Source organism: Phyllostomus hastatus, unplaced genomic scaffold, assembly GCF_019186645.2.
Source record: "Phyllostomus hastatus isolate PE091 unplaced genomic scaffold, TTU_PhHast_1.1 phas_contig_81, whole genome shotgun sequence".
Classification (NCBI taxonomy): Eukaryota; Metazoa; Chordata; class Mammalia; order Chiroptera; family Phyllostomidae; genus Phyllostomus; species Phyllostomus hastatus.
The window spans coordinates 2,936,754-3,008,842 of NW_025333962.1; the positions used below are offsets into that span (position 1 = coordinate 2,936,754).

At 40.3% G+C, this 72,089-nt stretch overlaps 1 protein-coding gene and 1 pseudogene across 2 annotated transcripts; one reads left to right on the plus strand and one right to left on the minus strand.

Moving 5' to 3' along the window:
• The first annotated feature begins 5,666 nt into the window (after positions 1-5,666).
• Positions 5,667-40,720, plus strand: PGBD2 (piggyBac transposable element derived 2). Of its 2 annotated transcripts, XM_045850622.1 has the most exons (4): positions 5,709-5,787; positions 7,859-8,000; positions 36,209-36,272; positions 38,582-40,720. In XM_045850622.1, exons 3-4 carry the CDS (start codon positions 36,256-36,258, stop codon positions 40,335-40,337), a joined length of 1,773 nt encoding a protein of 590 aa, XP_045706578.1. In that variant the 5' UTR covers positions 5,709-5,787; positions 7,859-8,000; positions 36,209-36,255; the 3' UTR covers positions 40,338-40,720. The 2 variants fall into 2 exon arrangements, with proteins under 2 accessions (XP_045706577.1, XP_045706578.1); XM_045850621.1 differs by lacking the exon at positions 7,859-8,000 and having other exon boundaries at positions 5,667-5,787.
• A 1,596-nt stretch (positions 40,721-42,316) lies between these two features.
• LOC123826573 lies at positions 42,317-43,735 on the minus strand (annotated as a pseudogene).
• Between the last annotated feature and the right edge of the window lie 28,354 nt (positions 43,736-72,089).

The following is a 72,089-nucleotide window of genomic DNA, read 5'->3' on the forward strand; positions in this document are numbered from 1 at the left end:
GCCCAGATTTTAGACCCCAGGATGCCTGGCTCTCTAATTTTATGATGTTTTTCCCTTTTCTAGGTGGGAAATCAAGAGCCCATTCCTGCTGGTACCCCCTTAAGATGTATCCTTTCTAATTGGTCACAGTTTGATCCTCAAAATTTAAAGAAAAACTGACTAATCTTTTTTTACAACACAGCTTGGCTCCAGTATCAACCAGGTAACATGAAAGTTTGACCAGGTAATGGAACTCTAAGTTACAAGACAATCCTACAACCCAATCTCTTTTGTAAATGTCTTGGAAAATGGTCAGAAATTCCTTCTACACAAGCATTTTTCCATTTGAGAGGCCATGAAGATTTATGTAAAAGGTATAAACTTAACCCTATCACTGCAGCACCTACTGAATTATTCTCCAATCCCCACATGCTCATGGAAGCAATTCCAGCCTCAGAGAGCCCAGAAAAGGCCTTTTCACTGCTTTCTTCACTAACCCCATACCCACAGTCTCCAGCACAAACACTGGTCCCTGCTTTTCCTGCCCCTAAAACTGCACCGACAACTAAGGGCCCCAGCTAATACCCAAACCTTCCTCTCTTATTGAGCTCAGGCAAATCAAAACTGACCTTGGGACTATTCAGACAGTCTGGCCAAATACATAAATGCTTTCCAGCACCTTACTTTAGCATATAAACTGACTTGGAAAGATGTGATGGTAGTTCTGGGACAAACACTGAACAGGAAAAGGTAAAGAAGGAGGCTAGAAAATTTGCTAACAATTTGCATCTGCTTGACAACAAATACCCCACAGGAGAAATGGCAGTCCCATCCATGGACCCTGAATGGTATTATAATAACACCTCCCAAAAGTAGAAAAGAAATAATTTCTTACTCTGTATTAAGGTGAGACTCAATGTGAGCTGCTGAAAGGCCATGAATTATTCCAAGGTGTCGGGAGCCGACCAACAGCTGTCCCTTGACACAGTCAGGATGGATGAGATGCATCTGCACAATAGAGGTGAATGTGGCCGGATCTTCTGTCTATCTCTTCCTGTATGCCTGTCCCTGCTAGCAATAGGTGGTGGGATTTTTAGATACTTGGGTGTTATAATAAAAAATCTGCACGATGCCTCCGATTCTGCACGAAATGACTTGCTGACCACAGAATAGAGACCCCTAGCAACCCTAGTGCTGCCTACTTCCCCTACCTGGGAAGTTTAGGACAAAATTAAACTATGGGCAGACTAACTGCCAGAACGCCGAAGGAAGCTGTTGCTAGGAATGTTTCTTAGGGAGTCACCACTTGAAAGCTTAAGATTTATTAGAGCCACTACCCCTCCCATACCCTGGACAGAAGTGTATAGAAACAAGGAGTTCTAGTTGAAAATAATAATCTCAGTACGTGGAAACGAACATGAAACATGCCCCCCACCCCAAGATATACAAATCAAAAAACCCAGGCAAAAAAACAGTTACCTAACCGAGATAAATTTAACCTCAATGGATAATAGTTGAGGTTACCTACAAATCACCCCTTGCACCCTTTTAATTTAGACCAATTCCTAGAATCTTAATAGATGCCTAGTTACTAATTGGCATCTGAAAGTTTGTGCCTGTATAGCTTTGTTGGCTATTTGATTAATGACCCTCTTGGTCAAAATAACCTTTGTTTAACATGGTTGATCTGTGGGACCTTCTGTACTTTTTGGTTATTTCTTTGTTTAACATGATTGATCTGTAAAACCTGTATTTTTAGAAATTATTTCTGTGGTAACTATTTCTGTTTTAATGATCACGCTATGCTTGAATGTTCTATAACCTCCCCTATAAAAGTAAAGATTGATTTTTCTCAGTGAGCCATTAGGGCCCAAAAAGCCTGGCTGTCCTCCAGCACCCCATCGGGTGTTTCGATTCATTCATTTCTCCTTAGCCGTGCATCCTTCGGGGACCCTGAGACCCCACCAAGGCTGGACCCCAGCAAGTTTTGGCTGCTCTTCATGGGGCCAGTGGTGCAGGCCAACATCAGCTGCTGCTTGTGCTCTGCCCATGGCTACTTGGTAAGAGCTAGACAGTGATCTGCAGATGGTTACCACTTGTACTGTGTTTGGAGGTGTGTGGGAGAGGCTAAGCTGGGAACTGAGGACAGCTGCCACTAGTGCCAGGCCTGAGGCTGCTTAGCAAGAGGTATATGGCATGCTGAGGGCAGAAGCTGATTATTTGGGGTTTGTGAAATTTTGAGTGACTTTAGGAAAGTCCACAACATAAACAAAGTCAAGCTGTTTGAATGGTAAAGCCACTGGAAATGGCTTCAGTGGTCCCACAAGTTGGATGGAAAGAGGTCTCAGGGAATCAGCAGGGCAGGGCAGACAGTGTTAGCTAGGTTAATGGAGACTCAGATATGGCACCTGCCTGTGAGTGGGACCACCATTTTATATATGGTTCATCAACCAAAATGCTGTTATGCTATGCACGACTGAAGTGAAGTCCCTCCATCTGTCCTTTCTATTATCTGAAGAAGAGGGAAGTATGGAGGGCTCAGTGTAATCCCTCTCCAGGTTAAATGCTATGAATTAGCTAGATGTTTGAATACTCCCAATATTCATATGAAAGTGATGAACCTTAAATTCTGAGTGGAACAATCCTGTTATCCAAGCAAAACCTCTGATTTTCTAATGAGCACTCATGTAGAATATGGCTTAGGTTGGATCCTATCTATTAATTAGAACAAAGATTGGGTATGAACTAATTTTAGTCCATAGCACTTCCATTTTGACAAACTATATATTTTACCTTTTTGTTTATTGTCCATTTTTCTCATTGGGATGTAAGAACCATGAAAACAAAAGTTGTTTTCTTAAAAAAAATTTCTGTACTTTCCCTCCCCCTATTATTATTTTTTGGTTTTTAATTTTTTTACTTTTTATTTATTTATTTTTGGAGAGGGGAGGGGAAGGGAGGGAGAAAGATAGGGAGAGAAACATCAATGTGTGGTTGCCTCTTGAGTGCCCCCTACTGGGGACTTGGCCCATAACCCAGGCATGTGTCCTGACTGGGAATGGAACAGGTGACGCTTTGGTTCACAGGCCAGTGCTCAATCCACTGAGACACACCAGCCAGGGTCCAAAAGATTTTTATTTTTATTTAGAGAGAGGGGAAGAGAGGGAGAAAGAGAGAAATATTGGCCTGCAACCCAGGCATGCGCCCTGACTGGGAACTGAACCTGCAGTCTTTCAGTTTGCAGGCCAGTGCTCAATCTACTGAGCTACACCAGCCAGGGCCCATTGTTCTAATAGTAATTCCTATAGCAGTAATTCTCACACTCATTAGACATTTGTTAAATGAATGAATGATATGCAGTTGTGGGGAACAAAACAAGCTAGGAAACACTGCCCCTACCTTAGCTAAAATAGCACCCTTTCAGGGCTTCTCCTCTAACCTCTTAACTTGCTTTATTTTTTCTTCACAGCACGTAAGACATTTTGACACATTATATACTATTTGTTTCTTGAGTGTATTCCCTATTAGAAAGTGAGTCCCATGAGAATAAGAAATTTTTTCTTTTAAATTATCTATTAATGATTATACTATTACAGTTGTTCCAGGTTCCCCCCCCTTCCCCCCCTCCACGCAGCACTGCCCACTCCCTCAGCCAATCCCACCACTTCATTTATGTCCATGGGTCACATGTACAAGTTCTTTGGGTACTCCATTTCTTATACTGTACTTTACACCACCATGGCTATTCTGTGACCACCAATTTGTATTTCTTAATCCCCTCACCTCTTCACCTATTTCCCCAAACACCCCTTCCGGCTGGCAACCACCAAAATGCTTTCCATATCCACGATTCTGTCTCTGTTCTTCTTGTTTGCTTAGTTTGTTTTTTTTTAGATTTAGTTGTTGACAGGTAGGTATTTATTGTTATTTTATTGTACACAGTTTTGACCTTCTTTTCTTAAATAAGTACTTCTAACATTTCATATAATAGTGGTTTGGTGATGATGAACTCCTTTATTTTTTTTCTTGTCTGGGGAGCTCTTTATCTGCCCTTCAATTCTAAATGATAGATTTAATGATAAGATTCATTCATGGGGGTGGAAATAGAAAGCTGTTCTCCAGTTCCCAGTATCCCATATCCATCCCTCCTGCCATGAAAAATGTTCAGTCTCATCTTCATCAAGGCCAAAACAAAGGCCTGTGTCCAAAGATTCTACTCCATTGTTCTGGCATCAGCAATCTCAGCCCTATCAGGTAGCTTAGAGCTATTCCCAGCTGCAGTCAGTTGCTGTGCTGCTGTAACCAGACTCCTGCTCAAAGCCTGTGTTTGGAGTCTTGGAGGCTGCTAGGACCATATGGTTACTAAGGAGAGAGAACATGATAAACAAAGGGGGCAGGGCACATGTTACCTTGTGAGAGGGAGAGGGAAGAGAAGGAAAGAGAAGGGAAGAGAAGGGAAGAGAAGGGGAGGGGAATGGAGGGGGGGAGAGGGAGGGGAGAGAGGTAGGGAGGGAGAAATGGAAGGAGGAAAGAAGGGAGGAAGAGGGAGAAAGAGAGAAGTTCTTCATTAAACTGGGTTATATTATCTCAGACTTGGGAAGGATTGGGTGCTTCTTTAAACTAACCAATCTACTTCCCAAGCTCTGGTGATCTCACACTGGGCCCACCCTGTAACTTATCCATTTTCTACATCTTTCTGGAGTTTGTATCTCATCCAATCCCAGGCTAGACTGACAGGCCTCTATGGTCACCATCTGGGCTCCTATTGTACATGTGCTCACCTTCCCCACTGTATTGTCCCATTTTTCCCCCCAGAGATCTGCTGGCAACAGATCTGTAGTTCCCTGGGGAGTATGTAAAGCTGCATCTTCCTAGGGAAGCAAGACTATGCTTCCTGGTTGATTATGCTTAATAATGTCTGATTTCCTTTGCTCCCTCCCTTTATTTATATTTAGCTATCTCCACTAACGGGTAGATTAGAGTCATTTTTAATTGTCATTATTGAAGGGAAAGGGCTGTGGTGTGCTACTGGTAGGTAGGTAGAAGCCAGGGATGCTCAATATCTTAATCAGGATTGCCAACTTTAGCACATGAAAATATTTGTGGGTAGGGTGGACAAATTAAATACAGGACTCCCAGTTAAATTTGAATCAGGTAACAGCATTGTTCATCTGAAATTCAAGTTGAACTAGGTGCCCTGTGTTTTATCTGGAGACCCTACCTACAAGGCACAGGACAGGCCTCTAAAACAATTATTCAGGCCAAAACATCCAGAGTGTGGAGACTGAGGACCCTGAACAGAGAAGTGGTTCCGGAACCCTAGTTGACCCCACAATCACCAGGAGGCCACTAAGGCCAGAATTGCTGTGAGGGCCCTCAGAGTGCGGTTCTGTAGGTCTGTGATGGGCCCAGTATTTGCATTTCCATCAAGTTTCCCAGCGAAGCTGTTGTTCGTCACGGATCACATCGGAGAACCACCGTCCTAGAGACAAAAAGTGAGCAGGAGGAGGAAAGGGTCTAGGCTAGACACCAGGGTGAGTGAACTAGGAGTAGCTGGAGACACCTCAGCCACCCGGCCGGGTCTCGGAGGCACTTCCGGGTTCCCTCTAGGCACCTCGGAGGCCGGGACGTCTCGATAGTTCCCCGGCTCCGGGCGGGCGATGACGGGGCGTGGAGGGGGGACTGAAGCGCAGCGAACGCTCTTGTGCCGGATGTTGCGTGGTCGCGACGCCAGCCCGGATACGGTGAAGCAAAAGCTGCTCACAGTGTCCGGCGCGGCCCCGCGAATCTCCAACTCTGCCAGCTCAGGTAGGCGTCGCTCACTGCGCGAGGCTCGGGTGCAAGAAAGACGCGCCTTGGCATGGCATTCTCTCAGTGGCGCCCAAGGCCTTTGCCCGCCTCGCTGCGCGCTGATGGCGGAGGGGAGGGAAGAGGCCAGGGACTCCGGACCTCTGGGCGCCAAGCTCCAGGGCCGAAAGGAGGAGCTCCGGCTGTGGAGCTGGAGGCAGGCCGAGGCCGGTCGAAGCGTGATTGGTTAAATTGAAGGGGGCGGATACCTGTGGGCGGGGCCCCTGCCAACCTCCTCAGGATGCGCTGGCTACTGGTGGGTCCTGGCATTTTTCCTGATTCTCCCTGCGACTGGGGTCCTTCGGGTCGTTCAGCGTGTTGGTGTTCTGCTCTTGTCTTTTTCGTTTATTATTTACATGGAGAGAAGATGAGAGGGGGCCTGTATTTTACAATTATTTTTATTTTACAAAGGCCTTTTCTGAGCCGTTTTGAAACTGGTTCAGCTTTGAAGCATTTATGTTTATAAAATGTCTTATTTTAAAATTTTCATTTTTAATAGTTTTAAGAGAGTTAAAAAACTAGAATTCCCAGATTCTATTCACCTAATTTCCTCAAATGTTAACAATTTATTTAACAGAACAGTTCTACAAGATTTGTTCTTCTCACCCATTTCCTTTTTGTTATATAGGATCCAAGTTGTGTCTTATTGGAAAAATTTACATTTTCAACGGTGGAGTTCCAGCCCACTTTCCCCCAAGACCCTTCAGAGTGGCTCTGGGAGTACCAGGTCGCAAATGAAAGAGCCTTTTCTTCTTTAGTGCCAGGGCCAGCTAAGAACTTCCAGTTGGGCCTCTGGGCAGCTTGTGAACAGGTGGTCACCCTCTGCATGTTGACCCACCTGGCCCTGGCCACTCAGCCTCTCCTGGTTTTCCTGTGGGTCAGGCTGATCTTCTGCCCTCATATCTCTAAAGATGCTTATTTGGTCATCTTCTCTTTCCGTCTGGCTTTCTCCCTGGGTAATCTTTTGTGACTTCAAAGATTCTATGGTTTTTAGCATTCCATAAATCATTAGAAAAAGCACTTATTTGTGACTCCAGCCCAGACCATTCTTTGCCCCAGACTCACAGAGAAGTCACCCATATCTGGTCCCCTTCTGGTGCTTAAAGCCTCTGTGAATGGCACCACCCTACCCCAGCCACTCATTGGACTCTTGATTGACAAACATTTCCTATGAAAGGGTTGAGAGAATCTTTAGGAATGCATTTCAGTTAGGATCAGTACATATCAAGAGTTCCTAATTCTACTTTAATAGATGACTGAAAGCCAAAAGGTGGAGATGAAAATGCAGGCCTGCTGCAGGATGAGGTGGAGGGGTGCTTTAGACATGGCAATTTGCTCTGCAGCATGAGTTACTCAGTTCAGCAAGTATTTATTGAGTGTATCCTGCATGTCAGGAGTCATGTTGGCTTTTGGAGATGCAAAGGTGAATACATTCTGCACCCACACTTATTGGGACATGTGGTGGGGTCAGTGAATGGTAATTGAGGTGAAAGCTGTAATGTGAAATCCTTGCATTGGAGGGCATTGCAGGGCATGGGAAGGACTGAGCTGAGGTCCAGGGCTGGATGGGGGTGGGGTGGGGGGGACCAGACTGTGAGTGGCAGTGGCCTTTGACCTTATTCTTGGGGCCTGTGGGATCGTGACCTGGGAAGGTTCTCTGCAGGCTCTGAGGATGGGCTGGTGTTAGCATGATAGGTTGGGGGCTGTCACTGAATATTGATAAGTTGAGTGGACAAGTGATAGCCTAGGGCACAACAGAGGAGAGAACAATGAGGTGAGCTACTGAGGGTCAGAGTGATGGAAATGGTAATACAGGTCACACTCCCTGACCCAAACCTGCCACACATAAAAAAATCAGAATGTTTGAATTTTGTCAGTCATACTGCAGCACTGCTTAATCAAACATTTCTGTTGTAAAATGTATAAACATTTACAGTAAGTAAAAGAAATAGAGATTATAAAGAGCTTCAGATCATTTCATATTTTTCTTCCAAAGAGTTTATTGCCAAATTTTGATATTCACTTTTCACAGCATTTTTGAATTCTGAGCATTGTTGGTGGGGTTGTGGATCTGAAATGATAGCTAACTCTTATAGAGCCTGCTGTGTGCTTCACATGCATCAACTCTCGTCACAACAAGCTTATGAAGGTACAATGGAAATCTCATTTTACAGGTGAGCAGATGAGGACACAGGGAAGGTTTGTGTTCTGTGCATAGTCACATACCCTGTCACTGGTAGCTCCATATTCCACATTCTTACCAGGCTATAGACTTATGAATGGGAGATGGTGGGGAGTCGAAGGACCAAGGTTCTTTCCCTACTCTTCAGACATCTGGCATCTTCAGTCAGTCTGCCTGAGTGCCCAGGAAGGTCAAAAGAGAAGAGAGGTTGTGGTCACATTCTCAGATTCACTGAGTCCACAGAGTGGTTTCCAAGATGCCTGGAGCTATGGTCTTGTTAGGGATGAGCTTCTGTCATGAGCTGTGGAGGAAGTTAAGTGCAGTGTTGTAACTGGAAAAGACACTGGTGTCTGGGCTGCCTGTCACTACCAAATCCAATAAGCAATGACAGTGATTGAATCTTTTATAGGCACTTTATTCAGATGGCTGACGATCTGAGAAGATGGCAGGTTCATACCCTAACAAACCATCTTACTCTTTCTTTCCCGGCCAGAGCTTTTATAAGGGGGTTGGGGGAGGGCAAACAAGGTGTCAGTGAAAGCCTTTGAAATTCAACAGTTGCCTCCAAAGGGGGAAGGGTAGTCACTTGCTTCTTCCTGATACAGATGTCTCCATGCAAGGTAATCTCCAGCCAGTGCCCCAGGAGGTCAGCTGCTTATTCTCAGGCACCAGGATGGGCCTTATCTGTAGTTACTGAAACAAAAACTTAACATACACATTACTTGCTAGATTTATGACTATTTACGTTCAGCTAAATTTTCCCAAGTCTTAAGCCCCTATCATTGTCAAGTGGACCAGAGGAAGAGGTGGGTGGTCAGAGCTGCCGTGTGAACAAGCTGGGATGCTGGCTGGCTAGGCTTTAGAAAATTCAGGTAAACAATTTCATGAAGATTCTACAAAGAGATTGTTCATGAGGCTGGAGTGGGAGATGACAGTATTTTAATTTTTTTCCATTAGGTATTCAAGATACGTAAGTTCTGGAACAGCACAGACAAGTGTCTTCTGCTTGCCACTTCTTCACTGTAGACAGCGGTCTTCCTGAGTGGCACTGAAGGGGTCAATAGTATTTGCTTACATGTGTATTTCCTCTGAGAGTGTGCAAAATATGCATTCAAGAATATCTAAAAGGCATAGGAACAGTTTAAAGAATAATGAAACAATTTTAATATCCTCCTTATTTTAAGAAATAGAACCTTATCAAAACCTTGGACATCCCCTGTTTGTCTGTCCTACCTAACTGCATCTTTTCTCTTCAAAGGTAACCACTATCTTGAAGCTCCTCTTAATCATTTCCTTGCTTTAGTTTTACCACATGTATGTTTGCATCTCCAGATTCTTTATATATATCTAAAGGTGGGGCAAAAGTAGGTTTACAGTTGTAAATACACAAAACAGTGTATTCTTTAACTGTATTGTTTACTGTATTATTAACTATATTGACTTCCATATGAACAACTAACTGTAAAGCTACTTTTGCTCCACCCTGTATACAAGTATGTATTAGTTTTTTTCACTCCAGTCCTTATGAAATCATGTAGCAAGTTTCCTGGTTTTTTATTCAGTGTGTTTTATTTGTGATCAGTGGTGTGTGGCTGAAGTGCTTCTTTACCTTTTCTGTAGTCCGCTGTGTTCTTTCTACTGGTGGCCACTGGAGTTGTCTCTACTTTTTGCCTCTGTAAAGAGACATTGGGTATTTTTGTCCAGATCTCCTGGTGCACAGATGTAGTCATTTTTCTAGGGCTACTGGCTCTCAAATCGGGTAGGGAAAGGAGGTTGAGGGGGAAACAGGGAGATGCTTTTGGTTGCTGTTACTGGGAGATGGGGTGCTACTGTCTCTGCCGAGTCAAGCATGCTGCTAATTATCTACAATGTAGGACAGCTTCCAGCCTCCTTCAACCTTCCCACACACCAAGGAATTGGCTGACCCCAAATGCCAGTGCCTGCTGAGCATCGTGTTCTGGGGCAAACACCTGGGGAGAGCTGCCAGGAGTATGGTTTGCATGTGTTCAAGCCTACTGATGTACCATTCATGTTCCTTTCAGCAGCCTGGGGCCCCTCATATTTCTCCTTGTACTCTCTATAATTTTCATTTCCTCAATAGTAATGAGATTGAATGTCTTTTCTGTAGCATCCAGCAAATGCGAGAACAAATATCGGAGACTTTCAGGGTATCAAAGATGTTACTTTATTGGCCAAGTTTAACCTGCGCAGGGGCGAACTCTCAAAGTGTCTAGCGACACAGTGCCCACAAGGAGCTGCAAACGAGAGCTGCGCCGAGCGCTTACAACTACGTCCTTATATAGGGGTGGGCAAACAAGCATTATACAGAAGCAGACGTGGCAGTTAGTAATTCAAAGTAATTACAAAGACTGTGCGCGGGAATTTCAAACCAAGCATTCTTGCATAAGGCGGGAGGCAGGATGTTTGTTCATTAACCTAGTAATCTCTTGGCTCTAGCTAGCTAGTTTTCTATTTTCTCATTAAAAACTACAAAGCACTGCTTATCTGGCCTACCCAGGGGAGAGTGTCTGCTAGACACAGGATGTTTGCTTTAACTGTACTTTGTCTCTTTTATCATTTCTTTTTAGCTACAATGTGGTTCTTGTCTATGAAGGTTAAATTTAGTTCTTAATTTCCTTGTTCCCAACATTCCCCTGTTTTCTCTTGGGGGTTTGTCAAACCCTTGACTCTTCATCATCAGGAATCATAGTATAGGGTTGGGATACAACCATTAGCTTTACTACTTCTATTCTTTCTTTAATAAAGGCTATGAACCTATTTAAAATGTAGGGCCCTATAGTGATTGCTAGCAGGAGTATATCCCAAGGTCCAGTCTACTTTTCTTCTAATTGATTTTCTGGGGATTTTGTCCTCCAAATCTCTATTTGGGGACCCTTTGGCTGTACCCTCCTTTTAGATATACCCACTTTAAATTCTTCTAAAGGACAATGGACGAAGGTCTCATCTTCTTGTAACTGCTTCCGGCTGGAAAATGGACGTTGTTTTACCCACCCATGGGTCAGGGGTGCCCTGAAAGGGGGGGGGGGTACAGCACGGAGGGAGTCCTTCCTGTAAGGGGAAGGACCTTACAGAATCCTGGTCAGTTGGCTATTACCAGGAAGTCTCAGGCTCGGTGTCCAAAGGCTGGCATTACTGGACCGTTGGCATCCTGATTATTTTCTGGAGGTGACAGATTTGGAAAGAGTTGGAAGGCACAATTAAATCATAACCACTAAATGACAAAGGCAGGGGCTTAAGTAAAGAATGGCTTATCAGGAGGAAGGTGTACAAGGCATGCTATACCTATCCGAAACTTGTGGCCCGCTATACTTCACTCGGGCTGAGGGGAATATGTTAGGATTTTCCTCCTTTCAGATACCTGGGCCCTTTCTGTCCAAGCCATCAAGACAGAAAAGGCAAAATTAGTTCTAAAGTGAAGCCCACAGACCACCCAAACCATTCACCAACCCAACCACTCAGTTCAGCCAAACCGTTGAGTCTCAGGGGGTGATGATGAAAATGGGCTCCTTAAGCGAGGTTTATATTCACTCACTCATTCAACCAATTACTCAGGTAATGAAGTCATAGGCATATGCCCTATGAAAACAGAAGAACATACAGGTTAAATTCACACAACAATCCCCAAACCAGTCTCTGTGCCTGTGAGACTGTCTTTTGGGAAGACACTCAATTGCAAGGTCCTTCCTGCAATAACATTTAGCAATGGCAATTTCACAGTTCCTCCATACCTGCAAATTGTACATCTTTGGTGACATTACAAACCCAGTTTTCAACTTTCAAATGAAAACAAACTTTTAAGACAGTTAGCTGCACCATTCTGATGTCCAATACTAAGCATTGTGATTTTCCTTGAACCACAATTTTTCTCCTTAAGATCACCCTCACTTATTACGGGGACTACTTTGAGTCCCGCTTTTAATTTTGACTGTTTGTTTGCATAAACACAACAAGAGCAGCCTGGATCACTTATGATCCTTGAGTCTACCTTGCTGGAACTCACACAGGGAGCCTTTAGATTGACTTCTCAGTCCGCCCCCCTGGAGCACAGAAGCAGAGTCACACATTTGCCATCTGGCTTCGCCTGTACCAGTTGTTTCACTCAAATCCTTGAGGCTTCCATTGTGCTTACAGGTTCCTTTTAGCCATCTTTCAGGAAAGCAACCTTCGTTCCTTCCCTGGAAAGACTGCCATGAACCACACAACCAACCAAAGTACCAGGCTTTTTCGTGGGCTTACGCTAGCTTCACAAGTCAATCCCAGTTCCTCAGGGCTTTCTGGTGATGACCAGAACCCATACATGCCTCCTTCAGGTGTGACATTCCAGTCAAAGTCTCAGTTAACAAAACCACTATTAACGACCGGTCTTACTGGTTTTATGCAAAGAAACTTTATATTATCACTCACTCTTTCAGAATGCCAAATTCTGGAGGGATCAGGTAGGGAGAAATATACAAAGCCTGAAGGAAAATCTTTTCCCTTCTGATATCCACTGGGCTTCTTAAAACCTTCACTTCCACAGACTTTCTGCAACATTCACAAACCCTTTATTTTATACAGCTTCTGATATCCACCAAGATTGTATCTTTATGCCTTATACCTTTCATTACTAACACACACCACATAAATTTTTTTCTAAAACTTTCACTTTTCCATTTATCTTTACAGTTTTCCACGGACTTTTTTAACATTTACAAACCTTTTATTCTTTCTTTTATACACCTTTTTCATTTACATATCTTTCACTTTCCTATTTTCTTTCCTATAGAGTGTGAAGTTTTAACCTTCCCTGGAATTCTTAATTTCTTTTTTAGAGCAGATACAGAGCAAAATCCAAAACAGAGTTTCCAGAACAGTACACAGGTAGGGGCATTCTCTCGCACAGAGACATGCTCTTTCAGGCCCGGTCTCATGGCAGAGACATGCTGCTTTGCCCATGGCTGAAGCACTTATCAGCCCCAAATGACCCTGCCTGGGTCCCGAGTGGCAAAGGCATCTTCCCCAGCCAGTTACAGGCAACCTTTCCTAGGTCTTAAAGTACAGAAGGTTTCTGATTAGAAACAACACCAATGTTAGAAATCTTGCTCGTTTCCTACAAAACCAGAAAACAATTCAGGTTTCCTCTACTCCAGGTTTAAAACTTTCACATTCTTTACACATAGTTTTTACACATTCAGATTTAACCATTAATCTTTTTAATCCTGGTTCCTTTCCCACACTGGGAAGGATTATACTTAAACTCAGTACTTAGACTCAGCATGTGGCACTCACCGATTCTGATTGGTGCCTCCGACAGTTCGTGGTTCCTCTCCCCCCTCCACCCGGGTCTTAGAGCGGTCGGGGGATGCGGCACGGGAGTCTTCACTTAATTCCTAGGATTTTACTAACCTTCTGTGTGATTTCTTGAGTTGATACACACATTCACTCTCTTTCCATGAGACAATTCCAGTCTGGTGATGAAGCCAGGTGCGCTTTCAGAGACTCAAAAGCCTGAGTGCGCTCCTTTGTCCACTTTAAAGGGCTATATTCTGGTCCCTTCAGAGCCTCACACAGTGGATTAGCAGTGAGCCCAAAGCTTGGAATTCAAATGCAGCAGTCACTTGCCATCCTCGGGAATCTCCTTAACTGGTTCTTAGTGTTGGGAAGAGTCCTCTGCGGACTTTTGTTGCACAGCCTGCACTTACTCAGACTTTCTGTTTAGGGATGCCTTATAATGCTCTAAGAGAGAAAGGCCATCCCCTTAAGGGTCCCAGTTGGGCTCAGTTATAGGTATTGCCCTGGGAAGGCCCAGAGCCCCATTTGGATTTTCTTGGTTTAATCTCCGAGCCTTTTCATTTGCCTTATCCAACACCAGCCTCTGCTCATCCCCCCTTACTGAAGCAAAGAATTCAATAAGGCTCCTATGTCTGCCCAATTGAGAAGATAAGTGGCAAAAAAAACTGACACAATCAAATCAGTCATTTTAGCAGGGTTATGTCCATAAGAAGGGTTTGAGCTTTTCCAGTTTAACAGATCCAATGTACAAAACAGAGTATGTGCCAGATAACATCTAGCAGACTGGCCTTCTGGCCTTACTCTCACTAAAAAAGTCTCCAAAAAGGATATTGCCCTGCCCCAGTAGGGGTTTTTCCTCCACTAAATCTGGTTTCTTGACCAATTCAAGATAGCAATGCCAGTTCAGGCGCACTTTTCCCATTTCACTCACAGGAGTGGATCCGCTGGGGCTGCAGGAACTCTGACCAGCCTGCAGGAGTCTTAATACCTAGATCTTCTTGGCCCCTCTCCTCTGACCTTCTATCTTTCATATGTAAACTTTCTTTCTCTGAGCCTTTAACTGACTTTGCTAAAATTGGTAGGCTTCCTTGCTGCTGCCTTTAATCCCCTTAACAGAACCTAGCGGTACTGGAGGAGCGCGTCCCTTCCCCCAGTAGTATTAGGGTCCAAAGCAGGGGGTTGAGAGGGGAGGATGTCCTCGATCTCACTTCTACCAGCTATTGTCTCCCCCTCCTGTCCTAATACAGATTTTGCCACCTCCCTTATAATACGGTCTCTTTCCTCTGATGTAAAGAGTCTGCAAAATCTGCTGACAACCATCCCAAGTTGGCTGGTGAGTCCTAAAAATGGTTTCTAGGAGGGAAATCAATCTCTGGGGTTTCTCAGAAAATGGGGGATTCTGGTGCTTCCAATTATACAAATCACTAGTGGAAAAGGGAACATAGATTAATCATGGGGGTGCCCGCGGCGACGCATCCGTGCCGGGGGCACTTCCCGGAGCGGCAAGATGGCGGCACCACACACACCCGTTCCATAGCGAGTTCCCCCTCGCGTATGTGGCGGGCTGGAAACTCCACCTATCTCCTGCAAGGAAGAATCAGGCTCCTCCTTCCGGGGATAAGGCGGGGGTGCATTCACAGGATCTAAATGGTCCTCCAGCGGCCCTGGTAAGACGGGGTACGGTCTCGACCATCCGGGGGCCCACCTGATGCGGTGACCAGAGTCTCAGTTCCCCTCCCTTTCGCCTTATTCCCCGCTGATGGTAGGCACACTGCCCACCTCCCTCTCTGATCTCCACCCTGACACTTCTTGATGTATCGGGGCCGCTTGGTGGCAATGTCGACCCAGACATCTATATAGAGGAACTGATCTGGATGGGGGACCCTGTATACTGTGGCTCAAACAGCAAAAAGGGTGGGCAAGTCAAAAGTCCCCTCCGAGGGCCATCCAACATCAAAAGTGGGCCACTCGAGCTGGCTTAAGCTTCTTAAAAATTCTGGATCAGGTGGGGGTCCTCCATACCCTCGTGCTTGCTGCTGGAAATCGGAAAAATTCCTTAACAGACAATCAAGTGGGGATCCCGGCACTGACTCCTGTTGGCCCATTCTGATGAGGTCCGGGAGACAGGAGAAGAGACAAATAATACAAACCAACAAGGCAACAGACAAGGCAATATCCCTCACACACGAATTAGGCATGTAATTCAGAAGTCAACTTGTGACACAACGCGCAGACAAAACAAGACATGGAACACAGTCACTCGCCCGCCTGGCCTGCCCTCTCGCGAGGTGATGTCGATCTTGGCTAAGGTTGCCCGATCAGAGTCCGGGTTAGACTGCCAACCGTTATGCCATATGACCTGACACAGGAACTGCAGGTTAGGGCCCTCTCATGCCCCGTAGGTTTCCCCATGGGGCTACAAACACATTCACGAGCTTGTTCACTCACACACTCAAATATTTCAATCGCAGCGCAGCGCGGCGCAAAAGGTCCCTCTTTAATGTGACCGGTCACTGATCTTTCTTTCCCAGTAACTGAAAAACTCCCAGGCGGCGTCCTGCCTCTTGGGAGCCCCTGGGTGGACTGCCGGCGGCGTCCTACCTACCGCCACAGGGTAGTTTGCTCCAGAGCCCAGAAACCAGAAACCAAAAGAGGATCCTCGGTACATACTCAGCTGAGCTGCCCGTCCGGTCTCTGAACCGAATCTCCACCTATATGGGAGATCTCGCTGGGGCCTCCAAAATGTAGCATCCAGCAAACACGAGAACAAATATCGGAGACTTTCAGGGTATCAAAGATGTTACTTTATTGGCCAAGTTTAACCTGCGCAGGGGCGAACTCTCAAAGTGTCCAGCGACACAGTGCCCACAAGGAGCTGCAAACGAGAGCCGCGCCGAGCGCTTACAACTACATCCTTATATAGGGGTGGGCAAGCAAGCGTTATACAGAAGCAGACGTGGCAGTTAGTAATTCGCTTACAAAGACCGCGCGCGGGAATTTCAAACCAAGCATTCTTGCATAAGGCGGGAGGCAGGATGTTTGTTCATTAACCTAGTAATCTCTTGGCTCTAGCTAGCTAGTTTTCTATTTTCTCATTAAAAACTACAAAGCACTGCTTATCTGGCCTACCCAGGGGAGAGTGTCTGCTAGATACAGGATGTTTGCTTTAACTGTACTTTGTCTCTTTTATCATTTCTTTTTAGCTACAATGTGGTTCTTGTCTATGAAGGTTAAATTTAGTTCTTAATTTCCTTGTTCCCAACACTTTCCTGTTTGTTTGCTGTTTGTATTTCCTTTGAGAAGTGACTGCTAATATACTTCTGCTCATTTTCCTGTTGTGTTGTGTTCTTAATTGTTCCGGAGATTTTGTCATTTATTCTAGGTACCAATGCCTTATATTTTTTGCAGATAACTTCTCATATTTATGAGTTTCTCCTGATGAACAGAAAAGTTCTTAATATAAATATTGTAGAAGTTGTCATTTTCTTTATGGTTAATACTTATAGCAGGCAGATGTGGTTCCTGCCAGATCCCCAGGTAGATGGGACTGCCCCCAGGACCACACTTGAGCAGGGCTGGAGCCTGGTCACAGTGCTGCTTCACAGTTGGGACTAAGATCCACATCCTGCCACTGAGGGTCCAGTCCGGCATGTCTCCCACCTGTTCCCTTGGAAGGCAGTACTTCCCCTAGACTGTAGCAGAGTGGTGCTAAACCAAGTCTTAGGGTTGCTTCAGGGTCCACAGCTGGCACTCAGGTTAGAAAGCCTGTCACCAGGGGCACAGATGGGTGTTGTTGGGTCCCAGGGTAAGCAGGGTTAATGCTGGGCCACAGGGCTGCTTCAGGATCTGCAGTCTGGTCCAGTCTGGCGAACCTGTTACCTAGGCCAAGGGTATGGGCAGTGTGGCTCCTCTTGGGTCACTTGGCACATGGGGCCTGTTACAGAAGCTTGGCAAGGCAGGTCTGACATGAGTCCATAGGGAGCATGGGTAGCTTTGGGTTTGCAGGTGGGACCCCATTTGGTGAGCTTACTGCCAGGGTGCAGACTTGTCTTTTCAAAGTGGTTCTCCTTGGTCTTTGGGTTCACTGGGGTTTTGCAGCCTCCTACATTTATTCCAAAGCTCCCACAAAGGCATGTTAGTCCGTGGTTGGCTGCCATGTCATTGTCTGTGTGGGGATTTGAAAACTAGGGACTTACTGTTCCACCATCTCACTTACATCACTACTTGCCTTGTTTGTTTAGGATAGATCAAGCCCGTCAGTTGCTGCTCATCTCAGTAACTTTGCTTGATCATTAATTACTGAAAGAGGGGTTGAAATCTCTCACTATTAATTTGGATTGGTCAATCTCTATAGTTCTGTTATTCTGAAGTTATATTATTAGATGCATAAAATTTAAAATTATATATTTCTGGTGAGTTAAACCTCTTTCCCTGTGAAGTGACTTGCTTTTTCTCTGATAATGCTTTCATTTTTGTTTAAAATTTATGTTATCTTTAAACAAAATTTAATTTGTTAATTTTATAAAATTATGTTAAAACAAAATAAAATTTATGTTAATTTTAATTTTTATTATATTTTATTGATTACAGGGCTATTACAGTTGTCCCAATTTTTCTCCTTTTGCCCCCTCCACCCAGCACCACCCACTCCTTCAAGCAATCCCCACACCATTGTTTATGTCCATGGGTTATACATAAAACTTCTTTGGCTACTCCATTTCCTATACTATACTTTACATTCCCATGGCTATTCTGGAATAACCAATTGGTACTTCTTAATCCCCTCACCTCTTTACCCATTCCCTCAAACACCCTTTCCAAATGGCAACCATCAAAATGCTTTCCATATCCATGATTCTGTCTCTGTTCTTCTTGTTTGCTTAGTTTGTTTTTTAGATTCAATTGTTGACAGGTAGGTATTTATTGCTGTTGTGCATATTTTTGATATTCTGTTCTTAAATAAGTCCTTTTAACATTTCATATAATAATGGTATGGTGATGACGAATTCCTTTAGTTTTTTTCTTGTCTGGGAAGCTCTTTATTTATTTTATTTATTTTTAAAATTACTTTATTGTTGTTCAGTTACAGTTGTCTGCATTTTCTCCCCCCTCCCCCACCCCATCCACACCCACCTGCCTCCCTTGCTTCTACCCTCCCCCTTGGTTTTGTCCATGTGTACTTTATACTAGTTCCTGCAAAACCCTTCTCCCCACTGTCCCCTTCCCCATCCCCTCTGGCTATTGTTAGATTGTTCTTAATTTCACTGTTTCTGGTTATATTTTGTTTGCTTTTTTCTTTTTTTGATTATGTTCTAGTTAAAGGTGAGATCATATGGTATTTGTCCCTTACTGTCTGGCTTATTTCACTTAGCATAATGCTCTCCATTTCCATCCATGCTGTCCCAAAGGGAATAAACTTTCTTTCTCTTTGCTGCATAGAATTCCATTGTGTAAATGTACCATAGATTTTTGATCCACTCATTTGCTGATGGGCACTTAGGTTGCTTCCAGCACTTGGCTATTGTAATTGTGTTGCTATGAACATTGGGGTGCAGAGGTTCTTTTGGATTGGTGTTTCAGGGCTCTTAGGTTATAATCCCAGCAGCAGAACCGATGGGTCAAAAGGCAGATCCATTTTTAGTTTTCTGAGGAAATTCCATACTGTTTTCCACAGTGGAAGTTCCCACCAATAGTGCACTAGGGTTTCCTTTCCTCCGCAACCTCTCCAACACTTGTTTGTTTATGATGGCCATTCTGACTGGTGTGAGGTGGTATCTCATTGTGGTTTTAATTAGCATCTCTCTGATGGCTAGTGATGCTGAGCATCTTTTCATATATCTGTGGGCCCTCTGTATGCCCTCCTTTGAGAAGTGTCTGTTCAAGTCTTTTGCTCACTTTTCAATTGGGTTTTTTGACTTCCTGGAGTGGAGTTGTGTGAGTTCTTTATATATTTTGGAAGTCAAACCCTTCTCAGAGTTATCATTGGCAAATATGTTTTGCCATATGGTTGGTTTTATTTTCATTTTAATGCTGTTTTCTTTAGCCATGCAGAAGCTTTTTAATTTGTTGAGGACCCATTTGTTCATTCTTTCCTTTAGGTCCCTTGCTTTAGGGGACATATTTGTGAAGATGTTGCTACGTGGAATGTCTGAGATTTTCCTGCCAATGTTTTCCTCTAGGACTTTTATGGTGTTACAACTTATATTTAAATCTTTTATTCACCTTGAATTTATTTTTGTGATTGTTGTAAGTTGATGATTGTGTTTCATTTTTCTTGCATGTAGCTGTCCAAATGTCCCAACCCAATTTGTTGAAGAGGCTATTTTTACTACATTTTATGCTTCTTCCTCCTTTATCAAATATTAATTGACCATAGAGACTTGGGTTTATTTCCGGGCTCTCTGTTCTGTTCCACTGGTCCGTGTGACTGTTTTTATGCCAGTAACAGGCTGTTTTGATCACAGTGGCCTTGTAATACAGTTTGATATCAGGTATTGTGATCCCTCCTGCTTTGTTCTTCTTTCTCAAAATTGCAGCAGCTATTTGGGGTCATTTATGGTTCCATATAAATTTTTGAAGTGTTTTTTCTATGTCTGTGAAATAAGCCATTGGTACTTTAATAGGTACTACATTGAATGTGTAAATTGCTTTGGGTAGTAAGGCTGTTTTGATCATGTTAATTCTTCCAACCCATGATCATGGTACATGCTTCCATTTGTTTGTGTCTTCCTTAATTTCTTTCTTCAGTGTTCTGTAGTTTGCTGAGTACAGGTCTTTCACCTCCTTGGTTAGGTTTATTTCCAGGTATTTTTCTTGTTGCTATATCAAATGAATTTTTTTCCTGATTTCTGTTTCTGATGTTTCATTGTTGGTATACAAAAATGCCTTTGATTTCTGGATATTGACTTTGTATCCTGCTGTTTTGCCAAATTCATTTATTAGGTTAAGTAGTTTTTTGGTGGAGTCTATAGGATTTTCTACGTATACTATCATATCATCTGAAAACAATCACAGTTTTACTTCCTCCTTTCCAATTTGAATGCCTTTTATTTCTTTTTCTTGTCTGAGTGCTGTGGCTAGGAATTCCAATACTGACACGACCACTGGCCTGCAGTGACTGCGGAACGCTGTGGATGGCTCATTGAAGCATGATAAAAACATACACAGAGACAACCGGGTTGTGTGGGGAAATAGGGACAAAACTGCCACTCTCTCTAGTGGAGAGTGCTCTGAGCCCCCACCTGAGAAGGCTTTTTATTAAGAATAAAGACACAATTTGTGGATTTACAGTCTGGCAGCAAAGATCAAAAGGAATAGGTAACTTTCAAAGGTTCTGGTAGATATCCTGCTGGGATTCTGGGCAGAGTTTGGGATTTTATCACTTAAAAGGACTATAGGACCTAAAAGCTAGTTTCATTTACTGCCTGTACCTTCAAATTCTAATTCAATAGCATCCTTCAGCAAGCAGATCTCACAGGATCTTGCATATTCTATGTCCCAGGCCTGATTACCTCAGGGGTTCTCGGACTCTGGTCTGGGCTGCACTGCCCCTGTTATTTCCGAAGGCCTGAGTCAACAGAGGAGACAAAGGCAGCCAGGAGACTTGGAATTCTTACAACTAAGAACAAGGGCTCAGGCTTTGATAAAGCCGAGGGGGCAGGGGTTGATGTCCATCACCCCTTCATTTCCACAGCCCCGAGTCTCCTCCCTGAGGCCTCCACATGATCATACCTGTCTTAGGCGATTCCCTCCTTAGGAAATCTTACCCATCATTGGCTAACTGATCAAGCATTTGAGGCCAGGCACAGAACAGGCAGTGTTCATGCCAGGATAATAAGTTTTGTCTCCTTAGTGGCTCCTGGTTCAGAGGTCTCTTACTCAGCCTAAATCACGGAGGGTTACAGCTTCCTGAGACCAGGCAGGGTGGACTCCAACACAATACTATGTTAAATAAGAGTGGTGAAAGCAGGCATCCTTGTCTTGTTCCTAATTTTAGTGGGAAAGCTCTAAGTTTTTGTCCACTGAGTATGATGTTGGCTGTGGGTCTCTCTCTCACTATGGCCCTAATTATATTGAGGAACACTCCCTCTATTCCCATTTTGCTGAGTATTTTTATTGTAAATGAGCCTGCGCCTTATCAAATGCTTTTTCTGCATCTATAGATATGATCATATGATTTTTGTCTTTCCTTTGGTTTATGTGTTGTATTAGATTTACTGATTTGCAAAAATTCAACCATCCTTGCATCCCTGGGATGAATCCCACTTGGTCATGGTGTATGATCTTTTTAATGTATTGTTGGATGCAGTTTGCCAGTATTTTGTTGAGGATTTTAGAATCTATGTTCATTAGTGATATTGGCCTGAAGTTTTCTTTCTTTGTTGTGTCTTCATCTGGTTTTGGGATTGGGATGATGCTGGCTTCATAAAAAGACTTTGGGAGTCTTCCATCTTCTTGAATTTCCTGAAGTAATCTGTGGAGAATGGGGGTTAGTTCTCCCTTAATGCTTTGTAAAATTCTCTTGTGAAAACATGTGGTCCAGGGCTTTTGTGTGTCTGAAGCTTTTTGATTACTCTTTCAATTTCATCAACTGTTATTTGTCTGTTCAGGCTTTTTGCTTTCTTCTCCATTGAGTTTTGGAAGATTATATTTTACTAGAAATTTGTCCATTTCACCTAGGTTTCACATTTCTTGGCATACAGTTCTTCATAGTAATTTCTTACAACCCTTTGTATTTCTGTGGTATCAGTTGTAATCTCTCCTCTTTCATTTCTGATTGTGTTTATTTGGGTCCTCTCTCTTTTTTTCTTGATGAGCCTGCTTAAAGGCTTGTCAATTTTATGTTTTCAAAAAATCAGCTCCTGGATTCATTGATCCTTATAATTGTGCTTTTAGTCTCTGTGTTATTTAATTTTGCTCTGATCTTGGTTATTTCCTTCCTTCTATTTGCTCTGGGCTGTCTTTGTTGTTGTTCCTCGAGTTCTTGTAGGTGTAGGGTTAGGTTGTTTATTTGAAATGTTTCTGTCCTTTTTAGGTAGGCCTGTATTGCTATGAACTTCCTTCTCAGGGCTGCCTATGCTGTGTCCCAGGAGTTCTGGGTTATTGTGAGTTCATTTTTGTTTGTTTCCAGAAACATTTTGATTTCATTCTTTATCTCATTCTTGACCCATTCATTGTTTAATAGCATGCTATTCAATCTCCATGATTTTGAGTGTTTTGTTTTTTTTCCCTTGGGGTTGGTTTCTAGTTTTCATTCCCTTGTGGTCAGAGAAAATGCTTGGTATGATTTTAATTCTGTTGAATTTGTTGAGGCTTGTTTTGTGTCCTATCATGTGGTCTGTCTTTGAAAATGTTCCATGTGCATTTGAAAAGAATGTTTTTAGCTTCTTTGGGATGAAGGGCTCTCTATATATCAGTTAAGTCCATTTCATCTAGAGCATTGTTCAATGCCACAATGTTTGTTGATATTTTGTTTGGAAGACCTGTCCATTTTTGACAGTGGGGTGTTAAAATCTCCTACTATAATTGTGTTGCTTTCAATATCTTTCTTGAAGTCCTCCAAGATTTTTTTTGTGTATTTGGGTGCTCCTATGTTGGGTCCATATATATTTACAATATTCATGTCTTCTTGGTGGATTTTTCCCTTGAGTATTATGTAGTGACCTTCTGAGTCTGTCTTTGTGGCCCTTTTTTGGAAGTCTATTTTGTCTGATATGAGTATTGCTACCCCAGGTTTTTTTTCCCCTGTCTGTTTGCTTGGAATATTTGTTTCCAGCCTGAAGGGCTGTGTTTCAGTCTGTGTAGGTCTTTTGTCCTGAGGTGGGTCTCTTGTAGGCAGCATATATGTGGGTCATGCTTTCTTATCCATTCAGCTATCCTATGTCTTTTGATTGGAGCATTTAATCTATTTACATTTAAGGTTATAATTGATAGGTAGTTATTCATTGCTATTTTCATACCTGTGTTCCTCTCTCTCTGTCTCTCTCTCTTTTCCTTCCTTTCTTTAAAGCAATCTCTTTAGCATCTCTTGCAGAGCTGGATTGGTGGAGGTGTATTCTTTTAGACTTCTTTTTCTGTGAAGCTCCTTATTTGGAGCTCCTTCTGTCTTTATTGAGAGTCTTGCTGGGTAAAGTAGCCTTTGTTGCAGGCCTCTCATTTTCATTACTTGGAATATTTTTTGCCATTCTCTTCTGACTTGGAGCATTTCCATTGAGAAGTCAGTTGCTAACCTTATCCCTTGTATGTTACCTGCTCCCTTGTATGTTACTTCCTGTTTCTGTCTTGCTGCTTTTAAGATTCTCTCTTTGTCTTGGTATCCTGCCACTTTAATTATGACATGTCTTGAAGTGGGCCTCTTTGAGTGCCTCTGGATTGGGACTCTCTGTGTTTCATCCATTTGTGTGACTTTTTCTCTCATCATATTAGGGAAGTTTTCTATCACTTTTTCAAATGGCTTTTCTATTCCTTGCTCTTCTTCTTCTCCTTATGGTATCCCTATTATTTGGATATTATTATCTTTCATATTGTCTTGCATTTCTCTTAATCCCTCTTCATTCTTTCTCAGCCTCTTTTCCTTTTCTTCCTCTTTCTGGGTATTTTTTTCTATTTTGTCCTCTAGTTTGCTGATCCAATCTTCTGCTTCATCGATCCTGCTTTTGATCCTGCTTTTGAAATTGTATTCTTCATTTGCTCTTAGCCCTTGTTGATAGTTTCTATTTCCTTTTTAATGTTGATATAGTTTGCAGTGAGTTCATTGTAGTTTCCCTGTAGTTTCAGATAATTCATTGTGAGCTCATTGGGCTTCCTGATAACCATTGCTTTGAACTCAATACCTGATAGCTGAGTTGCCTCTATTTCATTTATCATTCTTTCTGAGGCTTCCTCCTTTCCTTTATTTGGGGATTGTTTCTTTGTCCTCCCGTTTTTTTGTGAGACTCTTCTTGTTAGCCTCAGCTTCTTAAATTAATCTGTTCTGACTCCTTGGGTTTATGGTGTGAACTTCTGTGGTAGAATACCTGTGAGATTCAGTGGTGCACACTCCTTGATCTCCTAAGCTCACTAGTCTTGGGCTGTCATTTAGGTTGGCTCTGCGTATTTTTTTTGGTTTTGATTGTTGTTGGGTCTTTCTTTTGTGGGTCCTTCCCACCCACACCTTAACTGAGGGTCACTCTGTCCACCACCTGTTGTATTTTGTTGTGCTGGTGAAGGCAGGTTGTGTTGACGCTGGTTCTTCCATGTGTATAAGGTTTTGAGGAGTTTCTCTTGCTCTTGTTCAGTTGTTTGTACTGGGTAGTGTCCCCACTGTTTAGTTGTATTTCCAGATAGGTCCTGGGTTGAGGTTTGTGTGGTTTCCACTGCCTCCTTCACCTTGTTTTGTTGTTATCTGTTGGTAGTTCCTTTGTTGTTGGTTTCCTCTTGCAGTGGGTATCCTGGTGTTCACCGCTTCCACTTAGTGTTTTTTTGTAATCAGTTGGAGGGGGAAGGCAAAATAGTTTAAGACAGCACAAGAGTATTCTATGATATTTACAGTAGCAGCCAGTAGAGAAGAGATAGGAGATCCTTTGTCTATGTATGTATAGTGTTAAATGTGGCCTTCCATCCAACTAGCCGATTTTTAGATAGAATGGAAAGAAGGTAAGACTCTTGTTGGGGAGGGAAAGATTGTGAGTTGCATCTAGAAAGCAGTGAGGTTGTGGGACGTCAGATTCTGAGATAATGGAGAGTAAAGGATAGTAAATAGGTGTAGTGTGTGAGAGAACAGATTAACCACTATAGTAATAGAGTTCAGGAAACCATGAAGTGTGTCAAGATCTGGGAGGGGTGTTGTGAAGTATTTACAATTGTATGGAACAGCTATTACTTACAATAATATTAGAACAACAATCATATGACATAATCTATTTGATCTGGATAACAAGAATAGGGAGTGTAGGACCTTGAGTAGTGTGCTAATGGGACACAAGTGAAGTGAAGGACAGTAAATTATCAATACACTATGAAAGAGAGATCAGGGGAAACCTGTCAAATGATACAACATAACCAGCCAAGCAAAGAAGACTATACAGAAAGAAGAGGAATGCAAAAATACTATTAAAACAAAAGATGTAAGAATAATGAAAAAATACTAACAATACAAATATGCAATAACTTTCAGATTCTTTGTAATAGCAATATGAAATTTGTCTCACTGTCTCAGCTGTTGTGATATCCCTTCTTTGAGTCCAGCCCTGGTCTTTTCACAGTTCCAGGTTGTTGGTTTTGTTTTTGTTTTTTTTTTGTCTCCCTTGTAAGTATTGAAAAAAAGGTAGAAGAAGGAAGGAGGAAGGAAAAATATAAAATTGGAAAGAAAGGAAGAAGGAAAGAGAGGAAAAAGGAATTGCAAAGTAAAAAAATAATAAAAATTTAAAAAGTATTAAAAAAATAAAAATAGAATAAAATAAAATGCCTCTTGGTTACAAAGTAACCAATCCGGTTTTTCTGCTCTTGCGGCTGCAGCAATCTTAGGGGCGATTAGTATGGCTTTTCTTCCTTCCAGATCTGCACTCAGTTGGCCTCCTGCGCACACTTCCTGGACCTATCCTGGCGCCTCTCCCCAGTGCCTTGAGTGTGGGCTGGGGTGCACACACGCTGGGTCAGGCTTGTCTTGGCCCCGAGGGTGCATACCCTTCCCAGTGCTATGGGGGTGCACAGGGTCTTCCGCACAACCTTCCAGGCAACCTTGGGATTGCTGCCCAGCTGGGTGGCAGGGAGGCCGGAGTGATTGCTGCAGAATTCCCCAAACAGTGTCTGTCTTTTCACTTTTTCTTTTTGAGAAATTCCTCCTACTCAAACGTTCTGCTCCATACAGTGGCTTGGCCTCTCCTACAGCCCAGTTCTCCAGCCAGACCGTTGACTATCAGGGTCAGGGCCCCTCACAGCCCAACTCTCAACTCTGCCAGCATCCACAGACTCCATGGGTGCTTGCAGCCCCTGTGTGTTTGCCACTTAGTCCTTATGTCCCTCTCTGTGACTTCAAGCAACCATGTCTCTCCCATGGTGTTGTTTAGACCTTGTTTGGCCAGGGAGGGAGCAGTTATCCTGTCTCCCAAGGACTCTATGGCAGACCTGGTGCATGCCCGGCCTGGAGCTTCAGCCTCTCTGGTCCCTGTGCTGGTCCCTGGGACCTCATTGTCCTGAAGTACTCTCCTTACCATCTGTTTTTTTGGTGTCTGCTACAGTTTTTGGTCTCTTATTTTCATATATGCTGAGGAACTGTTGGCTGTTTGCTCTTTTACTCCGTAGATCAGCTAGGATTTTCTCCCATGGGTAGGGGAAGTGGAATCTGCTCCCTCCTACCCCGACGCCATCTTCTCTCCCAACACTGTTTGTTGAAGAGGCTATTTTTACTTCATTTTATGCTGCTGCCCCCTTTGTTGAATATTAATTGACTGTAGACACTTGGGTTTATTTCTAGGTGCTCTGTTCTGTTCCATAGATCTAAGCGTCTGTTCTTATGCCAGTACCAGACTTTTTTGATTACTGTAGCCTTGTAATATATTTTGATGTCAGGTATTGTGATCCCTCCTACTTTGTTCTTTCTTAAAATTGCTGTAGCTATTCAGAATTTTTTGTGATTCCATGTAAATTTTTTTTAAATTTGTATTTTTTAATATATTTTTTAGAGATTTTATTTATTTATTTTTAGAGAGGGAAGGGAAGGAGAGAGAGAGAAACATCAATGTGCGGTTGCTGGGGGTCATGGCCTGCAACCCAGGCATGTACTCTGACTGGGAATCGAACCTGCGACACTTTGGTTCGCAGCCTGTGCTCAATCCACTGAGCTATGCCAGCCAGGGCCCCATGTAAATTTTTAAAATGTTTGTTCTATACCTGTGATATATGTCATTGGTATTTTAACAGGGATTGCATTGACTCTATAAATTGCTTTGGGTAGTATGGACATTTTGATGATGTTAATTCTTCCAATCCATGAACATAGTATATGCTTCCATTTATTTGTGTCTTCCTTAATTTCTTTCTTCAGTGTTGTGTAGTTTTCTTAGTACAGGTCTTTTATCTCCTTGGTTAGGTTTATTCCTAGGTACTTTGTTTTCCTTGTTGCTAAAGCAAATGGGATTTATTTCCTGATTTCTGTTTGTGATATTTCATTGTTGGTGTACAAAAATACCTTTGATTTGTGAATATTGACTTTGTATCCCACTTTTTTGCCAAATTCACATATTAGGTCAAGTAGTTTTTTGGTGGAGTCTATAGGGTTTTCTATGTACACTAACATGTCTTCTGCAAACAATGACAGTTTTACTTCTTCCTTTCCAATATTTATGTCTTTTATTTCTTTTTCCTGTCTGGTTGCTGTGGCTAGGACTTCCAATACTATGTTGAATAGAAGTGGTGAAAGTAGATGTCCTTATCTTGTACCTGATCTTAGTGGAAAAGATTTTAGTTTATGTCAAGTATGATGTTGGCTGTAGGTTTTTATGTATGGCCTTTATTATGTTGAGGTGTACTCCCACTACTTCCACTTTGCTGACCATTTTTATCATAAATGCATGCTGAACCTTATCAAATGCTTTTTCCATGTCTAATGATATGATCATGTGACTTTGGTCTTATCCTTTACATGAGGTGTTACGTTTATTGACTTTCTGTATTGTACCATCCTTGTATCCATAGATGAATCCCACTTGATCATGGTGTATGATCTTTTTAATGTCTTGCTGAATGTGGTTTGCCAATATTTGGTTGACGATTTTAGCTTGTATGTACATCAGTGACATTGGCCTACAGTTTTCTTTCTTTGTTTTGTCTTTGTGTGGTTTTGGATTTGTATGGTGCTGGCCTCATAAAAAGAGTTTGAGAGTATTCCCTCTTCTTGGATTTTTTGGAATACTCTGAGAAGTATAGGGGTTAGTTCTTCCTCAAATATTTTGTAAAATTCTCCTGTGAAACCATTTAGTCCAATGCTTTTGTGTGAGGGGAGTTTTTGGATTGTTGCTTCAATAATGTCAGCTGTTACTGGTCTGTTCAGGCTTTTTGATGCTTCTTCATTGAGTTTTGGAAGATTATATATTTCCAGAAATTTGTCCATTTCATCTGGGTTTTCAAATTTCTTGGCATATAGTTCTTCCCAGTAATTTCTTACAATCTTTTGTATTTCTGTGGTATCAGTTATAATCTGTCCCCTTTTATTTCTGAATTTATTGATTTGTGACCTTCATCTTTTTTTCATGATGAGTCTGCTTAAAGGCTTGTTGAGTTTGTTTATTTTTTCAAAGAACCAGCTCCTGCTTTTATTGATCCTTAGAATTGTTCTTTTGGCCTCTATGTCATTTAATTCTGCTTTGAACTTGGTTATTTACTTCCTTCTACTTGCTGTGGGCTTTTTTTGTTGTTCTTCTTCTAGTTCTTGTAGATGTAGGGTTAGGTTGTTTATTTGAGATTTTTCTGTCTTCTTTATATAAGACTGTACTGCTGTGAATTCCCTCCCAGAACTGCCTTTGCTGTGTCCCACAGGTGTTGGTTTATTGTGTGTTCATTTTCATTTGTTTTCAGATGCTTTTTGATTAATTCCTTGATCTCATTTGTTGAGCTATTCATTATTTAATAACATGTTATTCAGTCTCCATGTTTTTGAATGTTTTTGAGTTTTCCCTTGATGTTGGTTTCTAGTTTCAATACATTGTTTTCTGAGGACATGCTTGATATGCTTTCAATGTTTGTGTGTTTGTTGAGCTTGTTTCATGTCCTACCTGGTGGTCTGTCTTTGAGAATGTTACATATGCGTCTGAAAAGAATGTATATTTGTCTTCTTTGATGTGAAATATTCTGTGTATGTCAATTAAGTCCATGTGGTATAGAGTGTCATTCAGTGCCACAATATCCTTGTTGATTCTTTTTTTGGAAGATTTACTCACTTTTTACAGTGGGGTGTTAAAATCCCTTATGATGACTGTGTTGTTATCTATATCTTTTATGAAGAGTTCCAAGATTTTCTTTATATATTTAGGTGCTCCTATAATGGGTACATATTTGTTTACTAGGATTGTATGTAATGACTTTTTTGGTTCCTTTTTATAGCATTTATTTTGAAGTCTATCTCTTCTGATATAAGTATTGCTACCTCAGCTTCCTTTTCATGTTCATTTGCTTGGAATATATTTTTCCATCCCTTTACTTTCAACCTGTGTGTATCTTTATACTGAGGTGTGTGTCTTGTAGGCAGCATATATGTGGGTCATGCTTTCTTACTCATTCAGCTACCCTATGTCTCTTGATTGGAACATTTAATCCATTTACATTCAGTGTTATTATTGATAGGTATTTATTCATTGCTGTTTTTTCCATACCTGTATTTCTCTCTCACTCTCTCCCCCTGCTCTGTGTCTCTCTTTCCTCTCATTTGTATAGCAGTCCCTTTAGCATCTCTTGTGGTGCTGGCTTGGTGGAGATGTACCCTTTTAGCCTTTTGTCTGGGAAGCTCTTTTATTTTACCTTCCATTTTAAATGACAGCCTTGGTGGATAGATTAGTTTGGTTGTAGGTCCTTCATTCTCATCACCTGGAATATTTCATGCCTGTCCCTTCTTGCTGGTAGTGTTTCTGTTAAAAAAATCAGCTGATAGCCTATATGTTACCAGCTGTTTCTCCCTTGCTGTCCTTAAGATTTTCTTTTTGTCATTAAAATTTGCCCTTTTGATTATGATGTGTCTTGGAGTAGGCCTCTTTGAGTTCATCACCCATGCAATCAATTGCATGACTTTTTGGCTCACCTAATTAGGGAAGATTTCTGTCATTATTTTTCCAAACAGGTTTTCTATCCCTTGCTCCTTTTCATCTCCTTCTGATATTCCCATGATGCAAATGTTGTTATGTTTCATTTTATCCTGAAGCTCCCTTAAACTATCCTCATTCTTTTTGTATCTTTTTTTGTTTTGTTGCTCTGTCTGGGCCTTTCTTTTTACCTTGTCTTCCAGCTCACTATATTGGTCCTCTGCTTCATCTTGCCTGTGTTTAATTCCTTCTAGTGTATTTTTCACTTCTTCCTGGTTCTTATTCATAGTTTCTATGTCCCTTTTCATGCTGCTGTAGTTCTCACTGAGTTCCTTGAGCATTTTTATAACCATTATTTTGAATTCTATATCTGATAAATTGCTTGCCTCAATTTCATTTAGCTCTTTTTTAGGGGGATTCCTCCTTTTTATTAGAGGGTTCTTTCTTTGCCTCCCCATTTTAAGTGACTCTTTTTGTTTGTTTCAGTGTCTCAGGTTGCTCTGCTTTGCCTGTCTGTCTTCGTGGGGTGTAATTCTTTGGTAGAAGTTCTGTGGGACTCAGTGGTGCACTCTGTTTGATCTCCTGATCTGGATGCTCTAGGGTTGCTCTTTATTCAGTTTGGGCTCTTGCTGTACTTGGGCTTCGATTATTAGTGGCTCATTCATTGGTGGGTTCGTCTCTCCAGCTGGCTGACATGGTGTCACAACTCCCACCATGTCTTGTAGGCTGTTGTAAAGGTACTGGATAACAAAGTAGTACTACCCAGAAAACCAAACCCACTTCAACAAAAATACCCGTCTACCACTTCAGCAATATCAAAAGCAATTGGACAAAGATTAGTAAAGGTGGAGAGAGATTGAATATTATAAGATAAGAAAAAGAATATGAGATGACTAAAGGAGAGAAAAGTTATTTTGAGTGTGAAGAGGGAGGAAAAGTAGTAAGAGTAGGAAATAGAAACAAGATGAAGAAAGGGGGAAAATAAAATTTAAAATGTAAGTAAAAAAGGGAAGGGTGATGGGAAAATGGAGTAAGAAAAGGGAAGATTATACTATATGGTTTGAAATAAAATTGAAAAGGCAGTGAACCAAAGGGAATTAAATTTCAGAAAAACCACAACAGCATTAATAACAATGAAAGCTGAGCAAAGATTAATAACAATGGAAAGAGAATAAGAATATTACACAAAAGAGAAAAGAGAATATAAGTTGACTATAGTAAAGAAAAATGATTTTGAGAGGATAGGGGGAGGAGAAATAATAAGAGTAAACAATAGAATCCAGCCTAAGAAAGGGAAAAAATAAATTTCTAACTCAAATAAGCAAGAGTAGGAGGAAGACAAAATTATTAAGACAGGGGTTTCATTTGAAATTAAAAAATAGTGAACAAATAGGAATGCCATTGAAGAAGAGCAGCAATACTGTAATATCCTCACCAAACAAGCCACAATTTATAAAGGTGGAAAGGAAATAAGAATATTATGAGGGGCAAAGGAATGTGAACTGACTGAAGGAAAAATGTTTTTGAGAGGATAGAGGGAGTAGAAATAGATTTGGAATAGGAGCAAGGCTTAGCATGGGGAAAAATAAAATTTACAATGAAAATAAGAAAGGGCAAGAAGAAGGCAAAGTGGAGTAAAACAAGGGAAGGGTACAATGTGAGATTTGAAATAACAATAAAATAAAAAATCATATAAAATCTAAATAAAAAGAATAAAAAAGAATAGTGAATTAGTTTAAATACAGTTGAAGGAAGAGAAGACATATTAAAAGCCTGTGGGAAAGGAAGAAAAAATGCAAATTCTGAAGAACAATGAGGTGAAATTTGTCTTAGCAGTTTGGCGTTCATATTCTGACTTCTCTTTCTGGATCTGCCTCTGGTTTTTTATCAGGTCAGGGTCCAGGAGTGTCATCCAACTTCTGGCAGCACCGCCTGTATCATATTCACCTGCCTCTAGAGGGAGCTTCTGTTGTGATTGGGAGGGGGGTATGTGGGACCCCTAGGAGGCACTGTTCAGTCTTCTGGGAAAACTGTGGGTTTGTTCCCCTGCCCCTTATCACCTGTTTTGGTCTGTCCCAGCTTATTTCTAATAATGTATAGTTTCTGATGAACTATCTGTCCATTTCAGTCTGTGTAAGAGGGCTGACTCCTTACTGTTTGGTGTTGATGGTACCTTTCTGATCAATCTGCCCAGCTGCACTTAGTGGGAGCAAACTGCACCCTCAGTCCTTTCCTTTTGCTGGCAGAGTCCCTGCCCAGCATGCCTCAGCTCCCCTTTTAAAAAGTCTCTCTGGGTACTCCCACTGAAGTGCTAAGTCACTGTCCAGCTTTCCATCACACCACCTCTCCAAAAAGTGAAGAGCCTTTCACAGTTATGGCTGCCTACAACCAGCCTCCTCCACCCAACCCAGGTGTAGAAATAATCCTTCTCTCTTTCTGGTACTCTCCAAGTTGGTGTTTGCTGCTGCAGCTAGGGGTGTGCTGCTTGCTGTGTGTGTGTATAGCCTGTATCTCCCTGGCTTTGTGTATCCAACTCACTCCTGCCCAGGTCTGAGGGTTCCCTTCCCTGAGATGGGAGGGGGCTACAAAGCTGTGATTTCTGCCTAGTCTGTCTGCAACTGCAGGTGCCACATGTAAGGTATTTCCCCTTCCACCTAGAAAATCTCCTTACCACCCATTGTGAAGCATCTTCTGTACTCCTTGGCTTCCAAATGTCATATCAGCTAAGATTCTGTTGACTGTTCACTTTAGTTTTTGGAAGATCAGCCAATTGTCCAAGTTGGGTGCAAGAGGAATTGGACTCAGCTTCTGCCTACTTGGCCACCATCTTCCATCCCTTTTGAGCATTCTTATAACTGTTGTTTTCAACTCTGTCTGGTTAACTTCTTGCCTCTATTTCATTTAGTTATTTTTCTGGGGATTTCCCTTCTTCTTTCATTTGGGGAGTGTTTATTTCCCCCCATTTTGTCTGCTTCTCTGTAATTTTTTCTGTGTATTAGGCAGATCTGCTATGCTTCCCAACTTTGGTATGGTGCCCTTATTTAATAGGTGTCTTGTGGGGGTGTGGTTCAGTGATTGAGTCTCCCTGACCACCTAAACTAGATGCTTCAGGAATGTTTTTTTTGTGGGTTATGTGAACCCTTTTGTTATAGTTAAATCTTGATTGTTGTTGGCTTGTTTGTTTATGGGCTTAGCCCTTAGGCAAGCTATCTACATGGACTCTGACCATATTGTATGAGCTGCTGTGCAGAAGCTTACTCCACAAAGTCAATTCATGCCATCAGGATCTGGTGTCTTCTGAGATTTTCCTTTGGGTGTGCCACCTGTGGAGCTAATTGGGTCATGCTGTGATGTTGTCTGAATCCTGGTACTGGGTGTGTTGGCTTTGGGGCCTCTTGGGAGGAACTCTGGTGCAGATCAGTGTCAGGCACTGCATGTGACTGGCCCTGGGCTACCTGCTTAGAATTACAAAGCAACTCAGCCTTTGACTGCCTGTGATGTGCTTGGGTATGCATAGGAGGGGCCATACTGTGTACCCAGGTTGGCTTTCACCAGCACCAAGCCCAGGGAAAGGTCAGCAGAAGGCCCAAGGCACCCAAGATCATCCTCTCTTTGCTGGCTGCCTATCAGGCTCAGTCACTGAAAGAGCCTGTGGTTGTATGTGAGTTGTGTTAGGTAGGTTTTTAGGGTGTTACCAGGTTGATATACATTCAAACCTGGCACCAGTGCTGGGACTGAGGCCATTCAACAAAAGTCTCAGAGTACACCAAGGCCAGCAGCCACCCTGTGGGTCCTCTCAGACCTATGTAAGAGGGTGGGGTTTCAGGGAGTTAGCAGGGTATGGGCAATAGAGTTTTTCAGGCCTAACCAACCCAAAATTTGGCTGAATGAAGGGATGGCTGTGCACAGGGATGGTAGTGTCTGTTTTGCTTGTGAGGGAACAATAGGCCTTGCTCTAGAGCCACGCATCTCAGTCTTTTCCTTCTCAAGAGCCTTCTAAAAGAGTCAGCACCGAGGGCCCAAGCTGGCCACAGCCAACTGACTCCTCTATATGGTGTGAGCTTGGCAGGGCAGGGCCACCAGGGTGCAGGTAGTGGATTTACTGTTTGGGACTATGCTGGTGAATTTTCACTTAAAGTGTGAACTGACCTTATGAACCTTTACAGTTAAATATTCTTAGGAAATTTCCCCTCTCCCTACCCCTTGTGTTCAGTGCTAAGGGTACATCAGCATGTTGATTTTCTGTGCAGTGATGATGTGTACTATTCATTGATATAGCCTTGTGCCTCACCCTGCAGCATCTTTATCCAGTCCTGTTTTATTAGCCCTTTTTTTGTAGGTCTGTCCCTAATGTCTTTTAGTCTCCATATTCTATGTTGTCTTTAGAACTGAAGTTGAATAACACCAGACTTCATGAGAGTTCCTCATGGTGAATGATAGTTAATGAGCTAACTTGATGGTTATGGTTGTTTATCTTTTTTCTCATTGTTTTGTAGAAATTGTTTATATATTTTGGATACTATTTCTTTGCTGGTTATATGGACTTTGATTATCCAGTGACATCTATGGCCTTGACTTTTGTTTTTGGTATTTTGTTATATAGATGTTATCTTAGTTACCTTGTTTACTGCATCACAAATTACCCCATGACGTACAAGCTAAAAACAATAAGCATTTATTATCTCTTAGTTTCTTCCAGTTAGGAATCCAGGTATGACTTAGCTGAGTTCCATTGGCTTTCTGTCTCTTGCTGTTGCAGTGAAACTGTCAGTAGGGACTGGTATCCTGGAGGTTTGACAGGGAGAGGTTTGTTCCTCACATTTCAGTTCATGATGGGTTGGTCTCAGGGCTCAGTATCCTCTGGCTTCTGGCCAGGGACCTTCATCAATTTCTTGCCCTCTGGGCTTTTCCGTTGGAGAATTCAGAACATTGTAGCCAGCTTCCTGTGGAGTCAGTAATGAGAGAGCAGGAAGATAGTGTGCACAAGACCAACGTCCTGGTCTATTTGTAGTCTAATATCAGGGAGTGAATACCAGGAAGTAGGGATCTTTGGGGGACATTGTAGAGACTGCATACTACAGATTTGTTAGAAGTTTGATGTTATTAAATTTATACATCTTTAAGTTTTTGTGTTTTCTATAAGTCCCTATTCTATGGTCATTAATATACTTTAAAAGTGTAATGGTTTTGATTTTTCAAAATTAGTCCTTCATGTGTCTGGGACTTCACCGTAGTCAACAGTCAACCACACATGACTATTTATATTAATTAAAATTAAATAAAATTAAAAATTCAGTTTCTCAGTTATACTAGCCATATATTAAATGCTTAACTTATAACCATGTGTTATAAGTTAACACTCATGGCTACCATACAGGACAGCATGGATGTAGAACACTTTCTTCATTCTTGTGAGTTGTATCAGTAACACTCAGTATTTGTCAGTCATGGCATATTTCGCCCCCAAGGGATACTTGGTAATGCCTAGAAACATTTTTGGTTTTCACAAATAGGGGTATGAGTGTTCTGTTAGTGGATAGAAGCCTGGGATACTGACACAGGACAGACTCCCTCAATGAGGACTCATTCAGCCCAAAATGCCAACATTTTTGAGAGTGGGAAACCCTGCCATAGAACATACAACATAGGAGTTATAATGTTATGGAAAAGACGACTCAGACAGCCTGAGAGTTTACGAAGTGGGGTTTATTCACACATGCGGACCCAGAGGAGATAAAATCCAAATTCTGGGCAATGAGCTTAAGCTGGAAACTTCTTTATATGCTTGTTACACAGGCAGAAGGAGGAGGGGAAGGAGTGCAGCTGCTAAAACGGGGGTTAGTGTACGACCTTGAGATAACTGCTTATCTGGGAATGGCTGCTGTCTAGGAACGGCTGCTGGTCAGCTACTACCTAAGAATAGCTACTGCTCAGCTATGTTCTGTCACAATAAAATAACATAGAAGTTATTTTTCCTTATAACTAGCCAACTAGGCACCATTTCCTGTATGTACTCAGTCCATTTCTCTCTGGCTGATGGTGAACCTTAAGCTAGAGATGTTTTTCCCTTAAGTGGTAGAGATCTTAGTACTTTGTTAATTAAGATGCAATTTAAAAATCAACTTCTGTTGTCTTACAGATTCTTAGCCTCTGCATGTAAAGACAAATGCATATTTCCAGTTCATCATGACTTCAACTTCAAGGTAGGAGTGCTGTTTGATAAAAGACTTATGCAAGTAGTTATTCCTCAGTTTTTGAAAGGCCAAGCCCATGATGTTTTTAGCCCTTCATCCTGCTGGCCTCACTACGTACCTAGTATCTAGGAATCAAAACAAAAGAAGAGTGAGGAGGGAAGGGAGAGGATTAGAGAAGAGGCAGACAAGGAAGTGTGCATGGTCTAGATATAGCTGTGTAGCTCCTGTAGCTCCAATGTCTACACTTGATTGAAAAACATGATTTACTTAGAAGACAAAGATGGTTTCCCCTCGGGCCACCTCAGGGCAGGCTTTCCCCATTCCAAGGGTTAGACACCCATGTGCACAAGTTGTTTGAAGGTACTGGGCAAACAATAGCTCAATTATGGAGACTGGCAGAGACCCTGACTGGACCAGTGAGGATTTACTGCTACGAACTGAGCAAGACCAAAGAAGACATGAAGATGGCTGTTGCCACCTGAGAACCTGGCCCACACACCACTTGAAGAATATCTTACTGCCCTAGAGGTTAGAACTATTCCCTAGCCTCTATCATGGAGGCTGGCAAAGTTAGTGTCTAGGAAGTGAGGTTGGAGTGAATCTTAAATGAAACATGAACTCCAGAATCTAAGGGCAGGTCTATAGATAAATAGCCTTCTTGGTAAAACCTATATCCTCCCTCTGGGCAGGGCTCTTTTATGTGTATATGGGTTCATAAAGGGACACAGGGCAGCAGTAGTGCCCACCCTCCCCACCCAGTCCATTCTCATGGCCAGAGTGATATGTCTGACCCCTTATTACTCTGCTTCACCCACCAGTGGGATTCTTGTGACAGTTGAACACAATCTGAAGCCCTGTGTGACCCAGGCCTGGCTTCCTCTGCTCAACTTTCTCCCCTCATTGCATCTATGGCCTTACTGGCTTCCTTGCTCTTCACAGACCAGGCCTGGATCTTGAGCCTGCAGATCCCCCCTTCTCATTCCCCCTGCTCCCTCCCACCCTCCCTCCCTCCCCCCTTCCCTCTTTCTTTCATTTTTACAAAGATTTTATTTATTTGTTTTTAGAGAGGGGAGGGGAGGGAGAAAGAGAGGGAAAGAAATATCAGTGTGTGGTTGCTTCTTGCGCACCCCTTTCTGGGGACCTGGCCTGCCACCCAGAGCCTGCATTTCTTTCTCTTTGCTTGGAACACTCTGTTCCCAGCTATCTGCAAGGTGTACTTCCTGACTTTCAAATCCTCCTCCCTGTGAGCCTTCATTAACCATCTGCCTAAAGTTGCACTACCAGTCCTACTTCTTTACTGCATTCTCTGTCCTGATCCAGGATGACCCTCATCATTAGCCAGTACCACTCAGCAGGGTTACTTGCTTGTTGATCTGTTATCTGTCTCCTTTAGTTACAAGTCCTAAGCAAGTCAGGAGTGGAGTGTGCCCACTGCTTCTGAGCAGTGCCTACTCATGAATAGTATTTCTTGCCAGCCAAGGGAGAGTTGGAATGAAAGGGTCCATATTTTCTAAATGTATTAGGTTCTGAACTGCATTTAGTATGTAGTGAAATACCTGGTATTGAGGAGTCTGAATATATGTCTCAGTCTGTTCAGGTCCTAAACTTGGGTAGTGAGAGTTCAAGTAGCACGAGTTTGAGAATTTGGGAAATGAGGAGATTTGTAATTCCCTAAATAAATAAGAAAAAGAGAAAACACAAGACTGGAGCATGAAGCATAGCTTCTGGGGCCACTGAATCAAGGGACACTAGTGGGTATCACTTCAGCAGTCCAGTGACTACTATCCAGATGATGAAATTAGCATCTGGACTCACTACTAGAGGGCATTGTGTATTCAGGACACTTTATTTAAGAAGAAAAGGAAGTCTGGAATGTCTTTGGACTTCCATTATTAAAATAGATTTTTTTTTTAAAGATTATGTTTATTTTGGAGAATGGGTAAGGGAGGGAGAAAGGGAGAGAAACATCAATGTGTGGTTGCCCCTTGCATACCCCCTACTGGGGACCTGGCCTGCAACCCAGGCATGTGCCCTAGACTGAGAATTAAGCCAGGATCCTTTGGTATACAGGCCCACACTCAATCCACTGAGCTATGCCAGCCAGGGCTATTAAAATAGTTTTAATCTGTCTGGAATAATTTGTCTGGAAAATTCTCTTACCTGGCACTGTGCCTGGGGTGCCACATTTGAGATGATGTTTAAGCCCAGAGGCTGTGCAGTGGCAATGACTGCCTTGTGAGGAGTGCGTTAATAGGGTTTTTGCTGAAACACTGTCTCTCTTATGTCAATTTTCCCTATTCTGTTTCCTGTTGTTGCAGTGGCCTTACTGCTGGGCGAGGTGTCATCCCAAAGCTGAAGTCTATGAAGGTGCTTGAAGTTCTGAAAGCTCTGGAGGAGGATTCTGGCTGCATTGGGGAGGAGATCTTTATCTCCCCTCCTGACAGTGCTGTAGGGGACTTCACTGATGAGGACTCTGGTGATGAAGATGGCCAGCAAGGTGCCCAGCTGCCCAGCAGTATTCTGCATGCCTCTGTTGTACCTGAGGATGACAGCCCAGGGGAGGAGGAGGACCTGCTGCTACAGCCGGCTGTGAAGAAGCAGAAGGCAGTAGTGGAAACTCAGCGAGTTTGGACCAAAAGAGATATCCGACCAGACTTTAGCAGTTGGATGGAGTTAGATTCTCATATAGAGGATCTCAAAAGCCAGGAGCTGAGTCCTGTAGGCCTCTTCGAGTTGTTTTTTGATGAAGGAACAATCAATTTTATTGTTAATGAAACCAATCGTTATGCTTGCCAAACAAATGTCAGTCTGGGTCTCACAGCTCAAGAATTGAAGTGTGTTTTGGGCATTTTGATTTTAAGTGGGTATATATCCTACCCAAGGAGAAGAATGTTTTGGGAAACATCTCCTGATTCACATCACCATCTTGTAGCTGATGCCATTAGAAGGGACAGATTTGAACTGATATTTTCATATCTGCATTTTGCAGATAACAATGAACTGGATGAAAGTGATCGGTTTGCCAAGGTTAGGCCTCTCATCATTCGAATGAATTGCAATTTCCGGCAGCATGCACCCTTGGAAGAGTTCTACAGCTTTGGCGAGTCCATGTGTGAGTACTTTGGGCACCGGGGCTCCAAGCAGTTGCCCACAGGGAAGTCTGTGCTGCTGGGCTATAAGATATGGTGTGGCACGACCAGCAAAGGATATTTGGTGTGGTTTGAGCCCTCACAGGCTACAATGTTCACCAAGCCAGACCAGGGCCTAGACCTGGGAGGCAGCATGGTATTAAAATTTGTAGATGCGCTTCAGGAGCGTGGCTGTCTGCCATACCACATATTTTTTGACAAGGTTTTTACAAGTGTGAAATTGATGTCCCTTTTGAGGAAAAAAGGGGTGAAGGCCACAGGAACTGTACGTGAATACAGGACTGAACAATGTCCCCTTAAAAATCCTAAAGAGCTGAAGAAAATGAAGAGGGGTTCCTTTGATTACAAAGTGGAAGAGCATGAGGAGATCATTGTGTGCCGCTGGCATGACAGCAGTGTGGTCAACATCTGTTCCAATGCCACTGGCATTGAGCCTGTGGGGCTGACCAGCCGTCCATCAGGAGCAGCCAGGGTACAGAGCCAGGTCTGCCAGCCATCCCTGCTGAGGTTGTACCAGGAGAAGGCAGCGGGTGTGGGGCGCATGAACCAGAACATGGCCAGGTACAGGGTGAAGATACGAGGCATGAAGTGGTACTCAAGCTTTATGGGCTACATTCTTGATGCTGCCCTCAACAATGCATGGCAGCTGCACAGGATCTGCTGCCGTGACTCACAGGTGGACCTTCTGGCATTCCGCAGGTACGTGGCCTGTGTATACCTGGAGAGCAATGCCAACACAATGTCCCAGGGAAGGCAGAGCCGACGGCTGGAAACTGAGAGCAGATTTGACATGATTGGGCACTGGATCATACACCAAGACAAGAGGACCCGATGTGCACTCTGCCACTCACAGACCAACACCCGCTGTGAGAAATGCCAGAAGGGCGTGCATGCCAAGTGCTTCCGGGAATACCATGTCCGGTGATATGTTGGCAATGAGAGTGCTGGTGAGCGTGGCAGGGAGAGCCCCAGTGTCTGGTGCATAGTAAGATATAATAAAGTTGGAGCACTTGTGTTTTTTTTGAGTTGCAAAAAAGAGACCTAGACCTGTGATAAATGATGTTATATTTTCTCCCCACCTCCATAACACTTACCTCTTCATTATGCCCTCATAAGTAATATAAATTAATATTTATATTAGTAGTTATAAATGTTTGGAAACCTATATTTTATATTATTATTTATTTATTGCCCTTTTCTATTCATATAAAAATCTTGTTTTGGTATACAGCTGAGTCCTAGTAAGAACAATCAAATGTAACAAAATCCTTTAGAGAAACTTTCATGAACAATAAAAAAGATTTCACAGTTGTGTTCTAATGATTATAATCTAAGATATAGGCAATAGTGTATAAATACTGTATCAATATGAAGGCTATCTTAATTATATTTATTTCACTTTAATTCAATGCTAGCAAACTGTCCAGGCATAGATAACCTGTCTTGTATTTATCCAGAGGGCTGCATTTGTAGTTCATGTGTTCCTGATAAAAATATTTTCCTAGTACACATATATCCATGTGGAATTCTTTTTTTTTTTTTTTTACATTTTATAAAATTAAATGCAAATTTTATTAAGGATTTCCAATTACATATTTGAAATTTCTTGAATGGGGTAGAACCACTTTGGAACTGGAGAGATGGCAAAGATGAACACTGATATCCTTTGAAACCCCAACTTCATTAAGAGAACAATTCCTCTGCAAACCACATCATCCTTATCTAACAAGACAAAATGGCATTACTCCCCCACTTTGGCAATAGCTATTTCCTAAAGGAATGGAGGGAGAAAAAAAAAACACAACCTGGTTTTGCTATTGTCAGTTCATTAAAAATGGGACCCTAACTTTAGATTAACATTTTTTAAGTTCAATTGTGTTCAAGTGAAGTATAGGTACAAAAAAAAATTAACACAGAGTACCTGATCAAAGCAACCAATATCATTTTGAAAATGAGGAAGAAAAATATAAGGTGTTTTCATGGCATTTTCCCCCTATAAACTATCGCAATTGGTTAAGGATTTCCAGTAGTTAATTAAAATCTCAGGAGTGAAACAGATAATACTATACAAATAACAAAATGTATTCATTCACATTCCAAAAATGGAAGCTTTATTACTTCTAAAAATGAACCTAATGTTATTTTATTATGAGCAGAAACACTAAGCTGTTCTACAATTACAATCCAATTAGTCTACGCTTACTGCCAAAGCTTTTAAGTTAACCACAAAAAATTAACAGTAATTAGCCTGATGTATTTGAAATGTGGCTCTACAATCCTCAAATGTAACAGCATTCCACCCACCCCCACAGTCTTATTTTTATTTTAGTACCATGATCTCTACAACATGGTCATAACTAAAATACCTAAAACAATCTTTAGACCTTTTTAAATAATTGGCTATCCATCCATTTCTATTAAAATAGGAGCCACACAAAGAACATTGTGTGACCAGATCCCGGAATAAAGTACTTAACTTTTGTTTTCTACTTTATTTATCAAACTGTGGTAGAATAAAAGGCTGAATATTATACTTGTGATGCAAACAAGTCCAAAATTTTAAGCTTTTAATAAGATTGAGAAACATTTCATATAATTTAATTTAATATGCCTAACACATGAGGTAGTTAAGTAAACAGTACTACCCATTTTAATACATAGTAAGCAAAAGCATGGGTAAATAACATGCTCATACTTTAAACAATAAGAACTGGAATTAACCATAGAAATAAAACTTAAAGAGTTTGTGGCCCTCTTGTGTTTCAACCAAAAGAAATAAAACTTAAATTTTCTATAAAAAATACATTATTTGTCTTTGTTTTTTACACTTTCTTACTAGATGCAGGACACCTCTTCCAAAGTTGGCACCCTTTTCTTCAATATAATGGTAAACTGAGTATAATGTTTAAGTCAAGCTAGGGCTCTATTTCTGCCTGAATTAGTACACAATTAAGACATTATCTGTGAGAACTAAAATTATATTTGACATTTTTATTTTAGGCTGCAAAACAAAAAACAAGCAAGCAAACAAACAACATAAAACTTGAAATGAGCTTGTCAAATGATGAAAATTCATCCTTTCCAGGGAAGCAAGAAGGTAGACCAGTGTAGGTTATCCTCAAGGCCACACACATCCTGCTTCACTGCTGCTTGCACTCTGCTGGGTTTTGATCCTTCTTTGAGTCATAGTCTGGATCATTTTCCTCTTCTTCTTCCCCTTGCTCATCTGCTTCTTCACCTTCTTCATCATAATCATCATCATCATCTTCAATAGCTTCTCCAGTAAAATACAACACTGATCTTGGGATTATATGCTCACGTAAAAAGTGACCAATTTCAAAGTCTGCAGCAAGGATAGCTTCAGCATCATCATCCAGGTTGCCACTCTCAGGAACTTCAGGAGGAGCAAAAAAATTAAAGAAAGAATCTTTGGAAACTGTTTTGGTCACAGTACAAACTGTCCCACGTCCCTTATGTTTCTGCTTTTTCTTTTTTAATGGTTTTCAAACTGACATTCTTCCCTTTTTTCCAATCTACCTGGCACCCTGTACAACCCATAATTTCTGGTCCATCAAAAGAAAAGGGATCAGAATCATCTGGTTCTGACCTCATGCCATATGTCTTTGTCAACACTTCATTTGTGAAATACTCATTGGGTTCAAAGTGAAATTCTAAAACAAAGCTCATAGGCTGGCCAGCATCTAAGAACTTCACTTTAATATCTTTCAAGTGCTTCAGAATAGGCTCATCATGTTCCCGAACCATATCACTGAGCAAGTCAACATTCTTAAAAGCAGTCAACCAAAATTCAGGGATTCCCTTGGGGTCTTGTTTTTCTTCATCCTTTTTCTCATCTTCAATCTTGGCCTTTTTTTTTTCAATTCCTCCAAAATTTCGTCTTCCTTATCTGGTTTCCATTCACATTCTTCTTCCATAAGTTCATAAATTGCATTAATGATCTCAAATCACTTATCAAATAAAGGCTGATAGAGAACAGCATACTTTCTTTCAAGATCATGAACTTCATAGAACTTGGCTTCTATCTGTGCACGTTTAACTTGAAGGTTTTTGAGAGCATTCACTGGTCTTTTAACTACCTTAGGCAAACTTTCAATCTATCCTGTTGGTGTTTCTACCAGACCATCAAGTCTTTCTTGGAGGGCTGCAAGAATCTGAGGATTTTGCATCATCTGAACAGTCAGCTGACACGCTTTGATTTTTGTTTCTTCACCAGTTTCTTCTACTTCTTCAACATCATCCAAATCTTGATCAAGTTCAGACTTCTTTGTTGTCAATGTCTGCCATGTTGTAAGAACTCCAAATATCGATGGCTAGCACAGGTATCCAGGCGGCTGAAGCTGTGCAGTCAGTGACTCAGGGTGGCAGCGGGAGGAGCAGGAGGTGGTGCTGGGAGCAGATAGCGCTAAAAAGAATGGAATTCATTTTTTATAGATAGTATGAGGTAAGGATCGTTTTTCCCCTCAAATGGGTGGTTTGCATAGTTTACTAAAAGTTATATGTATTTGCCCATTGATATAAATTGGTCTGAAGAAAAGTATTGAAATATAGACAATGTTTTTTGTTGGAAAACTTAATGGAATATATTTCAGAAAAATAAAAATTAAAAATAATTAAAAAAATAATTTGGACCTATCAAAAATAAAGGGAAAGAACTTTCTATAAGCACAAATTAAAAAGGAGCACATCAGTATATTTGACTGTATAAAACTGTGAGACTGACATTCATAATCAAAGTTGAAATGCAAAATGAGAAAACACTTCAATATTATGTTTGTAGTAATATCCTCAGTGAATCAAGATCTCATAAAAACCTAGGTGGCAAAGGTAAAATGTACAATGCTATATAAAAAGACAAGTGATGGAAGATGTAAAACAAATGAACAGTGAAGATAAATGTAAGAGGCTCCATTCTGTTGTAAATATTATCAAATATGTACAGCTCATATATATATCTGCTATAACTGGCTGAATAGTACGTTTGTTTTCACCACTATTACCACAAAATACATGAGTAATAAAATATGCTACATTAGGACTGACTGCTACAGTGTTACTAGGCAGTAGGAATTTTTCAGCTTCATTATAATATGGGACCACCATTGTATGTACAGTCTGTCAGCTAACATGACGTTATGTGGTGCATGCATAATCATTTTTCAGGCAAGAACTATTAGTGTATTCTAATTAGGGCAAAGCATCTCCTCACCCATCAGTTACAGTAATTCCTTAGTGGAGAAATCAGGGAGATACCACTTCAACCAAGCAATCAAAGTTAAAACCACCAGTAATGAGACATAGGCATGTGTCTCCCAAGTATGATACACTGGTATTCCTGTCCAAAATGTGTAAACTGAATTCCAAATCATGAGAAAACTAGGACAAACTCCAATTGAAGGGCAGTCCACAAAATGGTAGACTAACACACTTTTTGAAGGTGTCGAATTTGTAAAAGTCTACGAAAACAAGGAACTGTTGAAGATTAGATGAGACCAAGAAGGCATTACAAAATGCAATGTGTGACTCTGGCCTAGGTTCCCCAAAAATGGTTTTCAAAAAGGACATTAGTGGGAGAATTGATGAAACTTGATTAATGTCTGTAGATTAGTTTATACTGTTTTATAGATATTAATTTCATTGTTGATAATTGTCCTATGGTTATACAATATGTCAGCATCTGGGGAAGATGGGTAAAAGGACTTTGTATTACTGAAAACTTTCTAGGTCTGAACTACTTTCACAAGGAACTTTAAAAAATGTTCATACCTTTGATGTATTACTTCAACCTTTAGAAATCTAGCCTGGGCACTCTAAAATGTTTGTCCGAGGAAGACTTTGTTGAGCAAAATCTGCTTTTCCATTTTTATCTCCTGCATCACAATGGTCCAGAAATAGTAGCAGATGCTTTTCAAGTATTTTTTTACTTTACTGATTGCCCAATTTAATTAAATTGGTTGTGAAAACAGTCTTTATAGCTTTCAGATGCTACAGAATAGCCAATTGTGACTTTTCCCTTAAGAGCTGAAGGAAATCTTGCCAGTGGGACAGATGACTAGTCTCTGGTTATAAAAGATGTTGGAGAATATGCAGTCTTCACCAGGTCAATACCTGAAGCCAAAAAATACATTTGGCTCCACTCTAACAGTGGAAAACTATGGACTATATCAAGCATTACAGCTTGTCAAGTTAGATGACATTCCTTGTTGGCATACACAGAAGAAGACTTTCAGGTGTAAAATGATACAGGTGGTCACCGGTCTCTTTCTGAAACATGTGAGAAGCTGACTGCATGGATATGCCGGATTCCAGAAAACCTCCAAGAAGGAGTTTTACTCAAGATGGCACAGTATGTGGATACTGTGCTCAATCCTCCCATGATCACGTCAAAAGTACAACAAAATTATAGAACAATTAACCTGGAGAAGCATCTGAAGACTAGCTGAACAGAAGTCCTATAACTAAGGACATAAAGAAGCCATGTCAAGATTGGTAGGAGAGGTGGTGACTCAAAACAGGCTGGCCCCACACCCAGGTATGGTATTTGAGAATCAGATCTTGAGGCTTGTTTTGAACTCTGACATGTGGTCTACCTTGAAAATGTTCCATGGGCATTTGAAAAGAATGTGTATTTTGCTTCTTTGGGGTGAATATGGGACACAGCAAAGGCACTTCTGAAAGGGAAGTTCATAGCAATACAGGCCTATGCAAAAAACAGAAACATTTCAAATAAACAACCTAAACCTACATCAAAAAGAACTGGAGGAATAACAACAAACACAGCCTAGATGAGTAGAAGAAAGGAAATAATCAAGACTGGAGCAGAATTAAATGACATAGAGATGAAATAACAATTCAAAGGATCAATAAATCCAGGAGCTTGTTCTTAGAAAAGGTAAACAAAATTGACAAGCCTTTAACTAGACTCGTCAAGAAAAAAAAAAGGAGGACCCAAATAAATAAAATCAGAAATGAAAGAGGAGAAATTACAACTGATACCACAGAAAAACAGGATTGTAAGAAATTACTACAAACAACTGTCTGCCAAGAAATTTGAAAACCTGGGTGAAATGGACATATTTCTAGAAACATAAAATCTTCCAAAACTGAATGAAGAAGCAGAAAACCTGAACAGACTAATAGCACAGAGTGAAATCGAAGCAGTAATAAAAAAAAACTCCCAACACAAAAGCCCTGGACCAGACAGTTTCACAGGAGAATTTTACAAAACATTTAAGGAAGACCTAACCCCTATCATTCTTAAACTATTCCAAAAAAATCCATGAAGAGAAAAGATTTCCAAACTCTTTTTATGAGCCCAGCAACATCCTAATCCCAAAACCAGATAAAGACACAATAAAGAAAGAAAATTACAGGCCAATATTGCTGATGAACATAGACACTAAAATCCAACAAATTTCTGGCACACTGCATCCAGTGATACATTAAAAAGATCATACACCATGATCAAGTGGCATTTATCCCAGGATGATTGCAAGGATGGTACAATATATGCAAATCAGTAAATGTAACAACATAAACAACATGAAAGATAAAAATGATATGATCATATCAGTAGATGATGGAAAAGCATTTGATAAAATACAGCACCCATTTATGATAAAAAAGCTTAGCAAAGTGGGAATAGAGGGAGCATACCTCAATATAATAAAGGCCGTGTATGAGAAACCTACAGCCAACATCCTACTCAATGAGCAAAAACTGAAAGATTTTCCCCCAAGATCAGGAAGAAGACAAGAGTGTTCATTTTCACCACTTCTGTTCAACATAGTATTGGAAATTCTAGCCACACCAATCACACAGGAAGAAGAAATAAAAGGCATACAAATTGGAAAGGAGGAAGTAAAACTGTCATTGCAGATGACATGATAGTATACATAGAAAACCCTATAGACTCCACGAAAAAACTACTCAACCTAACAAGTGAATTTTGCAAAACAGCGGGATAGTCAATATTAAAAAATTGAAGGCATTTCTGTATACCAACATAAAGTATCAGAAACAGAAACTAGGAAGAAAATCCCATTTACTAGAGCAACAAGAAAAATGAAATACCTAGAAATAAATCTAATCAAGAAGGTAAAAGAACTGTACTGAAATCTACACAACACTAAAGAAAGAAATTAAGGAACACACAACAAATAAGTGGAAGTGTATACCATGTTCATGGGTTGGAAGAATTAACATAATCAAAATGTCCATACTACCCAAAGCAATTTATAGATTCAACACAATCCCTTTTAAAATACCAATAACGTATTTCACAAATATAGAATAAATATTTCAAAACTTTATTTAGAAAAATAACCCCAAAGCTTCAGCAATTTGAGAAAGAAGAACAAAGTAGGAGGGATCACAATACCTGCTATCAAAATATACTACAAGCCCATTGTAATTAAAACAGTCTGGTACTGGCATAAGAACAGATACTTAGATCAACAGAACAGAATAAAGAGCCTAGTAATAAACCCAAGTCTCTATCATCAGTTAATATTTGACAAAGGGAACAGAAGCCTAAAATGGAGTAAAAATAGCCTCTTCAACAAATGGTGTTGGGAAATCTGGACAGGTACATGCCAAAAAATGAAACTACACTAACAACTTACACTATACAGCAAAATAAACTCAAGATAGATAAAAGACTTAAACATAAGTCTTGACACCATAAAAGTCCTAGGGAGAACATAGGCAGGGAATTACAGATATCCCATGCAGCAACATTTTCTCCAATATGTTCCCTGGAGCAAGGCCAATAAAAGAAGGAATTAACAAATGGTATTATATCAAATTAAAGATTACTGCATGGCTAAAGAAAACATCAGCAAAATGAAAAGGGAACCAACTTTCTGGGAAAATATATTTGACAATGATACCTTGGACAAGGGTTTGATCCCCCAACATATAAAGAACTCACACAAGTCCACTCTAGGATGACAAACAACCCAATTGAAAAATGGGCAATGGACTTATGACCAAGATGGAGGCATAAACTGTGCCTCCTCACATAACCAAAAGAAGGACAACAACAAATCTAAAAAACAAAAACAAAAAAACTCCAACCAGAGCTGTCAAAAAATTGAACTGTATGGAAGATCCGACAACCAAGGAGTTAAAGAAAAAGCATTCATCCAGACCTGTAGGAGGGGTGGAGACAGGCAGCTGGGATGGAGGGCTGGTGGCAAGGTGGCAGCTGGAGGACCAGGATGGGTGAAGCCATGGCAGGTGGAGTGGGCCGGGCAGCAGCTGGTGGAGTGGGCAGTATTGCATTTTGCATGTGGATAACCGGGAGGAACAACGGGCAGACCGTGCAACCTAGTGTTCCAGGGTGGGGAAATAAAGCCTCAAAACCTCTGACAAAAAAAAAAAAAAACAACCTGTGGGGTTGGCAGTGACAGGAGAAACTCCCAGCCTCACAGGGAAATTTGTTGCAGAGACTCACAGGGTCCTAGATGTACACAAACCATCCACCCAGGAATCAGCACCAGATGGGCACAATTTCTTGTGGGTAGTGGAGGAAGTGACTGAAAGCTGGCTAAGAGCTGAGCAAGCTGCACTGTTCCCTCAGAACCACCCCCTCCACATACAGTGCCACAACATAGTGAGGAGGGTTGCCCTGCCCTGGCAAATACCTAAGTCTCTGCCCCTCAATAACTAACAAGGGCACCAAGACAAAAAATTGTGGCCCAAATAGAAAAATGAAAAAAAAAACCCTCCAGAAAAAATACAACTAATTGATGAAGAGATAGCCAACCTATCAGATGCAGAGTTCAAAACACTGGTAACCAGGATACACACAGAAATGGCTGAGTACAGTTGCAAAATAGAGGATAAAGTGAAGGTTATGAAAAATGAAACAAAAGAAAATGTACAAGGAACCAAGAATGACAGGAAGGAAACCAGGACTCAAAATCAAGGGTTTGGAGAAGATGGAAGAAATACACATTCAACCAGAACAGAAGAAACAAGAATTAAAAAAAAATGAGATCTAGGACAACCTTAAGCATTCTAACTTACAAATCATAGGGGTGTCAGAAGAAGAGGAAGAGCAAGAAATCGAAAACTTATTTGAAAATATAATGAAGGAGAACTTTTCTAATCTGGCAAAGGAAATAGATTTCCAGGAAGGCCAGGAAGCTCAGAGAGTTCCCAAAAAGTTGGACCTAAGGAAGCATATACCAAGACACATCATAATTTCATTATCCAATATTAAAGAGGAGGGAATCTTAAAAGCAGCAAGAGAAAAGGAGACAGTTACCTACAAAGGTATTCCCACAGGACTGTCAGCTGATTTCTGAAAAGAAATCTTATAGGCAAGAAGGGGCTGGAAAGAAGTATTCCAAGTCATGAAAGGCAAGGGCCTACATCCAAAATTACTCTATCCAGCAAAGCTATCATTTAGAATGAAGGGCAGATAAAGTGCTTCCCAGATAAGGTCAAGTTAAACGAGTTCATCATCACCAAGCCCTTATTATATGAAATGTTAAAGGGACTTATCTAAGAAGAATAAAATAAAAAATATGAACAGTAAAATGACAACAAACTCACAGTTATTAACCATTGAACTTAAATCAAAGGAAAAAACAAACTAAGCAAACAACTAGAACAGGAACAGAATCACAAAAATGGAGATCACATGGAGGATTATCAGTGGGGGAGTGGGTGGGCAGAGAAGGGGGAAAGGCACAGAAAATAAGTAACATAAAGTGTAGGTAGAAAATAGACAGGGAGAAGTTAAGAATAGTATAGGAAATGTAGAAGCCAAAGAAGTTACAGATATGACCCATGGAAATGAACTATCGGGGAGGGGGTGTGGGTGGGAAGAGATGTGCAGGGTGGAGGGGAATAAAGAGGGGTAAATGAGAGAACTGTAATAGCCTAATCAATAAAATGTATTTAAAAAATCAGGCTGCCTGATACAATAGTCACCAGCTGTATGTGGTTACTTAAAATTAATTAAAATTAAATACAAATTCAATATATATATATTAAAATTGTAACAATTATAAAACAATTCCATCTCTGTAACTAGTTAGAAAGTTTGGAACTTAAAAAAAATCTTAAAATAAATCTTACCATTATCATCAGCTCAAGAAAATCATTACCTATAAACGGGTGAATCTCAATTATATTCAAAGAGTTGTCCCCACATGAAAAAATTATTTCAATAATCTTTAGCCCGAAGTGAAAAAAACAATTGAATTTAAAAAACAAAAAAAGCAATCAAGAAGAACAGACAGAATTGTAGATACAGAGGGCATTTTGATGTTTTCCATATGGGAGAGCAGTGTGTGAGAATGAGTGAAGAGGTGAGGGGGTTAAGAAGTACAAATAGGTAGTTACAGAATAATCATGGGGATGTAAAATACAGTATAGGATATGGAATAGCCAAAGAACTTACACACATGACCCATGGACATGAACAATGATGTGGGGATTGCCTGAAGGAGTGTGGGGTGCTGGGTGGAAGGAAGGAAAGGGGGAACATAGGACAACTGTAATAGCATAATCAATAAAGGATAAGTAAAAAGAAAAATGCTGGTTAAAAACTGTGAAAACAGGAGGGGGAAAAGATGGCGGTTTTACTCTAGGCAGCGTGTTTCTCAGCTTCTGTGAAGAGGAGGGAAACTCGCGGATCGGTGGAGAAACAGAGCAAGTGGCCTAGGTTACCAAATCATTTTTGAAAACAGAACATCAAAAATTATTGTGATCATTGAAAAACCAGACGGTAAGGAGACTGCTTCAGGACAAAAGGGACCCAGGGATCAGTGCGGGGACCAGGGGAGTTGCAGCCCCCAGGCCCGGTGCTCTCGGGTCTGCCTCAGGGCTCAGGGAAAGGGGAGTCGCTGCTCCGTCCCCCATATACGGAGGCTGAGCAACACCAGGGGAGACCTTGTTGCCTGAAGGCACAGAGAGGCCAGTTGGACTGGGAGGAAAAGTCACCTAAGGTCTGTGAACACCCACCCAGAGACCTGGGAGAAGTGAGTGCCTCCAGCTGGCATGACCAGGGGAGGCCTGGAAGAGCGCCCGCATCCCCAGACCGGTGGGAGTGTGGATCGGTGGAAAACCCAGACGTCACAGCCCCGATCCAGTAAAGGCGCCAGCATTCTCAGGTTTCTGGAGCCTGTGGTGCTGAACTGTGGAAGCGCAAGCCCCATCGGGAATCCTGACTCTCGCACTGTGAACACGGAAGGGACACGGTGCTTAGTGCATTCCTAGAGCCTGAAACTCAAAAAGTTGGTGGATGGGCGCGCCCTTTTACGATTCCCAGAGAGGGCACAGTGAATCCCAAAATGTCGCGGGTGCTTCCTGAGATCATAGAGCTGGAACCCTGCAGGGACCCAAGAGCCCGGAAGAACGCGGCAGTGAGCTCCAGAGAGCAAGTGCGCTTGGGAGCGCCCAGGGTCCTGTAGGGGAAAGTCAGATTAGCCCTGGGGATTGTACCTGAGAGACTTACTAAGATTTGGCTGGGAAGAATGATAAGCATTTCAAACATCCCTCAGCCAGCTGAAGCCAGCCAGATCAGAAAAACTGGTCAGGCCAGTTAGAAAACAACAAGAGGTCTTTTTTTGTTTTGTTTTGTTTTGTTTTGTTTTGTTTTGCAGCTGTTGTTGGATGATTGATTTTATCTTGTGTTTTAAGTGACATTTTATTTTCCAATTCTTATTATTTTTATCTCTCTCAATCCTTTATGTTTCTCTTCCATTCATCCTAGTATTATTCCTTCCACTCCAAATTTATCTCTCCTGCACTCCATCTTCTGCCTTTCTTTTTTGATCTTGCAAGTTACTGTAAATTTGTATTATCTTTTTCTCACTTTTGTGACATTTTTTATTTTAATTGTATTTTGGTATTCTTTTTCTTGGTGAACCTGCACAGGCTGAAAGTGAAAGGCTGGAAACAAATCTTCCAAGCAAATGGACAGGAAAAAAAAAAGCCGGGGTAGTAATACTCATATCAAACAAAATAGACTTCCAAAAAGGTCCATAAAGAGAGACCCAGAAGGTCACTTCATAATACTCAAGGGAAGAATCCACCAAGAAGACATAAATATTGTAAATATATATGCACCCAACATAGGAGCACCCAAATACATAAAGAAAATCTTAGAGGACTTCAAGAAAGATATTGACAGCAACACAATTATAGTGGGGGATTTTAACACCTCACTATCAAAAATAGACAGATCTTCCAAACAAAATATCAACAAAGATATTGTGGCATTAAACAATACCCTTGATGAAATGGACTTTACTGATATATACAGAACCCTCCATCCAAAAGAAGCTAAATATACATTCTTTTCAAATGTACACGGAACGTTTTCAAAGATTGACCACATGATAGGACACAAAACAAGCCTCAACAATTTCAAGAAAATTGAAATCAGACCAAGCATTTTCTTGGACCACAGGGACTGAAGCTGGAAACCAACCTCAAGGAAAAAAAACCCAAACACTCAAAATCATGGACATAAAATAGCATGCTATTAAACAATGAATGGGTCAAGAATGATATCAGGGAAGAAATCAAAAGGTTTCTGGAAACAAATGAAAATGAACTCACAACAACCCAAAACTTATAGGACACAGCCAGGGCAGTCCTGAGAGGAAAGTTCATAGCAATACAGGCCCACCTAAAAAAGTTAGAAACATTCCAAACAAACAACCTAACCCTATGTCTACAAGAACTTGAGGAACAACAAAGACAGCCCAGACCAAGCAGAAGGAGGGAAATAACCAAGATCAGAGCTGAATTAAATGACATAGAGACTAAAAGCACAATTCTAAGGATCAATGAATCCAAGAGCTGGTTCTTTGAAAAGATAAACAAAATTGACAAGCCTTTAAGCAGACTCATCAAGAAAAAAGAGAGAAGGCCCAAATAAACACAATCAGAAATGAAAGAAGAGAGATAACAACAGATACCACAGAAATACAAAGGATTGTGAGAAATTACTACAAAGAACTGTATGCCATGAAATTTGAAAACCTAGGTGAAATGGAAAAATTTCTAGAAAAATATAATCTTCCAAAACTCAATGAAAAAGAAGCAGAAAGCCTGAACAGACCAATAACAACAAAAGAAATTGAGGCAGTAATCAAAAAACTCCCAACACACAAAAGCTCTGGGGCAGATAGTTTCACATGAGAATTCTACAAAGGATTTAAGAAAGAGCTAACTCCTATCCTTCACAGACTATTCCAAAAAACCCAAAAAGATGGGAAACTCGCAAACTCTTTTATGAGGCCAACATCATCCTAATTCCAAAACCAGATAAAGACACAACAAAGAAAAAAAACTTCAGGCCAATATCACTGATGAACATTGACGCTAAAATCCTGAACAAAATACTGGCAAACCGTATCCAACAATACATTAAAAAGATCATACACCATGACCAAGTGGGATTCATTCCAGGGTTGCAAGGATGGTACAATATTCGTAAATCAGTAAATGTAATACATCACATAAACAAAAGCAAAGACAAAAACCACATGATCATCTCAATAGATGCAGAAAAAGCATTTGATAAGGTACAGCACCCATTCATGATAAAAACACTCTGCAAAGTGGGAATAGAGGGAGCATTCCTCAACATAATAATGGCCATGTATGAGAGACCTACAGCCAACATCATGCTTAATGGGCAAAATTTAAAATGTTTTCCACTAAGATCAGCAACAAGACAAGGCTGTCCACTTTCACCACTTCTATTCAATATAGTACTAGAAGTTTTAGCCACAGCAATCAGACAAGAAAAAGAAATAAAAGGCACCCAAATAGGAAAGAAAGAAACAAAACTGTCACTGTTTGCAGATGACATGATAGTGTGCATAGAAAATCCTATAGACTCCACCAAAAAACTGCTTGACCTAATGAATGAATTTGGCAAACAGCGGGATACAAAGTCAATATCCAGAAATCAAAGGAATTTCTGTACACCAACAATGAAACAGCAGAAGCAGAGATCAAGGAAAAAATTCTATTTGAAATAGGAAAATGAAAAATAAATATCTAGGAATAAACCTAACCAAAGAGGTAAAAGACCTGTATTCAGAAAACTACATAACACTCAGGAAAGAAATCAAGGAAGTCATAAACAAATGGAAACATATACCGTGTTTATGCATTGGAAGAATTAACATCATCAAAATGTCCATATTACCCAAAGCAATTTACACATTCAGTGCAATTCTTATTAAAGTACCAATGGCATATTTCACAGACATAGAACAAACACTTCAAAAATTTACATGGAATCATAAACGACCCCAAATAGCTGCTGCAATTTTGAGAAAGAAGAGTAAAGTAGGAGGGATCACAATACCTGACTCTAAACTATACTACAAGACCACTGTAATCAAAACAGCCTGGTACTGGCATAAAAACAGGCACATAGACCAATGGAACAGAACAGAGAGCCCAGAAATAAGCCCAAGTCTCTATGGTCAATTAATATTTGACAAAGGAGGCAGCAACAAGAAATGGAGTAAAAATAGCCTCTTAAACAAATGGTGTTGGGAGACCTGGAGAGCCACGTGCAAAAAAATGAAACTTGAGCACCAACTTACACCATATACAAAAATAAATTCAAGGTGGGTAAAAGACTTAAATATAAAACGTGAAACCATTAAAGTCCTAGAGGAGAATGTAGGTATGAAAATCTCAGATATTTCACGCAGAAACTTTTTTACTGACTTGTCCCCTAGAGCAAGGGACCTAAAGGAAAGAATAAACAAATGGGACCTCATCAAAATAAAAAGCTTCTGCACAGCTAAAGAAAACAGTATCAAAATAAAAAGACAACCAACTGTATGGGAAAACATATTTGCCAATGATACCTCAGACAAGGGTTTAATCTCCAAAATACATAAAGAACTCACATGACTCCACTCTAAGAAGACAAGGAATCCAATTAAAAAATGGCAAAGGATTTGAACAGACTCTTCTCCAAGGAGGACATACAGAAAATCCAAAGACACATGAAACGATGTTCAATATCGCTAGCTATAAGAGAGATGCCAATTAAAACCACAATCAGATACCACTTCACACCAGTCAGAATGGTCATCATAAAGCAACAAACAACAAGTGTTGGAGAGGTTGTGGAGAAAAGGGTTCCCTAGTGCACTGTTGGTGGGGCAGCAGACTGGTACTACCACTATGGAAAGCAGTATGGAACTTCCTCAGAAAACTAAAAATGGAACTGCCTTTTGACCCAGCAATTCCACTACTGGGACTATATCCTAAGAACACCAAAACGCCAATCCAAAAGAACCTATGCATCCCAATGTTCATAGCAGCACAATTTACAATAGCTAGATGTTGGAAGCAACTAAGATGCCCATTATCCCCTTCCATCTCCCCTCAAGTTACTGTCCAAGTAACTGTTACTGTTATTTGTTCTTAATTTTAAGGTCTATGGTTATATTTTGCTTGTTTGTTTGTTTTGTGATTTAGGTATCACTTAAAGGTGAGATCATATGGTATTTGTCTTTCACCTCTGGCTTATTACACTTAGCATAATGCTCTCCAGTTCCATCCATGCTATCACAAAAGGTAAGAGTTTCTTCTTTCTTTCTGCTGCATTAGATTCTGTCGTGTAAATGTACCATAGTTTTTTAATCCATTCATTTACCGATGGGCACCTAAGCTGCTTCCAGCACTTGGCTATTGTACATTGTACTGCCATGAACTTTGGGGTGCATAGGTTCTTTTGAATTGGTGTTTCATGGTTCTTAGGATATAATACTAGCACTGGAATTGACAGGTCAAAAGGCAGTTCCATTTTTAGTTTCTGAGGAAATTCCATACTGTTTTCCATAGTGATGCACCACTATGCACCCACCAAGGGCGCGCTAGGGTTCTCTTTTCTCCACAACCTTTCCAACACTTGTTTTTTGTTGCTTTGTTTTTGATGGCCCTTCTGACTGGTGTGAAGTGGTATCCCACTGTGGTTTTAATTTGCATCTCTCTGATAGCTAACGATATTGAACATTATTTCATGTGTCTTTGGATTTCCTGTATGTCCTCCTTAGAGAAGTGTCTGTTTAAGTCCTTTGCCCATTTTTTAATTGGATTGTCTTCCTACAGTGGACTCATGTGAGTTCTTGATATATTTTGGAGATCAAACACTTGTCTGAGGTATCACTGGGAAATATGTTTTCCCATATAATTGGTTCTTTTTCCATTTTAATGTCATTTTCTTTAGCCATGCAAAAGCCTTTTTGTTTATGGGATCTCATGTGTTTATTCTTTCCTTCATGGACCTTGCTGTAGGACACGTACCCGTGAAAATGATCCTGCATGGAATGTCAGAGATTTTCCTGCCTATGTTTTCCTCTAGGACTTTAATGATGTTGTGACTTATATTTAAGTCTTTTATCCACCTTGAATTTAGTTTTGTGTATGATGTAAGTTGGTGATCAAGTTTCATTTTTTTTGCATGTAGCTGTCCAGATCTCCCAACACCATTTGTTGAAGAAGCTACTTTTATTCCATTTTATGCTTCTTCCCCCTTTGTCAATTAGTTGAGTATGGAGACACAGGTTTATTTCTGGGCTCTCTGTTCTGTTACATTGACCTCCATGTCTCATCTTATGGTAATACCAGGTTGTTTTGATTACAGTGGCCTTGTAATACAGTTTGATATCAAGTATTGTGATCTCTATGGCTTTGTTCTTTTTTCTCAAAATTGCTGCAACTATTCAGGGTCGTTTATGGTTCCATATAAATTTTTAAAATGTTGGTTCTATATCTATGAAATATGTCATTGGTACTTTAATAGGGATTGACTTGAATCTATAAGTTGCTTTGGGTAGTATAAGGCATTTTGATGATGTTAATACTTCCAATCCATGAACACAGTATATGCTTCCATCTGTTTGTGTCTTTCTTAATTTCCTTCTTCAGTGTCATGGAGCTTTTCAGTATAGGTCTTTTACCTCCTTTGTTAGGTTTATTACTATGTATTTTATTTTACTTGTATATCAAAGTATAGTTTACTTGTATATTTTACTTTATTTATATCAAATGGAATTTTCCTCCCAATTTCTCTTTCTCATATTTCATTGTTGATACACAAATATACCTTTGATTTTTTCTTTTATTTTTAATTGTTGTTCAAGTACAGTATTCTGTCTTTTACTCCCATCCCAGCCTACTGCTCAAGTCCTCCCCACCTCCCTCTTATTTCCATCCCCCTGCTAGTTTTTGTCCATGTGTCTTTTATACTTATTCCTGTAAACCCTTTCTCTTTTCCCCTGAAAGCTCCTCCCTGCTCCCCTCTCATCACTGTCAACCGGTTCTCTACTTCAGTGTCTTTGGTTATATTTTGTTTGTTTGTTTGTTTTGTTCTTAGGTTCCTGTTAAAGGTGAGATCATATGGTATTTGTCTTTCACTGCCTGGCTTAATTTGCTTAGCATAATGCTTTCCAGGTCCATTCATGCTGTCACCAGGGGTAGGAGCTCCTTCTTTCTTTCTGCTGCATAGAACTCCATTGTGTAAATGTGCCACAGTTTTTTATCCATTCATGTACTGTTGGGAACCTAGGGTGCTTCCAACAATTGGCTATTGTAAATTGTGCTGCTATGAACATTGGGATGCATAGGTTCTTTTGTACTGGTGTTTCAGGGTTCTTAGGATATCATACTAGCAGTAGAATTGCTGGGTCAAAGGCAGATCCATTTTTAGTTTTCTGAGGAAATTTCTTTTTTCATAGTGGTTGTACAAGTCTACAGTCCCACCAACAGTGCACTAGGGTTCCCTTTCCAACACTTGTTTTTTGTTCCATTGGTTTTGATGGCCATTATGACTGGTGTGAATCCTATAGACTCCACCAAAAAAACTGCTTGACCTAATAAATGAATTTGGCAAAACAGCAGGATACAAAGTCAATATCCAGAAATCAATGGCATTTTTGTATACCAACAATGAAACAGCAGAGGCAGAAATGAAGAAAAAATCCCATTTGATATAGCAAAAAGAAAAATAAAATACCAAGGAATAAACCTAACCAAGGAGGTAAAAGACCTCTATGCAAAAAACTACATAACACTGAAGAAAGAAATCAAGGAAGACACAAAGAAATGAAAGCATGTACCATGCTCATGGATTGGAAGAATTAACATCATCAAAATGGCCATACTACCCAAAGTAATTTACACATTCAATGCAATAATACCAATTAAAGTACCAATGACATATTTCACAGACATAGAACAAACATTTCAAAAATTTATATGGAACCATAAATGACCCAAATAGCTAAAGCAATTTTGAGAAAGAAGAACAAAATAGGAGAGATCACAATACCTGATACCAAACTATATGACAAGGCCACTGTAATCAAAACAGCCTGTTACTGGCATAAAAACAGTCACATGGACCAGTGGAACAGAGCAGAGAGCCCAGAAATAAGCCCAAGCCTCTATGGTCAATTAATATTTGACAAAGGAGGCAGCAACATAAAATGGAGGAAAAATAGTCCCTTCATCAAATGGTGTTGGGAGAACTGGACAGCTACGTGCAAAAAATTGAAACTCGAACACCAACTTACACCATACACAAAAATAAATTCAAAGTGGATAAAAGACTTAAATATAATTAGTGACACCATAAAAGTCCTAGAGGGAAACATAGGCAGGAAAATCTCAGATATTTCACGCAGAAACATTTTTACTGATATGTCCCTTAGAGCAAGTGACATAAAGGAAAGAATAAACACATGGGATCTCATCAAAATAAAAAGCTTCTGCACAGATAAGGAAAACAGTATCAAAATAAAAAGACAACCAACTGTATGGGAAACCATATTTGCCGATGATACCTCAGACAAGGGTTTAATCTTCAAAATATATAAAGAACTTACACAACTCCACTATAAGAAGAGAAGCAACCCAATTTAAAAATGGGGAAACGACTTGAACAGACACTCCCTCCAGGAGGGTATACAGAGGATGCAGAGACACATGAAAAGATGCTGAGTATCACTAGCTATTAGAGAGATGCAAATTAAAGCCACAATGAGATACCTTTGATTTCTGAATATTGACTTTGTATCCTGCTGTTTTGCCAAATTCATTTATTAGGTTGAGTGTTGTTTTTGGTGAAGTCTACAGAATTTTTTAGGTACACTATTGTGTCATCTGCAAACAGTGACACTTTTGTTTCCTCTTTTCCAATTTGGATACGTTTTATTTCTTTTTCTTGTCTGATTGCTGTGGCTAGGACTACCAATACTATGTTAAATAGGAGTGGTGAAAGTGGACAGCCTTGTCTTGTTCCTGATTTTATTGGGAAAGTTTTTAGTTTTTGCCCATTGAGTGTGATGCTGACTGTAGGTCTCTCATATATAACCTTTATTATGTTAAAGAATGGTCACCCTAGTCTCACTTTGTTGAATGTTTTAATCATAAATGGGTGCTGTACCCTATCAAATTCTTTTTCCACATCTGTTAATATGCTCATGTGAATTTTGTCTTTCATTTTCTTTGTGTGGTGTATTATGTTTATTGATTTGTGATTATTTTACCATCCTTGCATCTCTGGGATGAAAACCACTTGATCATGGTGTATGATCTTTTTAATGTATTGCTTGATGTGGTTTACCAATATTTTGTTGAAGATATTAGTGTCTATGTTCATTAGCATAATTGTACTGTAATTTTATTTCTCTGTAGTTTCTTTATCTGGTTTGGGGATTAGGATGATGCTGACTTCATAAAAAGAATTTTGGAGTCTTCCCTCTTCTTAGATTTTTTGGAATAGTCTGTGAAAGATAGAGGTTAGCTCTTCCTTAAATGCTTTGTAGATTTCTCCTGTGAAACCATCTGACTAGGGCTTTTGTGTGTTGGAAGTTTTTTGATTACTGCTTCAATTTCATCAGCTGCTATTGGTCTGTTCAGGCTTTCTGTTTTTTTCTTCAGTTTTGGAAGATTATATATATTTTTAGAAATTTGTCAATTTCACCTAGGTTTTCAAATTTCTTGGCACATAGTTCCTCATAGCAATTTCTTACAATCCTTTGTATTTCTGTGGTATCAATTGTAATCTCTCCTCTTTCATTTCTGATTGTGTTTATTTGGGTCTTCTCTCTTTTTTTCTTGATGAGTCTGTTTAAAGGCCTGTTGATTTTGTTTATCTTTTCAAAGAACCAGATCTTGGATTCATTGACCCTTAGAATTGTGCTTTTAGTCTCTAAGTCATTTAATTCTGCTCTGATCTTGGTTATTTCCTTCCTTCTGCTTGCTCTGGGCTGTGTTTGTTTTTGTTCCCCAAGTTCTTGTAGGCATAGGTTTAGTTTGTGTATTTGAAATGTTTCTATTTTTTTTTCTAAGTTGGCCTGTATCACTATGAACGTCCCTCTTAGGAATTAGGCCTTTGCTGTGTTCTATAAGTTTTGGGTCATTGTGAGTTCATTTTCATTTGTCTTCAGGAACTTTTTGATTTCCTCCTTGATCTCCTTCTTGACCCATTCATTGTTTAATTGCTATCTCCATGAGTGTAAGTGTTTTTTGAGTTTTTTTCTTGAGGTAAGTTTGTAGTTTCAGTCCCTTGTGGTCAGAGAAAATGCTTGATATGATTTCAATTTTTTTGAATTTGTTGAGGCTTGCTTTGTGTCCTATCATGTGGTCTGTCTTGGAAAATGGTCCATGTGCACTTGAAAAGAATGTGTAGTTTGTTTCTTTGGGATGAAAAGCCCTATATACATCAGTTAAGTACATTTCATCTATGGCATTGTTCAATGCCACAATATCTTTGTTGATATTTTGTTTGGAAGGCATGTCCATTTTTGACAGTGGGTGTGCTGACATCCCCTGCTATAATTGTGTTGCTGTCAATATCTCTCTTGAAGTCCCCCAAGACTTTCTTTATGTACTGGAATGCTCCTATATTGGGTGCATATTTTTTACAATGTTGATGTCTTCCTGATGGATTCTTCTCTTGAATATTATAAAATGACCTTCCGAGCCTCTTTTTATGGCTTTTATTTTGAAGTCTATTTTGTCTGATATGAGTATGCTACCCCAGCTTCTTTTTCCTGTCTGTTTGCTTGGAATATTCATTTTCAGCCTTTTGCTTTCAGTCTGTGTAGGTCTTTTGCTCTGAGGTGGGTCTCTTGTAGGCAGCATATGTGTGGGTCATGCTTTTTTATCCATTCAGTTACTCTGTCTATTTTGATTGGATCATTTATTCCATTTATGTTTAAGGTTATTATTGATAGGTGCTTATTCATTTCCATTTTTTCATACCTGTGTTCTTCTCTCTCTCACTCTCTTCCTTTCTTTTCTTAAAGCAGTCCCTTTAGCATCTGTTTCAGAGCTGGTTTGGTGGGGGTGTATTCTTTTAGACTTTTTTTGTCTGGGAAGCTACTTATTTGGCCTTCCATTTTAGTTGAGAGCCTTGCTGAGTAGAGCCGTATAGGTTGCAGGCCTCTGGTTTTCATTATTTGGAATATTTCTTGCCATTCTCTCTGGCTTGGAGTGTTTCCATTGAGGAATTAGCTGCTAGCCTTATCAGGGTTCCCTGTATGTTACTTCTTTTTCTTCCTTGCTGTCTTTAAGATTCTCTCTTTGTCTTGGAATTTTGCCATTTTAATTATGATGCATCTTGAAGTGGGTGTCTTTGAATTACCCTTGATTGGGATTCTCTGTGTTTCCTGGATTTGTATGACTTTTTCTCTCATCAAATTAAGGACTTTTCATTATTACTTTTTTTGGACAGGTTTTCTATTTCTTGTTCTTCTTTTTCTCCTTCTTTTATTCCTATTACATGGGTAATGTTACATTTCATGTTTTCTTACATTTCTCTTACTACCTGTTCATTCTTCCTGAGTCTCTTTTCTTTCTCTTGTTCTATCTGGGAGATTTTTTCTACCTTGTCTTTCAACTCACTGATTTGATCCTCTGCTTTATCCAGCCTACTTGTAATTCCTTCTAACATGTTTTTTATTTCTGAGATTTTATTGTTTACTTCTTCCCCTTTTTTTGTTTATAGCTTCTATTTCCTTTTTTCATGGTGATATAGTTCTTACTCAGTTCCTTGTAGTTGTCTGTGAGCTCCTTGAGCATCTTTATAACCATTAATTTGAATTCTATATCTGATAGTTTGGTTACGTCCATTTTGTTTAGCTCTTTTAGTGGGGAGTCTTCCATTCCTTTTGATTGCATGTTCTTTTTTGTCTAGCCATGTTAGATGACTCTTTCTGTTTGTTTCTGTGGTTCCCAATATTTTGCTTTGTTAGCTGTCTTTGTAGGGTGAACTTCTATGGTAGGAATTCTATGAGGTTCAGTGGTTTGGTCTCTGATCTCTTTGACTGAATGCTGTAGGTTTGCCCTTTCTTTGGTTTGTGTGGACTCTCTTGTTGTACTTGTGTTTGTAATTTTTGGTGGTTCCTTTATTGGTGATTTTTTTCCTTCAGCAGTTATACTGTTGTTTGCAGTTCCCACCTATTCTTGTATTTGCTCAGTGGCAGGGGGTAGGCAAAATGGATTAAAACAGCAAGAGAGTATTTTATGGGGTTTAAAGTACCAGCAAGTAGAGAAGAGATAGGAGATTCTTTGGATAAGTACAGTGTTAACTGTGATGTTTCACCCAGTTACCCACTTTTTATAAAAGGTGAAAGAGAGATAAGACTCTTGTTAGAGGGGAGGATGATTGTGAGCTGAACCTAGAAAACAGAGTGCTTTTGCAAGGTTAGATGATGAGATATAGTGAGATTAACGTATAGAAAGTAGATGTAGTATGAGAGAGAATAGCGTTAACCACAACAATACTAATGCTCAGGGTTAAAGTGAAGTGGGCTAAGATCCTGGAGGGTTGCTCTGTAGTATGTACAATTGTATGGAACAACAATTATTTACAATAGTACTGGAACAACAATAATATGACAAGAAATAAATGACTTGGATAAACAGAATAGAAAGTACCTGGTCAAATGTTGGGTATTATTGGAACATGGGTGAAGTGAAAAAAGGAATATTAAAATACAATACAGAGAGAATAAGGAAAAACAGTCAAGCAATGCAATTAAAAAGAGAAATAAATCAAGGAAAACTAAACATAAAGGAGAGAAATTAAAAAATACTAATAAAATAAAAGCAGTAAAAATAATTGCATTCTAATAATAATACACATACACAATAAAATGCCAGCTCTGTGGGATAGCAAAGTGACATTTGTCTCAGTTTCTAGGTGTTTGCAGTTAGCCTCGTGCTCTCTCTTTTGATCTGTCTCTGGACCCTTTGTAACTCATGTCTTATCATTTTACTTGGATGAAGAGAAAAAAAACCCAGAAAACAAAAAAGGGGGTGGGCAGGACGATAGAGAAAAAGAAAAAGAAAAAGAAAAAAGATAATAATAAGCCTGCTGACTTTAAACCTGTTCAGCAAGTTCTGCTGGTCTTCCTAGATGGTACAGGAAGAGGGGGCTGGGCTTCGATTTTCTGTCTTCCTTTGATTCTGAGAGAATGGGGACCAGGGTTGGGTCACACTATTCAGTTTTCCAGCTTCTGGCCCAGTTCTTCCAGGTCTTCTGTGAGCTGCCAGGCTGAGATCAGCCACTCAGCTGTTCACTGTGTGAGTCAATCTCTGGCACAGAGCCTGAGACAAGCGGGGTGTATGATTCCCCCTACTACTGTCTTTGTGCACACAGTGCCAGAGCTGTGGGGTTCACAGTTCCCCTTCTCCACTTACTCTGGGTACACACAGGGCAAGACAGGCGGGGTGCAAGGTTCAACTTGGCTGCTGTCTTTGGGTGCTCTGTCCAAGACTAGCAGGCCACACAGTTCCCCTCTGCTGCTCATTTTGTGTGAGTGAAGCTGAAATCTCCCTTGAGGTGTGCCAGCTGCTGCCGGAGAGTTCCTTACAAAACAGCTGCCCACCATTCTTAACAAGTGCACCACACAGCCCACTCTTTCTACCAGTCCAGAGACTATCCAAGTCAGGGTCCAACTCCTCCCTTCTACAGGTGTTGCCAGCACCCCAATTTCTCTGGTGCCAGTGTCCACAGTCCCAGTGGATGTGTACCGTTTCTGTGTGTCTCCCGCTTCATCTCTACTTCCCCCAATGACTTTCATCACCTCTGTTTCTCCTTGTGCCAGGCTGCCATCTCTGCTCTGGTAGGGGAGGGAGCTGGTGCTCTAACTCTCCACCCCATATCCTGCAGCAGGCACTGGGCTGGGGGCCACAGTAGCTTTGATCCTGGTGCAGATCCTAGGGACCTTACTCTCCCAGCAAACTTCCCTCACTGTCTCTTTTTCAATGTCCTCTGCAATTTTTTGCCTCCAAACTTCATGTAAGCTGGGATTCCATTTTTTTTCACCCTGTTCCTTGGAAGATCGGCTAGACGTTCCATTTGGGCACAAGAAGGACTAGGCTCCGCTCCCACCTACTTCTCCTCCATCTCCCCAGTCAAATTCCTGAATAAGATTTTCTAGATAAAAAAATTATTCAATATCTGTCTCTGTTTATTGAGTTTGGCACGCGACAGGCAGCATGAGCTTCAGTGTCTTTTCCAGTTTCATCACCATCCCAACTGTGGTGAAGTTGGCAGAAAGAAAACCTTAGGTTCATCACACCAGAATAAAGAAAGCACTGGAAGAACAATAAACCACTGAACCTCAAGAAGATCCAAAAACCATCTTTTGATATCAATGATTTATGTTCTTTTCATTACCTCTTGTTTAACTACTTGTTATGGACAACTTATTCCTTTCAAATATGATGAAAATATTTGGGTATATTTAGCAAAAATTGTTCTGAGTATTTCTGACTTTTGTTTTGCAGGAGAAACTTATGTTGAACAAACTTTCATTTCATGCCTTGTAGGTGTTTTTAGTCCCTTGGAAAGTCTTAGAAATTATACTGTGTTTGAACATCTCAAAAAGAAAATGATGTACTCTGATATTTATAATTGGGGACCAGTGGTAACTATAAAGGACAGGGAAATACTTTCCTTAAAGTTCACTAATGTAGCCCCAGCCAGAGAGTGTGCTAGTTTTGGAAACTGTTCTAAAAACTGATTTGTACTCTCAGCAGGTGTAAAGATGAATTGTACCACCACCACCACCACTACTGATATCTCTTATGCTTATGCTCATGTTAAATTTCCCACAGGATGGTTCCTAATATATAAAAGGACTGTTTATTCCTATTTTCCAGTAAACAGTTCTGGGGGACCATAATCTCTGGGAAGATTGATGGTGTTTATGCCTTAGAAGCCCTACCTAATCTGGGCTTGCCAGGGCCTCTCCTTTGCACCTAGTTGTAAGAGTGAAATCACACCTTTTTAGCCTTATTGAATATGTGTCTTTAACTATATTTGTAATGTCAGCTGTGGTAACCTATTTGAATGTAGAAATAAGCAGATTAGCCTGCACTATGGCAAAAGCTTTGAATGCCACCTCACAAGCCATCAGTACCCTTAATCAAGAACTAGGACAAGTCAGAGAAGCAGTATTAGAGAATCATGCAGCTGTATACTACCTCCTTTTAAGGCATAACCATGAATGCAAAGAATTTAAAGGACTCTGCTGTTTCAACCTAACTGATCTTATAGAAATAAGATATTTTAATAATAACAGTGGGAAATAATAGTAGACTAAAAAGTTGGAAAAAATTTCAGTTTAAGGTAAGTAGTTAATAAGACTAGTAGGTAATGCATATGTTAAAACCATTATTTCAGGAACTGCAGGTTTCGTCCTCAACTCCCTGTGGCCCTCCTGGGGCACACAACTGGAGACATCCCAGCAGCACTTCCTGCCTGCCTGTCCAGGGACAGCTAACTACTTGGGGCAAGGATGCTGCAGTTTATAAATCTGTTTTTTTTTTGAATTTCAAAACCCCTAACCACACCTTGTTCTCTGTTATAAAAAGACTGAATTGGATCTCACATTTAACTGGAACATAATCAACAAAAGAAAAAAGCAAACAAAATATAACCAGAGACAATGAAATTAAGAACAATCTATCAATAGCCAGACGGGAGGGGGGAAGGGACAATGGGGAGAAGGGTTTTCAGGAACTAGTATAAAGAGCTCATGGACAAAACCAAGGGGGAGGGTGGAAGCAAAGGAGGGAGTTGGGTTTGGAAGGGGTGAGGGGAGGGGTGGGGAGAAAAAACTGATAACTGTAATTGAAAAACAATACAATTAAATTAAAAAATAAAAATAAAAAATTTTCCCAAAAAATGCAGATTATAAAGTGGAAAAAAAAAAGGCTGATTTGGAAGGAAATATAAGATGGTCCATTAGGGTACAAAACTGCCATCTTCTCAGTTCATCAGCCATCTGACTAAAGCACCCATAAAGATTCAGAACTATAATTTTATCATGAGAAACATGACTTCTTTACAGCTATTACCAGTAACTCTGTTGCTTGGAAATACCAGAACTGTAGACAAAACAAGAAAAGAAAAATAGCTTAAGAAGGACTTCTCCATGTGATTTTTTAAAACGTATTCAAAAGTTTAGGAGAGAAACCTGAGGTTAGGTAGAGGTGCATAACAAAAAAAGATCCTGAAGTTCCAGCCAAGATGGAGACATAGGCAGAAATGCTTCACTCTCTCGCACAACCAAAAGAAGTATAACAACCAATTTAAAAATAATATACAACCAGAAGTGACAGAAAATCAAACTGCATGGAACTCTGACAATCAAGGAGTTAGAGAAACATTCACCCAGACCAGTAGGAGGGGCAGAGACTGGAGACAGGCAGCCCAGCAGAGAGGAAGCTCATCAAGGTGGTGGGCTGCATGGACAAGGCTGAACTAGCTGAATGAAAACCTAAAGACTCAAAGCTAACTGTAAAATACTGTGGGGGTTGTTGTGGTGTGACAATCTCCTAGTTTCATAGGAGAATTAATTGTTAAGTGGGGTTAGAGCTGAGCAAATGAGCAGCATTGTTCCCTCTTTGACCCCTTCCCCACAGACAGCACCACAACGCAGCAAAGAGGGTTGCCCCACCCTGGTGAATACCTAAGGTTCTACCCCCTTACAACAGAAGAGGTGTGCAGAGACAAAGAAATATGGCCCGAATAAAAGAACAGGTCAAAATAGGTTGTCTATCCTATCTGAGTCAGCGTTCAAAACACTGATAAACAGGATGCTCACAAAACTGGTTGAGCTTGGTCAAAAAAAATGAAAGAACAAATGAAAGATACCCAAAATAAAATAAAGGAAAATATTCAGGGAACCAACAGTGAAGGGAAGGAAACCAGGACTCAAATCAATGATTTGGAACAAAAGGAAGAAATAAACATCCAACTGGAAAAGAATGAATAAACAAGAATTCAAAAAATGAGGAGAGGCTTAGGAACCTCCAGGACAACTTTAAGTAATCTAACATCAGTATCAAAAGGGTCCCAGAAGGAGAAGAACAAGAGCATGAAGTTGAAAACTTATTTGAACAAATAATGATGGAAAACTTTCCCAATCTGATGAAGGAAATAGACTGCAGGAAATTCAGGAAGCATAGAGAGTCCCAAAGAAATTGGACCTAAGGAGGAACACACCAAGGTACATCACCTTTAAGTTACCCAAGATTAAAGATAAAGAGAGAATCTTAAAAGCAACAAGAGAAAAGGAGACAATTACCTACAAAGGAGTGCCCATCAGACTGTCAGCTGATTTCTCAAGAGACCTTATAGGCAAGAAGGGGCTGGAAAGAAGTATTCCAAGTCATGAAAGGCAAGGACCTACATCCAAGATTATTCTATCCAGCAAAGCTATCATTTAGAATGGAAGGGCAGATAAAGGGCTTCCCAGATAAGGTCAAGTTAAAGGAGTTCATCATCACCAAGCCCTACTATATGAAATGTTAAAGGGACTTATCTAAGAAATAGAAGAAGATAAAAATGTGAACAGTAAAATGACAACAAACTCAACTATCAACAACTGAACCTAAAAAAAACAAAAATGAAAACTAAGCAAACAACCAGAACAGGAACAGAACCACAGAAATGGAGATCACATGGAGGGTTTTCAGTGGGGAGGAGGAGGGTAAAAGTGGGAGTAGGCAGGTACAGTGAATAAGAAGCATAATTGGTAGGAATAAAATAGATGGGGATATGTTAAGAATGGTATAAGAAATAGAGGAGTTAAAGACCTTATATGTACAACCCATGGAAATTAACTAAGGGGGGAATGCTGGAGGGTTGGTGGGTGCAGGGTGGAGGGGGAATGGAGGGGAGAAAATATTTGGCAAACTGTAATAGCATAATCAATAAAATATACTTAGAAAATATTCTGTAGGTCTTGAATATGTGAGTCCAGAACCATGAGTTGTTATTTTAGCTCTCACTGCTGGGACAAACTTACATAAGTTTAAACTCTGCTTGTGAATCATTGATTTAAACGTGAAGTCTATAATATCTTGGAATTTTTGCATTAGATTTTTCCTGGGAGCATTTGAAATTTAAAGAATATGGTAGGTAAAACTACTATAGAAACTCTGAGGAAACAGGAAATTGTCTGAGTTATATTCCTTTCATTTCTCTTGCATTATTACATGTATGGACATGAATATTGCTTATTAATTTTAATAGCATTTTAAGGAGAATTTGAAGCCCCATTTATTTTCTTATTTCCCTTGCCCTAAGAAATATATATCGGATATTCAAGATATCACTAATTGTTTTCTTCTATGATTTTTATGGTTTGAGGACTTCCATTTCAGGTTTTTTAAAACATTTTTTTTAATTTTAATTGTTGTTCAAGTACAGTTTTCTGTCTTTTACTCCCATCCCAGCTCACCTCCCCAGTGGTCCCCACCTCCCTCCCATTTCTACCCCTCCCTAGTTTTTGTCCATGTGTCCTTTATACTTCTTCCTGTAAACCCTTCCCCTTTTTCCCTGAAATTCCCTCACCTCTCTACTCTGGTCATTGTCAGCCTATTCTCTATTTCAGTGTCTTTGGTTATATTTAAGTTTTTTTTTTAAGGATTGGAAAAAGACTTTCAATGTAACCCTCCTGACTGGCAGGTAGTGTCAGTTACCCCAGTTTACCCAAAGCAAGGAGGCTTCACAGGATGTGGAACTTTCAGTGATAAAACCAGCTTTTCAGTGGAAAAGCTAGGATGGGTTGACCTCCTCCTTAGTCACAGTTCCAAAACTGCTCACCATTTAAGTTTTATCCATTTTTTTATTCTAGCATGTGGTGGAATTTGGTGGTTGACTTTTTTTTTTTCTTGTGCCAGTCCAAGTTTCTGGACACCATTTACTGAAGAGACCGTATATGCTCCACTGTATGCTTTTGCCTCCTTTGTCAAATATCAGTTGACCATATAGAAGTGGGATTATTTTTGGACTCTTATGCTGTGCCACTAATCTATATGTCTGTTCTTATGCCAGTACAAGGTCATTCTGATTATAGTGGAGTTATAGTATATTTCATATCAGGTATTGTGATACCTCTAACTTTGTTTTTTCTTCAAGATTTCTGAGGTTAGTCAAGGTCTATTTCTGTTCCATGTAAATCTGTGTAATATTTGTTCTAAATCTGTGAAATATGCCATTGGTATTTTAACAGGCATTGCATCAAATCTATAGATTGCTTTAGGTAGTATAAACATTTTAATGGTGTTACATCTTCCAATCCATGAACATGGTATATGTTTTCACTTATCTGTAAGCATAAATTCCTCAATTCCTTTTTTTGATGTCCAACTATAGGTTTTTTACCTCTTGGGTTAAGTTTATTTCTAGGCACCTTATTTTTCTTGTTGTTGCAGTAGTAAATGGGATTGTTTTCTTTGTTTATTTTATGATAGCATATTATTAGTGTATAAAATGTTATTGAGTTTTGAGTATTGGTTTTGTATCTTGCTATTTTGCCAAATTCATTTATTAGGTTTAGCAGGTTTCTGGTGGAATCTTTAGGGTTTTCTATGTACAATATCATTCAATCTGTGAATAATGACAGTTTTACTTTCTCCTTTCCAATTTGAATGCCTTATATTTCTTCTTGTCCGTTCACTGTGGCTAAGACTTCCAGTACTATATTGAATAAGAGTGGTTAAAGCAGGCATCCCTGTCTTGTTCCTGATCTTAAGGAAAATACTTTTGGTTTTTGACCATTGAGTATGATGTATGCTATAGTTTTTTCATACATGGCCTTTATTATGTTGAGGCATGATCCCTTTATTCCCACTTTGCTGAGAGGTGGTTTTTAAAATCATAAATGGGTGCTGGTTTTTATTTAATTTTAAAGCTTATGCACATCTAAAGGAACCATCAACAAGATGAAAAGGGTACCCACTGCATGGGAGAGTATATCCTTTAGTGAAACAACTGATAAAGGTTTAATCTCCAAAACATATACAGAATTGATACAACTCAACACTAGGAAAACAAATAATCCTATTAAAAATGGGCAAATGACCTGATAGAAAATTCTTCGACAAAGATATACAGATGACCAATAGACATATGAAAAAATGCTCAATATTACTAATCATCAGAGAGATTCAAATTAAAACTATCAATGAGATATCACCTTACACCTCATACCATCAATAAATCAACAAACAAGAGTGGGCACAGATGTAGAGAAAAGGAAACCCCAGTGCATTATTGATGGGAATGCAAACTGGTGGAGCCAATGTGAAAAACAGTATGAACTATCCTGAAAAAATTAAAAACTGAATTCTTTTTTGACTCAGCAAATTCATTTCTCAGAATATACCCTAAGAATCCCAAAACACAAAAAATATATATGCACTGCTTTGTTCACAGCAGCATTATTTACAATAGCCAAGATCTGGAAACATCCTAAATGTTTACTAGTAAATGAATGATTAAAAAAAACTGTGGTACATTTACACAATAGAATACTACACAGCAGTAAAAAACAAGAAAAATGTCTTACTTTTTGGAATAGCATGATTGGACTTGGAGAGTATTATGCTAAGTGAAATAAACCAGTCAGTGGAAGATAAATACCACCTGACCTCACTTATATGTGGAATCTAATGAATACAATAAACCAACCAACAAAATAGAATCAAAAGCATAAATACATGAAACAGACTGACTGCTGCCAGAATGGACAGGGGACTGGATGGAAGATGGTAAAGGAGCCCTGGCTGGTGTAGCTCAGTGGATTGAGAGCAGGCCGGAAAAACCAAAGGGTCACTGGTTTGAATCCCAGTCCATGGCACATGCCTGGGTTTTGGGCCAGGTACCCAGTAGGGGGCACATAAGAGGCAACTACACATTGATGTTTCTCTCCCTCTCATTCTCCTTCCCTTCCTCTCTGTCTAAAAAATAAATAAATAAATAAATAAAATCTTTAAAAAAAAAGAAAGATGTTAAAGGTATTAGCCAAAGAACATATATGCATGACCCATGGACATGGACCCATTGACCGAGAGAGAAGGGTATGGGGCTGAGTGGAGGTGGCAAAGGTAGAAAAAGTGGGACAACTATAATAGCATAAACAAAACAGAAGAGAAAAAGTAAATGAAAAAAGAAGGAATTGTAATTTATCTCTGAGCCTCCTGTTGGTCTTCCTTCATTTAGGTTTTCCTGTCTCATCTTTCTTGTTTACTTTCAGGATCCCCTGTTCCCCCTGCCCTACCCCTCCATGGAAGGTCCCCTTGTCCCTCCTGCCCTGCCCTCTCCATGCCAGGTTTTCTTTTTCCT